Source organism: Capsicum annuum, chromosome 1 (genome assembly GCF_002878395.1).
Source record: "Capsicum annuum cultivar UCD-10X-F1 chromosome 1, UCD10Xv1.1, whole genome shotgun sequence".
Lineage (NCBI taxonomy): Eukaryota > Viridiplantae > Streptophyta > Magnoliopsida > Solanales > Solanaceae > Capsicum > Capsicum annuum.
Genome location: NC_061111.1, coordinates 189,758,847 through 189,830,935, shown reverse-complemented (window position 1 = coordinate 189,830,935; position 72,089 = coordinate 189,758,847). Strand labels below are relative to the sequence as shown.

General features: G+C 35.3%; 1 protein-coding gene across 1 annotated transcript; it reads left to right on the top strand.

Annotated features, from left to right (window-relative positions):
* The first annotated feature begins 44,096 nt into the window (after positions 1 to 44,096).
* LOC107842859 (probable inactive receptor kinase RLK902) lies at positions 44,097 to 52,941 on the top strand. Its single transcript, XM_016686899.2, has 2 exons — positions 44,097 to 45,609; positions 52,009 to 52,941. Exons 1-2 carry the CDS (start codon positions 44,316 to 44,318, stop codon positions 52,557 to 52,559), a joined length of 1,845 nt encoding a protein of 614 aa, XP_016542385.2. The 5' UTR covers positions 44,097 to 44,315; the 3' UTR covers positions 52,560 to 52,941.
* The last annotated feature ends 19,148 nt before the right edge of the window (positions 52,942 to 72,089 follow it).

Here is a 72,089-nt window from a genome sequence, read left to right as displayed (position 1 = left end):
AAGTCAGGACCTATGACTGAGGCCTCACTAACTTCAAACCAACCGATTGGAGATCTACATCTCTTACTATAGAGAGCTTTGAATAGAGCCATCTGAATACTGGAATGATAGCTATTATTGTATGCAAATTTAATCAAAGGCAAGTGGTCATCTCAACTACCCTTGAAATCAATTGCACACGCCCTTAGCATATATTCTAGAGTTTAAATGGTCCTTTCTTCTTGACCATTTGTTAGAGGATGAAAGGTTGTACTGAGATGAACTTAGGTACCAAGACCTTTTTAGAATGCTTTCCAAAAATGAGAGGTGAACTGGGTACCTCTGTCTGAGATAATAGTCAACGAAACACCGTGTAATATGAAGAGATCTTTAATCTAGAGCTTGGTGTAATCCTCGACTGAATAAGAGGAATGAACTGGAAGGAAAAGAGCTGATTTGGCTATTCTGTCTACAATGAACCAGACTGAATCATGCTGACGACAAGTTTGAGGCAAACCCGTCACGAAGTCCATGTTCACAACTTCCCACTTCCAAATAGGAATACTAAACTCCTACATAGGACTACTAGGCTTCTGATGCTCTATCTTAACTTGCTGACATGTAGAGCACTTAGCCATAAACTCTGCAACATCTCTTTTCATCCCACTCCACCAATAAATTTCCCGCAAGTTGTGGTAAATCTTTATAGCCCTTGGATGAATAGAGTAGTGCATACCATGCACTTCTGCAAGAATTCACTGCCTTATGTCATCTACGTCTGGAACATAAAAACGACCCTGACAATGAAGAACACCATCTCCCCCTTGGGAGAAAACCTCTATTTTCTGATTCTGAACTGACTCTTTTAGCGTGACAAGGCTAGGATCCTTATCTTGCTTTTCTTTTACCTCAGAAACTAGAGATGATTCTAAACTACTCTAAACATATACACCACCCTCTGAAGAGTCAACTAAGCGAACGCCTAGTCTGGCAAGCTGGTGTACTTCTTGGACTAACTTCTTCTTACTATCATCAACATAAGAAATACTACCCATGAACAGTCTACTGAGAGTATCGGCCAATATGTTAGCGTTGCCCGGATGATAGAGGACACTCATATCATAATCATTTAAGATCTCTAACAGCCTTCTCTGATGAAGATTGAGATCTTTTTGAGAAAAGACATATTGAAGGCTTTTATGATCTATGAAAACGTCTACATAAACTCCGTAGAGATAATGCCTCCAAATCTTTAAGGAAAATACTACGGTTGCTAACTCAAGATCATGAGTAGGATAATTCTTCTCATGCGGTTTAAGCTGTCTGGAGGTGTAGGCTATGATCTTACCATACTGCATGAGGACACAACCTAAACCCACTCTAGATGCATCATAATATACTACGAAACTGTCTAAACCGTCTGGTAATGCTAGAACTGGAGCTGAGGTAAGTCGAGTCTTTAATTCTTTGAAACCTCTTCTCGCATGAATCTGACCATTGAAACTTGACTTTTTTTAGTCAATCAAGACATAGGAGATTTAATAGAAGAAAATCCTCCAACAAACCATCTATAACAGCTAGCCAAACCCAAGAAACTCTTGATATCTTATAGAGAGACAGGGCGAGGTCAGTTTCTTACTGCTTCAGTCTTTTAAGGATCTACTCTAATGCCATCATCAAAAATAATATGGCTAAGGAATGCAACTGATCTTAGCCAAAATTCACACTTACTGAATTTGGCGAATAACCAATAATTTCTAAGAGTCTGGAGTACTATTCTGAGATGGTTTGCATAATCTCGCTCAGTGCGGGAATAGACCAGAATATCATCTATGAATACTATAATGAACATGTCCAAGTACTGCTTAAACATACGGTTCATCAAGTCCATAAAAGCGGTTAGGGCATTGGTAAGAGCAAATGACATGACTAGAAATTCGAAGTGACCATACCGTGTATGGATAGCTGTTTTTGGGATGTCACATTCTCTAACTCTGAGCTGCTGATAGCCGGATCTGAGGTCTATCTTAGAGAAATAACTGGCACCCTGAAGTTGGTCAAACAAGTCATCGATTCTGAGAAGAGGATACTTGTTCTTAACCATGACTTTATTGAGTAGACGATAATCTATACATATTCTGAGTGAACCACTTTTCTTATGCATGTATAAGACTTGTGTGCCCCACGGGGAAATGATGGGTCTGATGATTCCCTTATCTAAGAGTTCCTTCAACTATTCATTTAGTTCCTTGAGTTCTACTAGTTCCATTTTGTATGCGGGATAGAGATAGGCTGAGTGTCTATAAGAAGATCAATACCAAAGTCTATTTCTCTTTCAGGAGGAATTCCTGGAAGATTTTTGGGAAAGACATCTGAATATTCGTTCACTACTGGGACTAATTTGAGATTGGGAGCCTTGGAAGTAGAATTTATAACACAAACCAGATAATAAACACATCCCTTAGATATCATTTTCCTTGCCCAAAGATAGGAAACAAGCTGACCACTGAAAGCGAATACACTACCCTTCCACTCTAGGACGGGTTCATTTGGGAACTGAAACTGAACTGTTCTATTTTTGCAGTTGACTGTGGCATAGCAAGAATAAAGCTAATCCATATCGATAATGATATCAAAATCAGTCATCTCTAATTCAACTAAGTCTACTGAAGTGACTTTCTGAAATATCATAACCGAGCAGTTCCTGTATACCCACTGATCTATGATGGTTTTACCTACTGGGGTAGAGACTGAGAAGGGCTCTGCTAGAATTTTAGGATTGATTTTGAAATCAAATGTTATATAAGGAGTAACAAAATACAAGGAAGCTCCTGGATCTAGCAAAAGGTCAAAAATACACATAAAATATCTATAATGTACCAGTAACTACATCAGGAGAACTTTCCTTATCTTGTCGAGTGTGAAGAGTATAGAGATGATTTAGGCGTTTCCCGTTAGTAGCACTAGAATTGGCACCCTGCTGATTTTGGCGACCGGACTGAGATGATGAGCGATTCTATTGACCCTATGGACCTAGCTATGGACAATCTTTAACTCTATGGTCTGGCTTGCCACAACAAAAAAAAATGCCACTACCTACTCTACACTAGCAAAGAAGATAGGTGCGGCCACTGCTAACACTGCCCTGGGTCTTAGAGCCTGGGGCTCTATCTTTGTTACCCTCTCTGAACTTAGGAACTGAAGCACTGGTTGTAGAGGGAGCTAGAACTGATGACTTAGGATGAAACTGGGAACGGTTTCCTTCTTCTGACTTAGGCTGAACGAAGTTGAAACTACCTGTCTTCACTCTCTTATTCTGCTTTTCCCTTTCCTTAATTTTCTACTCTTCTATCTACTGAGCATGAGTCATAAGTCTATCTAAGGTTATGTCACTATTTAGCATAGCGGAACTGCACTCATTAACCATGTTGTCGTTCACCCCTGAAGCAAACTTACTCATCTTGGATCTACTGTCTGTAACCATATGAGAGGCATACCTGGCTAATTGAGTAAACTTAAAAGAATACTCTTTCACTGTCATATTACCCTGCCTGAGGTTGATAAACTCTATCACCTTGGCTTTTCTAAGCTCTTGGGGAAAGAATTTGTCTAAGAATACAGTGACAAACTTCTCCCACTCTATAGGACCTACATCATCTGATCTTTCAGACTTCCATTATTTGAACCAAGCATGAGCCACATCCTACAACAGGTATGCAGCTAGGTCGGCACTCTCAACAGTAGTCACCTCCATGGCATTTGTCACTTTTTGAACTTGATCTAAGAATTCCTGAGGGTCTTCATCTACCTTAGACTCGAGGAAGGTTAAAGGATTCATTCAAGTGAAGTCCCAAATTCTCGTTGTAGCTGAGTTGGTCACTAGGTTGGCCGGAACAACTATTGGTCGTTCATTATGAGCAGTGACTGATTGAGCAAGAGTGGTAAATGTGGTCCTGAACTTCGCATAAGAAACATAATCGCCCAAAGGTTCTTCGGGCTGAGGGGATGACAGATTTCTATTTCTTCTTTTAGGAGGCATGTTCTGTGGAAGAAAGGGAGAAATGGATTAGACTTAGAGGATAAATTGTGATTATGCTCCAAGGCACGACATGAATACCGAAAGAAGGGAAACTATTCTTAAAAAATCTCATAGCCTCTTGTACATATATGTCGTGTGCAACACACCCATGTACAAGACTCTACTATATGCGGCTTTCAGACTTTCTAGGACTCTATTAAACCTTAGGCTTTGAAACCAAATTTATAACGACCCAATTTGCTGAACCAAAATGCTATACGGTGCTCATGACCCCGAAGGACCACAAGCTAACCCATGACTGATATTTGTACCTGTATACTACATAAGATAACAAAATAATGTGAAAACATGCACTGAAAGGCCATAAGGTTCGATCATGAACATAACTCAATAACGTAACATTTATGTGGGGTAATAGAATATTCAAAACAAAACTAAAGTCTAAAACATGATAGTCTATATCTAGTCTGCATCTAGACTGAAAGCCTCTACTGTCTGAAGAATCTGAATAAGGAGTAGATGGGACATGTCCCCAACTAACTCCATCTAATAAACTAATCAATGAGATAATAGAAAATCATTATGTCCTCAAAGGATGAGAACTCACTTCTACTCTGACTACTGAATCTGGAATCTACTGTTGATCTAGAACACGTCTCTGAACCTATGGTGTAAAACAAAAAGAAAGCACCAAAACGTAAATGCGTCAATACATATGTACCGAGTATGCATGTGAGGTAGGCTATATGCAAGGTTTTGCATGCATGAATAATGCTAACTGACTGTCTAACATGAACATGAGAATATATGCATAAGTATATAACTGTAACTGATAACATGGTTTCGTGATTTCTGAGTCTGTATATTGATAACATGACATGATAGTAACTGATATGACTGATAACATAAAGGACTATATCAGAATAATACTGATAACATGGGTAAATGTATCTGAGTATAACTGATAACGTGGGTGACTGTAACTGATAGTCCTGAATCTAATGGAACTATTTGAGTTCTGTATTGTAACTGAATTGATTGTGTCTGACTGTCCTAAAATCTGAAGAACTATCTGATTTCTATTACTAAAACTGATTGACTGTATCTAATAGTCCTGATTCTATAACATGAAACTGTGGGAAGTAGTATCTAATAGACATGCCCCAAAGGTGCTATGATAGCTGAGCTGCGGTCCAATCTATGCCCTGATTGGAAGGGTGTCAATACCACGCCACTGGTAAGGACAACATGTAAGTAACCCTCATATAATAGGTAACTCTAGCGAGAACGATGGGAAACCTAACATAACAGGTTAAGCCACCTCATCTACCCTTATATAGCAGGATGCGATGTCTCAACCTATGATGGCTACATAGTTCTGGAATGTAGGATTGCTTCTAGGGATCACACCCTCATATAACAGGTGAGTCCCCATCCTTGGGTTCACTTGGTGTTGCTTCCTACTCCCATCTGAATAGACACTAAAAATTATTTACTAAACTGAATTGAGCATAGACTGAGTTACTGAATTTCCATGGCTGACGGAATACTACTGATATCTTGCAACTGACTGAGTCATGAGATCATGGAGATTTTTCTTGAGTCATAAGACTATCTGAAGTCTAAGAGTTCATAGCTTGACTGAGAGTATCATGAATACATGACATGGATCTAGGCACACATCTAATATTTTGGGTACAAGTACCCCCAAGACTCGATAGAAGGAAACTAACATAGCATGAATTACTTGAAGACTTGACTAACTTCATAATGCATACTACATTCATAGGAGCCTTTCATCAGACATGAAAAAGGCATAAACTTATACATACATGGGGATTTTATGATATCATGCTAGTTAGACAATTTTCCTTCATCTAGGCATTTAATCAAACATATTGTAGGCATAGCACATATAAAGCACATTATACAATAATTAAACATCATGCTTCAATTCCAATTCCTTCATACAAGGTTTTAGTCATGAGATTTTGTAAATCTTTATCTATACTAATCAACCCACATGGAATTTACCATCAAATCATGCAATAGAAATCAATTCATCATTTATCAACATGAAAGAGAACATACAAAGCATGAAAACATGAAGAAAATCCATAACTTGTCGTTAAAAAGGATTCTTGGACTTCACGGACAAAAAGAGTCCATGAATGAACACTATGCATAACTTAGATCATGATTTCGTGAAGATTGATGGTGAAACCTTCTTGAATTTGAATCCCCAATAGAAACCCTAGTTTGTTCTTGAGAGAAACTAATATGTTTTGGGTAAAAAATGGTTGAATCACATGTTAAAGGGAATATATAAGGGTAGGATGTTGACCCTTTTAACCCTGGACACATTATTAAATTTTCAATAAAATTTCTCGAGTTGGGCCTATTGAGTGACACGACGTTATCGCTCCATGTCGCTGGAAATTAATAATTGGGAAACTGTACGGTAGCACGACACGGAGCTATCGCATTGCCACTTTTTCTATGACCTAGAAGTTTGGCGCAACGTGCCAGTATCGCGGAGTAATACTGGAATTTGACAATTACCATTTGAGCTATCTCTGCGACATACTGAAGGCTCAGGTCAAACACTGTCTCACTAAAAATGCTCTAACTCTTCGCTCGAATGTCAGATTTGGGTGAATTATATATCTATGGAAAGCTTATTCAATTTCCCATATGATAGGAAGTGAAAATTATGGAAATACCATGTGTATAAGAATGAATTATTATTTCAAAGAAAGTTCTAACATCCTTGAGAGGATTTTCAAGCTAAGAAAAAAGCACGGGTATTAAAAATTTTCACTTAGATAATTGATATCGCCCAAACTAGACCCTCCAAAAAGATATAATGTGGTTTCTATCAAATTATAGTAACTCTACTAGGTTGTCGTGGTTGATCCCACAGGAAATAGATCGAGTCTGTCTCTCGAACTTGATAAAGTAGCCTTTAGTGTAGAAAAGTAGATGGGAGAATTTGTAGTAAACAGTGAAAAGTAACAAGTCTTGACTACTTTTGGTTATAATCAATCTGAGATGAAAACTAGGACTGTGTTCCCCCTGACTTCCTAACTTTGTAAGTTTCTCGTGCTCAATCCAACTATCTCAATATAACACATACAGACTCTGACAAGTTTGGTATTACCAACCATTTTATGAACGCTTTGATAAATCTAACCTTTTACCTTGTGAGTCTCAGGGAGTCGCCATACTAACCCTTATCTTTGATCCTTTTTTAACTATCACCTTCTGGGTCACTAGTTATTAGATGAAGGTTGATAGCCTCAAATCACTATTGTAATCTCCTTTTCCCAATCTTAATCTCTCTTTTGAAGATGATTTTGAATATAGACGAGTTCTATCACTGGGCACCGCTAAGAAAATAATTAAACTGAAGAAGATTACAATGCAAGTGTAAACAATGATCTAGAAGAACCTCTCACTTCTCCTACTTTATTATTCTGCTGGGATTCCCACAATTCTAGCTATGGGATTTAGCTACTCAAAGTTGCAAGAAATGCTATGGAATTCAATAAAGAAAGAATAGAAATAATCTCACAAAAATCAAAGAATAAAACCCAAAGTCTTAAATTAATTAATCAACGAAAAATCAAGAACAAAACTATTCCAAGATCAAAAGTCAATCTTGAAATCAATATATGTTTGTGAATTGTATGAGTGCATAAACTATTATAGGTATATTAAAGGAAAATTTATAGTTTCTCAAAATAACATAGAAAACCTAACCAAAACAAACTAGGAAATTAAAGTCTGCAGTGCCTAAGACTTAGGCAACAGTCGTCTGGACTGATGATGACTCATTATCATCTCTGTTGTATCTATCTTGTAGTGAGTGTTGATGACTCAGAGTCAGGCTCTATGAGTCATTAGCTGGACCCATTGTCACTCCAGTGGATTTTTACCTTTTAGGTCCTTCCTCTCTGTTGTTAGAACAAGTCTTCACTATGAATTGTACCCTGTTATAATAACTCATGGTCAACCTTCATTTTCACTAGGATTCAACTGGGATAACTTTAGTGCTTTTGCTAAATTGCTTAGAAAAACTCCATTATATGACTCTTTGTCAAACCTAATGAGTCATTTCCAAACCCAACTTCAATTCTTAATTCATCAGCCTTCACTGTTCTTACCACGACTTGGACTATGAGCTGTATAGTCACCCAATAAGTTGTAGTCCACATAGCAACTCAAGTTTTGTTGAACTTTTTATTTTAATTCAGTTCCATTTAACTTCCAACCTAGTTTCCCTGCAATAGACACAAAAGCACACCTCATATCTAACAAAATGGCGTAAGTCTTTGCATATTTTTACAGTTTTAGGCATCGAAAGTGCCATGAAACCATGGCATATCAACATCCTCAGCTTAGAACATTTACATGTGATAAAGCAACAAAAACGCAGCAAATAAAACACAACAATGATGCTTAACCAAGAGAAACCAAAGATACTTATGGAAGTCAATTTCAGTTTCAGCCCAAGAACATAACCCCCTCCTAATTTTTTATTTTTCAAAACCAACTATGTAAATATTTATATAGCACAACAATGAGACACAAGTTAATCAAGATATGTCATTATAATATCAACAAATAATCACGCATACATGCACATTACATTACCCAAATAAATAAGCAGCTAGCAACACAACCCTTGCGCCCTCACAACAAAGTAGTCCCATTCACTCAGTAGAATAATGCATGTTAATGCGAGGACAATCTCAAGACACTCACTCTCTCAAAAAAAGTTCCATAATGTGCAAAAAATATCATAAGTTTGCCCTTATTTTTTTTACCTTAGTTTTTGAACAGTCGAACTAGGAGCACTATAGGACTTTACTCAGTTTGTAGCATATGCATGGGGTCTAGTATGGTACATTTAGGAATTTAGTGACTAAGTATCCTTGTCACTACAATTACGTTAAATGTCCACTTATCAACCAACTTTTCTTTATTTCTCCCTTATTTCTCCCTTTTTCCTTTTATTTCTTATTCAGGTTGGGTGTGTTTCTTTTATTCTTTCATTTTATTTTTCTTTTACAAATCTATTATTTTCTATTTTGTTATTTTTGCTTTTCTTAATCCATACTTTTCTACCACACTTAGACCTACTTTCTTTTCTGTTATTTACGCCCTTCTTCAAACCCACCTCTAATCACGCACCCCTATGATAGCCACGTTCAACTTAGGCAATTTGCATGAGTTCAGGTAAATAATATCCAAGAAGGACTAGGATTAAAATAGGTTCATTGTAATTAAATTAGGAAAGTGAAAGGTAAAAACAAGAAAAATAGTTTATAAAGGCTCAAACAGAAATCAAGGGATACTTATTCATATTTGGAAGGTTATTTAGGCTAAAAGTAGACAAATTCAAGAACGGCTTTGATCCTTTCCTAATCGACTATCCTACAACCTAGGCAAGACCCACCTTGCAAGTTCTGGATTCCATACATAAGGAAAACTAAGTAAGCATCTCACACACACATGGAAAAGGGTTGCATCACAAACTACTTCCTATTTGGTTCATGCAAATTCTAGCTATGATTATTATTTCCTTAATCCTAATGCCAAAACAAGTTTCACAGTGGTCATATCTATATAAAATTCACACATTTCAAAAATATATTTTTTCAAGGGGTATCAAATTTCTAATATACTTAAGCACAGTACATTAACTATCTTATGTACTTATTTTTCTCCTAGCTAAACAAAAAAACATAATACATCATGAAACAAACATAACGCAGCACAACATTTCCCAAACATACCAAATCTATAATCATACCACGGTCGATAGGGAAAAGCACGACAACAAAAACCTGTGGTGATTATGGTATGCCCCTACCCTAATAAAGTCAATGCACTATCCCTAATGCATCTAAAATGTAAGAATAGGGAGTGAAGACATACTTGGGTGCAGTAGGAGCCAGCGCATGACGTCTCAGCATGGGGGGCCCAGAATAGACCTCACTCTCATTAGTAGTAGTCCTAGTAGTGGTCGAGATACTCAAATTAGTAGTGGCACTAATAACGATCGGTGTGCTCAATGGTATATCTAGATATTGGGTGGTACTTCTTCCTAAATCTGCTATAGTTGTAGCTTTATATCATATCTCAGGAGCTACCAGCTCCTACTCTATCTCATAGACCCGTGTTTAGTGGTCTTGCACAGACTGAACACCGGATGCCTTAATATTATCCTTATATTTTCTTCTTTTTCACTTCTTCCTCGGCCTCTCACTACCTTGCTCAAATACTTTTTCTTTCCCTTTTATGCCCCAAATATCTGATACCTTCTCGACTAGAATGTCTTCAATAATCGAGTAAGTAGGAATGGACTCAAATACATATCCTATATAGCAGCACAGAGCTCAAGTAACTTCTCATGACCACCTACCAGGTCTGGGGCCTGGACACCCGCTAGCTTATGCCTAATCTACCATATGAACCTATCAAATGGGTATGTATACCCTGAATCTCACTCTAGATCTCCCTCTTAACCCATGGTTGTACCCCCTGCTTAACATTTATCACTTTTTTTCTCTAATATACCCAATCTCTTTAGCACTTCAGTTAAGAAGGCCTTTAGAACTAAAGTATAGTTAGCGGAAGCTAGTTTGGAGGTAAATAACCTCACAGTTGGGGGTGGGATTGGAGTATGAGAAGTATCAGCTACATCTGTCAAAGTCTGAGGCTCAGATAGGATAGTCTTAGTGGGGGTTTCACTAATATCGATAAACCCCAAAGTGTCAATACCATGACCTTCGCCCTAAAATACCTCCTAGAGTAAAGTGGCCTCCACCTTCTTCTTTGAGATAGGTTAGCAAAGTCTTAGATCATACCCAAGTCAATGGTTATTTGAACCTGGAAGAACTGATCCATACCCTAGATCGCTGGTACACCCTAATCCATACACATCTACATCAACATGTATAAGAAGACCAAGTTGGTGTTCGTGCTCATAGCTCGATCACAAATATCTTAATTTATAATCTTGGCTATGTCAATCTTGTATCCCTCCATGATTTCTGTAACCAGGGTAGCTCAGTCAGGACAGAGCAAATTAACCCTATTGGTGGGACTCAAACAATAATGCATTAGAACCCACCAAGCCTTCACAGCAAAATTCAAACTACCATTCAAACGGCCAACCACCCAAGGTGCCTCTTTCTGTGCCATAGGAATGATCTCATCCTTTCACTAGAAGTGAGTGTACATATATTTTGTACCAATCTATTTTATCTTCACATTCTATATTTTATCCATGTGATGATCAATTTCAACAGTGTTGGATGGTATCTGGAAATCCAAACCATAAAGAAACTTAAAAATAGTCTGTGTTGGGATATTTACGCAAAAACCTCTAATCAATACTGCAAGCAAGGGGTAACCACCTTTCCACAATCTCTCTTATAGATAAAGTCACTTCAGCTTTATTTGATAAGCAGCATAAAATTCCCAGAACAATGTTGGGCTATATTATCCTAGAGCCCTAGTCATCCGCTCAAAATGGTACTGCTGGAAGCGAGCCTCAAACTTTGGCATCTCTGACTTAACCACCATGCTCAATTTGGGTTATAGATAGAACCCTTCCTTTAGTATTTGGGTGGCAGGGGTGATGGAACTATCTTTCTCATATAGTTCCTATATCTAGGGGTACCCCCACTAATTAACGATAGGCATTGGGGCAGTCTCAATTTATAGTAGCTCAACAGGTGGGGGAGGAGGTGGTACCTCTACTAAGCAATCACTATACTCGTTTTTCTTCTCCTTCTCATTTTCTGACCTACTGTTTTACATGTCATTAGCTTTCTTATTCTCATTCTTGTCTATAAATTATAGAATTCTAGCTAGAGGGAAAAAACTCTTTGTGAAACTCATTCCAAGTAGTAATAGACCCATAAGGTAGCTCCTCTAACCATAATATCACTTTACCAGTTAAACAGTATGGGAACAACCTGAGTCTCAACGCTTCCTGATCCACCCTAGGTATATAAAATAAAGTGTAAATTCCAACAAAATTTATGAGGTACATGTTTGATCATCAGTTGATAGGCCAGCAAACACACTTTTCAGGTTCAGTGGTTAGATCATAGCACTAGTAATGTCGAACTTCAACCCCTGGATCAAACCAGGAGAAATAATGTCTCCTTTCTCAATAGGATCTCCATACCCTATGTCTTCATCTAGGTATTCATATGTTGGCAAATACTAAAAAGTAGGGGTACTAGATCTATATATCTTCTACCTTTGTTTAGTTTTGCTTGATGATTGGCTTTCTATATCTATTATACCTTAGGAGTTGCACGCTAGGCAGCCTCATTACCCTCCTCATATTTTCTTTCACTAATAATCATATAGTAGTTTGCTTGGTCATATCCTAAATTATATACGGAGGTGAGGGAGGCAAATTCAATAGATCATCTCAAAGCCCCTCATGATGAGGTTTACTATCGTGGTATGGCATTCTATGATTCTGTTGTAGGATTCTTTCTTGCTCGAGATTGAATAGGATCAAGAGATTGCCTTGAATCCTATTACTGGTTATACACCATCTTACACACCAAGAAAAATAGAAAAGTAATAGCCAACAACCTCAAAAACTCCAATCAACTAATCTTTAATCTTACTCCCCAGTAATGGTGCTAAAATTCGATATCGACCAAACATACCTTCCAATAAAATACAATGCAGTCACTATCAAATTCTAGTAACCCAACTAGGTTGGGGTTGATCCCACAAAGAATAGGTCAAATCAGTCTTCCAAACTTGCTGAAGTAGCCGATAGTATAGAAAAGTAGATGGGGGAATTTATAGTGAATAGCAAAACATAATAAGTCTTCATTGCTTTTGGTTGTAATCAATCAGAGATGAAGACCAGGATTGTGTTCCCCTTATCTTCCTAACTCCATAAGTTTTTCGTGCTCAATCCGGCTATCTAACTTTCACACATGCAGAATCTGACAAGCTAGGTATTACCAACCGTCTTGTGAACGCTTTGATAAATCTCACCCTTCACCTTGTGAGTCTAAGAGTGTTGTCGTGCTAACTTTTTTTGTTTGCTCCCATTTTAATAATCACCTTGTGGGTCTCAAGTTATTAGACAAGGGTTGATAGCCTCGAATCATTTTTATAATCTCTTTTTCCCAATATCAATCTCTCTTGCGAAGATGGTTTTGAATACAAGTGAGTTCTAGTGTTAGCCACCACTAAGAAAATAATTAAACTGAAAAAGATCACAATGAAAATGTAAATAATAATCTAGAAAAACTTCATACTTCCCCTACTTCGTTATTCTACCAGGGTTCCCACAACCCTAGCTATGGTATTTAGCTGCTCATAGTTGCAAGAAATGCCATGGAATTCAATACAGAAAGCATAGAAGTAATCTCACAACAATTGAAGAATAAATTTCAAAGTATCAAATTAATTAATCGATGAAAAACCAAGAACAAAGGGATTGAAATATCAAAATTCAATCTTGAAATCAATATATTTTTGTGAATAGTATGAGTGTATAAACTATTACAGAAATATCAAAGGAATATTTATAGTGTGTAAAAACAACATAGAAAACCCAACCAAAACAAACTAGGAAACTAAAGTTGGTAGCGCCTACGACTTTGGCAATAAGTCCTCTGGACTGACGAAGACTCATTGTCAGCTCCGTCGTCTCTATTCTACATTAAGTGTTGATGACTTATAGTTAAGACTTACGAGTCGCTGGCTAGACCCATTGTCACTCTAGTAGATTTAACCCTTTTAGGTCTTTTCTCTTTGATGTAAGAATGAGTCTTCACTATAAGTTGTACCCTATTAAAATGACTCGTACTCATCCTTTGTTTCCACTAGGGCTTCAACTTGGCTATCTGTAGGACTTTTGCTAATTTTCTCAGAGCGACTCCACTCTACTACTCATTGTCAAACCAAACAAGTCATCGCTAGTCTCAACTTCAAACCTTGATTCAGTATCCTTCACTATTCTCACCATGACTTGGGCTATGAGTCGTATTGTCACCCAACGAATCATAGTCTAAATAGGAACTCAACCTTTTTTGAACTTTTTTCTTTGATTTTTGTCTATTCCACTTCCAACCTAGTTTCCTTGTAATATACACAAAAATACACCTTATATCCAACAAAATGGCCTAAATATTTATATATTATTATAGTTTTAAGTATTAAAAGTGCCATGAAACCATGGCACATCAATAATTTTGGTTCTTAATGAATTCCTTATGTCCTTACTAAAAACACTCTTAAGTCTGTAAATTGTTTCTCTGTCTTTTGTTAGTATTATGCCTATAAGCCTAATTTTACATAAAAATGGACAATTGTTTGTCATGTATGTTGATAACCTAACCAACATGTAATTAATCAAAAGGATTGTTTGAAACCATTACATTCTACTTGTTTGTCCAATGTGTTTTGCTTGATGCTAACCTTAAGACTAATTAGGTAGCCTAGTTTCTTCTCTAGATCAAATACAAAGGTAGAAAGTCCAAACGCCTCTTGGACATTAAGTTGGAATGGGTAGGCATCTTAGGAAATGGTAGTTTTTATCATTTTTAGAACACATCTAAGTTTAATAAACAAATTAGGCAGGGGTGGGTAGATATTCAAAAATGATGGAAGTTGACCCAACCACATTTCTACAATGCAAGATATGATATTGTCGCCCATTAATAAGTTGGGCTCTAGTCCGAATAGTTAAAAACAATAAATTCTTGTCCAACCTCTCGAATTTGTTCTCTATTATTTACTTTGAATGTTTTAATTGTTTGGGGTACCTTAGGTTCTCTTATTTAATAAATATTTTGTTATATTGATTGTGTCATTTATGTCTCCTTGCTTATCTATGGCATATCTTATTTTTTATTTATCTAAATGTCTTGTTTATTTGTTATTTTTCTTCACTTAGTAAGATTAAGATAATAAAATCATCGACCTTTTCTTGTCACGTAGAATCCCCACATAATATACGAATTCGGTCAGGATTCATATTTGCGGACCTCAAAAGGTGCCTAACACCTTTCTTTCGAGGTTATTTAAATCCTTACACGAATTTCTGGTGAACTAAACAAAATAATAAAATAAGTTCATAATAGAATGGTGCCCTAAAGATCCTTAATTTGTTAGTTGGCGACTCTCACTCTTTAAACAGTCCTAAGAAAGTTGTCACATCGAATCCTGCTTTTTGTGAGAAAATAGGGCCCAACATTGCCTCTAGAATTTTGGTGCTTTCGTTACCACCACTTTCATCACGAACACTCGCTCAAGTAGAACCCCATCCTCTGGTAGTCCTAAAATCTTATATTTCTCATTGGTAATTCTCGTAAATGTAAGGGGAACCTCTTCTTGGTTCTTAGCGATTGGAGTAGTAAATCTGTGAAACATCATAAGAATGCAAGTTATAAATCATAGAAGTATCAAGGAAATCAAATTTCAGAAAAAAGTCAAGCATGGAAATGGGCTGGGAGGCTACTACCAGCAGCATCCAGGTATAGTAGGATGCATCCCACTACCCCAAGACCATAATAGCAAGAATATTCCTGCTATAATGGGGCCTTCATAGTTGGATGAGACCTTTATAGTGGCTTTCAACATCCTCAAGCTTCAAGAAGTGTGTCAGTGGTGACGTTAGAAGAAAAGTATCATTTTTGGCACTCTAACCATAGATCAATGTGGAAGTGTCCTAGGTCTATTATATGCAAAATTTTGGGCATTTAAACTCCTAAAACATGACCAAATCATCAAAACATAATCAAGAACAACCTTCCCATTCGTCATAATTTTAGACCCCATTTGGCAATGAATTCCATAACTCTTATACCTAGAATGTAAAGAAGCAATGTAAATGTAAGATAAGCAACCATACTTTGACAATTCATCCAAAAAAATTTTAAAAAATTGAATTCAAAAACCAACCCAAAGCCTTTTCTATTTTATTCTATTATAAATTAGGCAAAATATGAGTAATGAAGTAAAGAGTCAAAGTTTAGTGATCATTACCTTATTTCTAGATTTAGGAGCAAAGTGATAAGGAAGGATAGGGGAGTTTAGTGATAAAAATAATGACAAATAGGCGTGAAACCCATTTCTCGCCTTTCTAAATCATTCCCAACTGCTATAGTGAGAATATTTCTGCTATTGCGAGATCTAGTCTCTCGAGACACAAAAAATTTCTGTTTGATATGTTCTTGAAATTCTTTATCAGCTGTTATTCTGGTGAGGCCTCGAATAATTTGGGTACTCAAAAATATTTTTCTGTAAGTAGTCTTATGCTTCTCATAAAAATAAAAATTGATTGAGGGAGGGAGCGGAGTAGTAATGAGGGTGTAGCACGAAAATCTAGTACGCCAGTAGTAAAAAATTCAGTGACCTCCTTAAGTGTTTTATTTCACATTATAGTTGCAGGGTCATCAATATTGAAGTTATATTCATTCCATCTTCTTCCTACCATGATTGTTCAGGGATGAATAATGAGTAAACTAGTATCTATTATGATGATCCATTTTCTTGTTACTAAAGTCACCTCATCTATGGGTACGGGGTATGGGGATTCTTGAAAAATATTGTCATGACCCGAGACTACCCCCAGTAGTAACACGGTGCTTAGAACCACAAGTAATCCCAAGATAACCCATGAAATGGCATGCTACTTGAGAAAATGATTTAGAATATATAAAATAGCTAAATTTGTTGTGCGGAAATATAATCATGACATAATATGGATAAATAAAATACTAATAAACTTATAACTTGATAAAACTAAAGAGAGAACTAGAATTTATATTTCATGACTCTCACTGACCATCAATAAAGTCTCTACTATACTGACTATCGATAGCTGGGACATGCCTCCAACTACCACTAATCAATACATATGAATAAATACAATATGATACATATATTACAACTGACTGGAGTCTCCGAAATAGGAGAACTTATCACCTGTTGGTTGGAAACTACAAATAGTCTAATTATGATAAGTAGTCTACAACTGGTACCTACATTATGCGACAATTTAGCACATAGAAATATATGTGTATCAGTACTTTGGAATGTACTAAGTAAATGAGGGTGAATGCAATAAGTAAAACTGAGTAGATACATAATCTTAAAACATGCATGCTAAGTGCTAGTAGACTCACCAAGAGACTGAAATAAACTAAAAGCTAAAGTATCTTAAAACATACATAAAAAATATAATCTGATAAGTTCGTGAATTACTACACTTAGTTTCTTAAATCTCTACTTTTGTAGAATAAGCATGATTAAAACTGGGAAGCAGTAAAACGTGAATACTGTATGAAAATCTCATGTAAAATTGAATAGACTGTAAAACTAAAATGAGGGTCATGTATAGAGACTAAGCATGAAAACATAAATATGTAATATTTGAGAATGCAAGACCAAGCATAAACATGTTTCTAAGGTAATCTATAATCTGAAAGACTCAAAGTTATATAAATGAATAACTAAAAATTTGTACACTATGTCAAGCACCTGAGCTGAAATACACTGAATACTGTACTGAGACTATGGGAGGTATTATTTAACTGACATGCCCTAATATGAGATAATCGAGGTCCAACCTGTAACCCCATTTGAAAGGGTGTCAGTACTGTGCATGAGTACTAACACTAGTTGTGTGGATCCACTAATCATAAGTCCCAAAGAACTAGGGATTCAGTCCTAAACAAGTGGGTGACCCCTAAGAGAGTGTTATTCCTAAACTGGCGGGTGACATCTCATAATCCTACACTGGCTATGTAGTTCTGGAACTTCGGGACTACTACTAAGGACCCAGTCCTAACTAGCGGGTGAGCCCCCATCCCTAGGTTTGCTTGGTGCTAAATCCTACTCCTAACTGAACTAACACTAGTACTGAGCTGAACTAAATTTAACTGAACATTATTTCTAACAATGCTCATCATGGTTATACCAACTAAGCAAAACAGTAATATACATAGTTTAACTAAATTTTTACTTGAAAATCTGAAATCATATAAACTATATAGGTATCGGGTATTCATAACCCGCCAACACTAAATGATCATAAAATACAATATTAAAGCTTAAAAATTTAGGATTGAATCTTTGTTTAAAGACACAAAAAGTAGATATTTCATCAAATATGTGAGAATCATGAACTTGAACATGGGAACGTCTAAAAACATCGAAAAACAATATAGTTACGTGACTAAGATAATAACTTGACAATGTAACATGAAATACACTTGAATATGACATGGGAGATTGAATCTTGAAAAATTATATAATGTAACTTTTCATGGAATAATACTTGAACATGAATTGAGTTCAAAATACTAAGGAAGAACATGAATTTAACTCATCATGAACATAAGGATTTTGGATCAATGGGTGAAAGGAACCATTGATGAACATCCACATACCTCAATAGATGATTTCTTGAGGGTTTCTTGAACTTGGAAGCTTGAAATCTTAATTTCTTGAGAAAGGGGCTTGGATTTTATTCTTGGGAGAGAAAAAGGGTTTTTTAATCGTGACTTGAATTCCCGAGGTTAGGAAGTGTAATTTACGTGTTTAAATACCCCTTATATCGATTAGGAGTGATTAGGGATGGTTTAGGGGTGTGAAAAGACTTTAACGGCTTTGATTTAAGTCAAACCAAAGCACTTTTGGCACTATGCAATCATCATACGATGCACAACAATCTCCCAATCTAAGGTAGGTGATGCATGGCCATCGCATAGCCCCAGGTGGGAGATGTATGGCCATAGTACACCTTTTCCAATGGCCTTTTGTGATTGTAATTCGATGCACGACATTTGCATGGCCATAACTTTTTCGGGTATCGAATTAAGGCAAAATTGATATCGTTGGAAAGCTAACTCAATTATATATATCCTTTGGTGGGTCTTTATATGAAAAATTCCACATATATCAAAAGTTATGCACGTTCAAAGTAGGCCTTTGAAGAATTAAATACAAAGATTTGGCCAAATCAAAGGCTCTTTGCTCAACTTTGCTCTAAGTTATTCCCATGAATATTTTTCACCTCAAAAGCATTCTTAACACTAGGATAATGATCATGACACATGTATTCAAATACAAATTATGAGATTAGAGTTTACACGCATAGTAATGACGGTTTAAAGTTTATCCTAAAAATGCGGAGTGTTATAAAAATGGACTAAAACTAGTATGAATTGACTTCAATGAAAATTTTTAGAATTTAAAATTTTAGGTCTAGCTGGCGTCATTCCGCTATAGCAAAAAAAAAATTGTTATAGTAGTGTTGTGGTAGCGGTCTACTAGCCGCTATAGCAAGTTGTCAAAATCATGTAAATTCATCTTTCAAAATCATAAACATCAAGATTTCATAATAATCATCATAAGATATGGGTTCATGCTTCAAATTCATAAAAATCAAATAAAAATCATGCCTTTGTAAAGAAAATTACTTTTGGGCACAAGAACAAAAGAGAGTTTTTGTTGAAAAACCCCACATACCTTGAATGATGGACTTTAGATCGATACTCATTTTTGAGATGTTAATCATGCCTTTGAATGATGGTTCTTGGAGTTCTCAAACTAGGAACTTGGAATCTTGAATAAATTTGCAGAATTAATGGTGAACTTTGGAGGTTCTTGAAGTTGGATGTAGGAGCTTAGGGTTTTCTTTTTTAGGGAATTTGATGAAATATAACATATAATGCTTCTTATAAGCTTTAATATAGGGTTTGGATGGATTTTGGGTGAAGGGGAATGACCAAAACGCCCCTAAAAATCAAATAATTCTCAAATCTATCCTTTGGTGGACTGTTTTGATAGTTTGAAGTAGATCAACCATAACGTTTTACTCTGATATCCAAATTGGATGAAACCAATTTCATTAGAAAGTGAACTCTCATATCTTTCCGTTGATATATAGTATCTCACCCAGATCATTGTGTACTAGGAGTTATGATCGTTTGAAGTTGACCCAAAAATTTACTTTTGGTAGGCCGAAGTAGATCAACCATAACTTTTTGCTCCGATAGACAAATTGGGTGAAACCAATTTCATTGGAACGAGGACTAGCAGAAATTTCCATTGATATATAGTAGATCACCCAGATCATTATTTATAAGGGGTTATGATCGTTTAAACTTGGAGCAAAAATATGCCAAGCCTCAGTACTTTTTCCTGCATGTTTTAGTATTCACTACTATTCATGGTTCGATCAGAATGTTCATAACTCGTTGCTCGGGTGCCTGTTTTGGATGATCCACATATCGTTGGAAATCTTATTCGATACGCTTCGCAATGGTGGGTCAGAATCTAAGACATTCCACAAAAAAAAAATTATAATTCATTCTAGAAGACAGAACCTAACACGTTTATGCACAAAATTTCTCGGGGTATAACATCATTTCCCCCTTGGAAACATTCATCCTCGAATGATGCTAGACATGTCAAGATTAGATAGGGAATAGAGCATACAGCTGAAACTATTCGTTAGACTCATCACCACATCATTTCTCACTCCGAATGCAACATAGAATGCATAAATTCAAGAAACTACAGGTGAACACATAATAAATGACAGCTGAACTACTGCAACTTTTATCAAAAGTGCATGATTTAGGAAAGAACGGTACCTTCGGCTTGATCGGAGTTCACGAAAAATAGGTGCGGGTACTTGGATCTTATATCCGCCTTAACTTCCCAAGTTACACCCTCAACAGATTGGTTTCTCCACAACACCTTGACCAAGGGAACTTCTTTGTTCCTTAGTCTTCGGACACTGAAATCAAGAATCTCAATAGGAATCTCATCAAAAAAAAGATTTTCTTGAATATCAGCACTCAAAGAGGAATCCACTACCACAGCATCGCTAATATGCTTTCTAAGCATGGAGACATGGAATATTGGATGAACAAAGGACAACTCGGAAGGAAACTCGACCTCATAAGCTACCTTACCAACACGGCTAAGAATTTTGTAAGGACCAACATAACGGGGATTAAGCTTCCCCTTCTTTCCGAATCTCTTCACCCCCCTCATGGGTGAAATTTTTAGATACACTTGGTCACCAACTTCAAACTCAAGGTCTCTCCTTCTAACATCCGCATATGACTTCTGACGACTCTGCGCTGTTTTCAACCTTTCCCTAATCAACTTAACTTTTTCCATAGCCTCAAATATCAAAATAGGACCACTCACAGCCACTTCACCCACCTCGAACCAACCTATGGGTGATCTATACTTCCTCTCATATAAGGCTTCAAATGAAGCCATGCCAATACTAGAGTGGAAACTGTTATTATAAGCAAACTCTATCAACGGTAAGTGATCATCCCAACTTCCCTTAAAGTCAAGTGCACAAGCTCTCAACATATCCTCTAAGGTTTGGATGGTCCGCTCAGCCTGACCATCGATCTGCGGATGAAAATCAAAACTCAAAAGCACTTGGGTACCAAGACCCTTCTGAAAAGCTTTCCAAAATTACGAAGTGAAATGAGTATCCCTATCCAAAATGATAGATAAGAGAACTCTATGTAGTCTGACTAGCTCTCGGATATACAATCTAGCGTAATCCTCAGCAGTATATGAAGTATGAATAGGCAAGAAATAAGCAGACTTAGTCAACCTATCAACCACAACCCAAATGGAATCATGATGGCGTCGGGAAGAAGGTAAACCAATCACGAAGTCCATATTTATCTCTTCCCACTTCCAGGGGGAATACTAAACTCTTGCATTATACTACCAGGCCTTTGGTGTTTAACCTTAACCTATTGGCATGTTGCATACTTAGCTACAAACGCTATAATATCTTTCTTCATGCCACTTCACCAATAGATTTCCCGCAAGTCTTGATACATCTTGGTGGCACCAGGATGAATAGAATATCGCGCCCCGTGCACTTCAGCCATAATCCTCTGTCTCAGATCATCAACGTTCGGGACACAAAACCTACCCTGCAATCTCAACACACCATCTCCCTCTTGGGAGAAAATCTCTACTTTTTGGTCCTTGACTGACTCCTTCAGTCTGACCAAACTAGCATCTAAGTATTGCTTTTCCTTTACTTTCAAAGCCAAGGAGGATTCGGGACTACTCTGAACCCCTATACTACCTTCAGCTGAGTCAAACAACCTAACCCCCAATCTAGCCAAACGATGTACATCACGAGCCAACTCTTTCTTACCTTCTACCACATGCAAAACACTACCCATGGACACTCCACTTAGGGCATCCTCCACAACATTGGCCTTGCCCGAATGGTACAGCACACTCATATCATAGTCCTTTAAAAATTCTAATCATCATCTCTGGCTAAGATTCAATTCTCTCTGGGTAACACATACTACAGACTCTTATGATCAGTGAAAACATCAACATGGACACCATAAAAATAGTGTCTCCAGATTTTCAAAGCAAACACAACAGCAGCCAACTTAAGGTCATGGGTGGGGTGATTTTCCTCATGGGGTTTAACTGTCTAGAAGCATAAGCTATCACCTTACCCTTCTGCATCAATATGCAACCTAATTCAACTCTCGAAGCATCACAATACACCATAAAACCATAAATACCATCAAGCAAAGTCAAAATAGGGGCTGAAGTAAGTCGAACCTTCAACTCCTGGAAACTCTTCTCACAAGATTCGGACCACAAGAACTTTACTTTATTTTGGGTCAACTGAGTCATAGGAGACGCTATAGAGGAGAAACCCTCAACAAAACGGCAGTAATAGCCAGCTAAACCCAAGAAACATTGGATATCAGTCGGACAAATAGGTCTAGGCCAATTTCTAATAGCTTCGATCTTTTGGGGATCAACTCTAATACCCTCGGAAGAAATGATATGACCCAAAAAAGCAACTGACCTTAGCCAAAACTCACACTTACTGAACTTGGCAAATAACTTGTGATCTCTAAGGGTTTGCAAGATAGTTCGGAGATGATCAGAATGTTTATCCTCACTACGAGAGTACACTAGTATATCATCGATGAATACTACGACAAACATATCTAGATATACTCTGAGCATTTGCAGTAACAGCTTAGGCCAGCGCCGGAAAGGCTGCCCGAAATTTAGCATGAGACATATTTTTATTCAATGGATCAGCGGGTTGAGGTTGCTGACCATCATTATTTATTCTCACTCGACGTGGAGGCATATTTCTAAAAGAGAAGAGCACAAATCAAAAGAAGAGAGAGACACTTTAAGCACGATAGACTTCTGAAAGAAAGAATCACACTTTTTTCTAAAACGTCTTGTAGCCTCTTGCTCATAGATGTGGCGCGCTACACACCGATGATCAAGAATCTACTTAACGCGGCTTGTCAGACTCCCTAGGATACCTTAAAATCTTAGGCTCTGATACCAAGCTTGAAACGCCCTGAAAAATGGGTCCCAGAGCATCACACGGTACTTGAGGCTACGAGTAGCCCCAATCTAACCCTTTGAGCTATTTTCATTCAGTTCAACACAAATCAATACGGTTTCCATAAATAACCCTCAAATATCAACAGAGTAATCATCATCCAAGAATAAAAGATTTCAAAAATATAACAAAATATGACTTATTAGTCAACTCCCAACATCTATACAAGTCTGACAAGCCTCTAACAAATCAATAAAACCAACGAGCCATTGAGACATGCCCCAATTAACTCATACTTAGTTATCAAATATAAACAATTCCGTGAAACCAACATCAGACATCACGTCCTCATAACATGAGGACTCACCACAACAGAGGATGTAGAACAGCATGCCCAAAAAATCACTATCGAACCTGGAACTGAGCACCTGAACCTACATTCCGAGAAAATGCAGCCACGTCCGAAGATGTGGGTCAGTACCAGGGAAAGAAACTAAGTATATGGGGTGTATCCAGTTGTATAAATATCATCATCATAAATATTTATAAGAAATATGCAGGATGTATGAAAGACTCACATAGCCTGAAGAAAATTATCATAATCATGAGAGGATGAAATAAGTACAATAACACATGTGAGTCATCATACAATTTGTCAGTCACTTTCAATTCATCAAGAATATCAATTCTCATAATGTAAATATCATTTAAATCTTTTGAAAGAATAACTTTCACAATTTCACTTTCAAATCACTTAACCATTCACCATAGACACAAGAAAACAGACACACGTTGGGAGATCCTATAACCGACATAAACCATGTGAGCCACATGGAGTCCAACATCCAACCCACGTTGGGGAGAGCCGTCTTATCCTTTCAATAGGAGTAGGACTATTGATATCAAATCCACACAAACTAGTGATCACTATATAAATCAGCCTCAAGCTCACTCCTATGGGGTCACGTAGTTCTAGGGAAGTAAGATCGCTTTATACCTCCCACTCGGTGCTAAAGATTTCTCCTGGACTTAGCTCAGATTATTTCAAAGACAATCCACAACAAAATAATTTCAGTAATATATAAATATACATTGGGAGCCATCATGCTTCCCATCTATCAAAATCAACCACGTTCTAGATTTCTTTCACACTCGAGTTCAAAACAACTCCATTAAGACCAAAAGGTCAAATCATTCAAAATATCTCAAATATTCAACATCAACGTACTTATAACACACACTTTTTCAAAAAAAATACAATTTCTAAAGGGGATTCATGACCCAAATATCAAAATCATGATAAATATCGTTAAGATTCATGCTTTATATCTCCACACGTATAAATTAATATTTTAAAATCATAAAAATCAAGATTTCATAATAATCATCATAAGATATGGGTTCATGCTTCAAATTTGTAAAAATCAAATAAAAATCATGTCTTTGTAAAGAAAATTACTTTTGGGCACAAGAACGAAAGACAGTTTTTCTTGAAAAACCCCACATACCTTGAATGATAAACTTTAGATAGATACTCATTTTTGAGATGTTAATCGTGCCTTTGAATGATGGTTCTTGGAGTTCTCAAACTAGGAACTTGGAATCTTAAATAAATTTTCAGAATTAATGGTGAACTTTAGAGGTTCTTAAAGTTAGATGTAGGAGCTTAGGGTTTTCTTTTTTAGGGACTTTGATGAAATATAACATATAATGCTTCTAATAGGCTTTAATATAGGGTTTACACGGATTTTAGGTGAGGCAAAATGACCAAAACACCCCTAAAAATCAAATAATTCTCGAATCTGTCCTTTGGTGGACTGTTTTGATAGTCTGAAGTAGATCAACCATAACGTTTTACTCTGATATCCAAATTGGATTAAACTAATTTCATTAGAAAGAGAACTCTCATATATTTCCCTTGATATATAGTATCTCACCCAGATCATTGTGTACGAGGAGTTATGATCGTTTGAAGTTGACCCAAAAATTTGTTTTTGATAGGCTGAAATAGATTGACCATAACTTTTTGCTCCGATAGAAAAATTTGATGAAACCAATTTCATTGGAAAGAGGACTCGCAGAGCTTTCCGTTGATTATATTATATCACCCAGATCATTATGTACAAGGAGTTATGACTGTTTAAATTTGGAGCAAAAATACGCCAGGCATCAGTACTTTTTCCTGCATGTTTTACTGTTCACTACTGTTCACAGTTCGATCGGAATGTTCATAACTCGTCGCTCGGGTGTTTGTTTTGGATGATCCACATATAGTTGGAAAGCTTATTCGATACTCTACACAATGGTGGGTCATAATCTAAGACATTCCACATGGAAAAATTTATAATTCATTCTAGAAGATAGAACCTAACACGTTTACGCACAAAATTTCAACAAAAAATTTCCTGGGATATTACAGTTGTACTCCTGTTTGCTAATTTTTCCTAGACCTTAATTGAATTCTCTAACTAGGCAGATGTTAAAGCTTAAAAAATGTAACAGAATTTGGATAAGTATGGTGTAAGAGTCTGAACTAACTGGTTTCTAAGGGTTGGAAACTGTTAAAGTTAGGCATGGTTGAGTTCCTAATTAAATGAGTATTTAAGTCATAAATTGATAATGTTCTAAAGAGGCAGTCTTTCGTGTCTAATTTGGTGTGGAAGTTGCTTATGGATTAGTGAGAATTGTAAAAAAAGGAGGTAAAGAATTTAGGACAGAAGGTTTTACCTAGTAAAAATCTTAAGGTCCATGTTTTCCTCTTGGATATTTAAGTGGTTTTTATGTGATTTAATTCAGTTTGATCGATGATTCTTAACAGTACATGTCATTTATACTAATAGTACTCTTGATATATCCCTTTTTGGGTTCTAGTCTGGTTGCAGGATCAGTAGATATTCATACTTGATATGGTAAAGATCTCTAACAACTTCTATAATTGTCACTCACCGAAAGCTTGGTCATAATTATGTTCTAAATCTAAATCCTCTAGTAGTAGCTTTTGTACCTGTTTAGACTAGATCCTTAGGGTAACGTATTTATTTTCTTTGTATTGTTTCCTTTATGACTTCTGCATGACTGTAAATTGGGTGGTAAGGGTTCTCCTATCTAGGTGGATTAGAGTATGTTCCCGCACAATCCGGTTAGTTGGGACATAAAAAGAGGGAAAGAGGGTGTATCTTTTCTTGGACTTGGCTTTGGCCTTTTTCTGAGCAAAGCTAGGGGTTATGTCAAGGTTCGATACTCTAATTTTAGTGATAGAACCTACAGTATAGAGAAATTGACCAATGTCAAAGAAACATATACAGCAACACATGGGGAAAATGGCAAATAAATTCCCACGTTGACTCTTCACCTTCTTGTGTTCTTCACCTTAGGATAGTAGATGTCCACGTTAGGCCCAATTGCCATTTTCAGCTAATATTTTGGTGAGCTCTATCTCTCTGGAACCATTTTAGTATTTTTTTTATTATATGTACAGGTCTCTAGTTGGGCATGATGGCCCTATGCCAACTAGTCACTTGTAGTATACCTTGTGAAACTGACTAGAGGCTTTATGGACATCACGTAGTATTATATTGTATAGTTTTGTTAATATAACTCCCCTATGTATATATATATATATATGTGTGTGTGTAAGTTGCTCGTTATTGTTGCATAATCTCACCTTGTGATGGTAAAGTAAGTGTTATGATTCTTGTCTGTCATTATCATTTTGGGGCATGACTGTCTCAAACTAACCAATGGGAGATCGACAATGCCTGGCATGCAACGCCTTGAAAGGGGTCGTCTCAATACTCGAATGGTAGCTATTATTATATGCAAACTCCACTAAGCCCAAATGCTTCTCCCATTGTCCTCCATAGTCTGTATCACATGTGCGAAGCATATCCTCCAAAACCTAAATAGTCTTAACTAACCATGGGACTAGGGGTGGAAAGTTGTGCTAGGGTCAATCTAGGTATCCTACTCCTCCTGGAATATCCGCCAGAAGCTAGAAGTGAACATTAAGCCTCTGTTTAAACTAATAGACACAGGTACCCTATAAAGAAGGACTATCTTAAGAAATTACATATGGGCTTACTTCTTAGCAATATATGAGATCTGAATAGGGATGAAATAGGTTGATTTAGTCAACCGATCCATAATGATCCAAATATTGTTAGAACCACAAGAAGTACAAGGTAGCCTACTCATAAAGTTCATAGTAATCCGCTCCTACTTCCACTCAGGAATGGGTAATCTCTTATGTAAACATTAGGTCTCAGATGCTCGGTCTTCACCTACTAACAACACAAGCAACGAGCTACAAAACCTGCCACATCAAAAATCAATCTCATATGGATGGATAGAATACCTAGAATGATATGCCTCCTCAAAAATCAATCTCATTCATCTACCATCTCTTGGCACAAAAACTCAACCTCCAATCCTCAAAACACCATCAAAATCAAGGCTTCGTTAGCCTCACCATTCAATACCTTATCTCGAATAACCCTCAAACTAACATCAACAAACTAGTGACCATAAATTTATCCCATCAAGGAAGATCTATCATCAATAAAAACTAAATCATGCTCTGATGTTAAAATATCAATCCTAACTAGTAACTTAACCTCCAAGGCAAAAGGCCACTGTTGGGTGAAGAGATGAGTTAAAATCCTAATACTAGTCGACTTTCGACTACAGGCAGCAACCATATTTGCCTTGATTGGATGATACAAAATGGTGAGGTCACAATCCTAAGCAACTCAAGCCAACGTCACAACCTCATATTAAGATCTTGTTGTCTGAAGAAATACTGAAGGCTACGATGGTCCGAGAAACTATAGCAATAAACTCCATACAAGTAATGATGCCACAACTTTAACAAAAACACTATGAATGCTAATTCCAAATCAATGTTCTGGGCAATTTCTCTCATGAGGCTTCAACTGGCGAGCGGCATAAGAAATAACCTTACCCTCCTACATCAACATCGCACCCAAACCAATACCAAAAACATCACAAAACACGGTAAAACCCATATCTTTCTTAGGCAACGTCAAGATAAAAGCCGAAGTCAATAGCTCTTTCATCTTTTAAAAGATTTTCCCACACGCATCCGACCACCAAAAATCACCTTTTATAAGTCAACTTGGTCAAAGAAGTCAGAATAGATGATAAACCCACTACAAAATAACTCGTCAAGCCAACAAAACTCTGAATCTCAATAGAAAAAAGTAGGTTTATCCTAGTCACAAATCATTGTTATCTTAGTCGAATCAACCATAATCACCACTTGACCTAACAAAGAGATAAAATCCAACCCAAACTTACACTTATAAAACATAGCATACAACTTCTCATTATGCAACCTCTAAAGTATAATCTTCAAATCCTTCACATGGTCGGCCTCACTTTTAGAATAAACCAAAATGTCATCTATAAATATGATAAAGGAATTGAGATACGGTCCACCTGGTTTATCAACTCCATGAACGTTGTTGGAGCATTTGTTAATCTAAAATACATGACTAAGAACTCATAAAGATCGTACCAAGTCCAAAAAGCCATCTTTCAAACATCCAAAGCTCAAAACTACAACTGGTGATACCCGAATCTTGGAAAACACAAGCTTTTTAGAGATGATCAAAATAATCATAAATTTGAGAAAGAGGATACTTGTTCTTAATTGTCACCGTATTCAAAAGCCTATAGTCATATAGGCATTCCCTAAGGAGACACGTTGGGTCTAATAAACTCCTTACCCAACAAATCTTACAATAGCTCTTTCAAATACTTCAACTCAGTTAGGCCCATCCTATAGGATTCTACCCTGAGTCTAGAAAGTATAGCATAGCACTGATCACGTCCACTCCTAAACTAAGTAACCCTACGCCCACTACCATAAGCATCTCTACCTCTACCTCAAGCACCTCTAGCAATATCCCCACCACTCTATGAATAAGATCTCACTAATGATATAAGAGTAGGTATGAAAAAACATTAGGGATAATCCTTAGCCCTATGGCTATACTCATCACAAATAAAACGTCATCTACGGCCTGACTAAATTTGAGAAGGTACAGCTAAACTAGAATGACCAACCTGGCCCAATGTCTGGTTATCTGAAGTCACTGAACCTAAAGATCTACCACCCGAGCCCTGCAAAACAGCTTAAATTGGCCTACCATGATAACCAGAGGAACCTTTACTCAAGAAATCCCTACTTCAGAAGGTGTGTCCAGTAAACTCACTATGATGATGCACCTTCTTGGTGCCTTCCTAAGTAGCCTAGATAATAGACTCAATCATCTTGGAATTCTTAATAATACTCTACAAAGAAGGTCACTACTATCTGAGTTGTAGCCAGCTTATAAGTATCATCTAATCCATTCATAAACTTTTGAATCCTCTCAAACTCAGTGGATATGTTAGCGGCTAAATACCTAGGTAGAGTTTGAAAATAAGCCCCATACTAAAAAAATAGTCATGGAGCCCTGCTCCAAGTGGTCAAATCATCATGTATCTCATCTATAAAACTATAAAATACTAATCTCTCGAAGAAGGCCTCGAAGAACTGAGTCTAAATCATAACAAGCAAACCCAAAGGTCTATAACTAGTGAACAACCTCCACCAATCCCTAGACACATTTTCCAACTGATAGGTAGTATAAGGAACTCTATGAAACTCAAGTTATCCAATATTATATAACTTTTCCTAGAAATCGATCAAAAACTCATGAGCATCCTTTACAATAGGTCTGCTAAACTTGGGTGGACCCAATCAAAAATATCCTCTCAAATTTCTTCTAATCATTAGAAGACATATTTGAACCAAAAGCAATTAGGGAAATAGTGAGTCTAGCAGGTAATGAATCCACAGTTAGGGGTACCATAGATTATGGTTGTACCACATATCATAAGAAAATATCAGTACTACAATTGGAGCATCACTCAATGTATGAAGAATACCATAAGCAGACGCTGAGACTAATAATTACATAGTACTCAAAATCTGAGAAACACTAAGTGCACTCAAGGGAAAACTCTCCAAATAATTTAAGAGAAGAACCAAGAGACCCTGAAGTACAGGGGTATCAACTGAACCCTATGGGACCTAAGCTAGCCCCATATCCTCTATTTGATAATCATCCCTGGAATACACAGCCCCGGGCTTAGGAGAGGCCCCTCTAGCACATCCTTTAGATGGGCAGCTCCATATGCACATCCTTTGCCTCTAGGCCGTCCAAGACCCCTACCTCTCCCTCTAGTCTAGGATCTATCCTTAGGTTTTGGCACAGTATCCGTATCCTATTGAGATATAGTCCTCACCATCTTCTCAAACAAAAGTAGAACACAACTTATAACATTAGATAAAAATAACTCGCATACTAGGAGTCAAAATCGAGAAAGTTTTCCTAAAGATATCGTATAGCCTCTTAAAGATAGATATGTACATCAGTGTACCAATTTTTGAGACTCTACTAGGAATCCTACTCTAATATTTATGAGATTAGTGAGACTGGATTCTCTGATACTAATCTGTTACGATTGAAAATTTAGGTTTATGATGGCAATTTCGTGACTCAGTCTTAATAAGTAAGTCAAATAATCAAATCAATAGAGGAAATATGATATTCAAAATAATATCCATCAAGGCGAGACTTCTAGAATAAATTCAAGCCAAAACAAAAATATAATTAAAATGTAATATGAAAGAAATCCACACATCCAATTACAAAATTTAGTGTCATAGTGTAAGAGTATCTAATACAATATCCAAAAAACCAACAATACACATTTGCCTTTGATAACCAAAATAAAGACAAATAAGGATAAATGAGGTCTGAATCAACTCTAAACGCTAGAGAGAATCAGTATCTCAAAGTCTAAAATCTCCACACGAAGTCAAATACCAAGGGAGGTGCTCGTACTAGGATCTGCAATGAAAGGTGATGTATCATGCTTTCATGATACTTTTGATGCTTAAAACAAGGAAATTATGCAAGTACTTAGGTATTTTTGCTAGATGTGATGTGCTTTTGCATTGGTTTAGCAAGAAAACAGAGTTTGGAGTAGAGAAGGATCAAAACATAATGAAATAAAGCTGGGAGGCTACCTACAAGCCTACCTATGAGTTGTAGGTAGTACCTACGGGTATGTTGGTTAGCCACATAGATTGATGGTCTAAAGTTCTACAAAATGATGACTTTTTCTAATTCTTACAAAGAATACCTACGAGGCATAGGTAGTTCCTATGGACCATAGGTACCCTTCGTAGGTAAGGGTTCTAAATGATGAAAGATCCCCACGTGTAATGCCCCAAAATTTGATTCTCGGGATGCCACACGGTGCTCTGAACTATAAGTAGTCCTGAGCTAACCCTGTCTGCCTTTTCTAGATCTGAATCTCAAAATAGGGAAATTTAGATGAACAATCATAATATATGCATAAAACTATTTGAATCTTCTGAGTATATCTAAATCATACTAAATCTCAAAAGTATGATAAAACAAATGCTGAAAATCTGAATACTAACTCAAAGGTCTAAATCTAAATCTAATAGTCCGACAATCCTCTACTATCTGAATCAAGAGAGTCACTGGGACAGGCCCCAGTTGACTCAACAGTCTGAAATGAGTAAAGACATATCTACTAGTAACTTGGAAATTTGAATAACTAAGCCCTCAAACTATGAAGACTCACCAACTGTAGAAATGTAGATAAGATGCTCGACGATCAATCACGCTGCTGAGACTGAGCACCTGAACCTACATTATGATACAATATAGCACATAGACATATATGTGGATCAGTACTTTAAAGATGTACTGAGTATATGGGGGTGCATGCAATAAGTAAACAATATCATCATAATTTATTAAATCATGCATATTAAATGTAAATGACTCACGTAAGCTTGAGTAATCTAAAATCTGAGAGTAAAATCATGAATAACAAAGCATGTAATCTAAGTCTCAGAAGTCATCACACTTAGTCTGAAATCTATATTTCTGTTCCATTTCTCAAATCACATAGGCTAAGTAAAGTCTGAAAACTTATTTTGTACATCTTAAGGCTTCAAATTAATAAACTGTTTAAGAGTAAAGAATATTTTTTGGGAGGTTCTTCTAACCGAAAATACACTATGTGAGCATCCATGGAGTCCCACGACTAGCCCCCGTTAGGTAGGGCTTTTCTACCCTTTCCATCGGAATAGAACATTCTAATCTATGTGATCACAATCTAAGTCATCCATGTAGAAGTGGGAATAAATCTGAATCTGTACCTACGGTGGTACGTAGTTCTGGGGTATGAAACCATAGTAAACTACCCAACTCAGTGCTAAATACCCCTCCCAATCTTATGCTCAAAATCTTAAGAAATCCCCTTTAAAATCAATCTAATAGTTTATAATAAAACCAGTTGTAAATCTGTAAAGCCAAATCGGTAAGTCTGAATCTAAAATGTGGATTTCATATCTATTCTGAGACCAAAAGGTCAAATCTTCATCTAAAATCTGAAAATAATCTAGTCATGGGGTGCTTATAGCACAAACAATCTTGAAACAAAAATCTTTAATTGGGGTCTAATGACCCAAGCATCAAACTCATGTTAAAACATCTAAAAATTCATACTTGGTAATGTAAACATTCATAAATCATCTTAAAATTTGTAAATTTTAGCAATATGCATGGAAACATAAATATAATCATGTATTTCAATTTCTAAATCATGGAAAACCTCATAATCATGCAAAGAATGATAATGGGTATAAACCCTAACTTGAATTTCATGGAAAATCATATAAATTGTAGTAAATCTATAAATAAAATAAAGTTTTGGCCACAAGAATGAAAGCATTATCCTTGTTCAAACCCCACATACCTTAATTCATGATCTTTGAGGAAAGGCTTGAATCTTAGATTCCTATTGATGCTTTGGAGATGAATTCTTAGTATTCTTGTATTGGAAATCCTTAAATTTGAACTATCTTGGAGAATTAATGGAGGAATTCTGATTTTCTTGGAGAAGAAGTATGATGAACTAGGGTTTTGCTTTGAGGAGAATGATGAATAGGGCATAAAGTGCTTTGATATTTGTTTAATCTTATGTTTTTGGACGGATTGGGGTTTGGGGGATGTACCAAAATACCCCCTTAAATTCTTAGATGGAACTAGAAAAAGTACTTTTTTTCCTGATCTGGGTGGCCACCGCAACACGCCACTATCGCGGTGGCTCATTGAAAATAGACAAATGGGAACTGGGCAGACTCTGCGGTGCGGAGTCATCGTGGTTCCCATTTGGAATACCATTTTGGCATATGGCGTGACGTGCCATTATCACGTTAGACCTCTAGAAATTGACAACTAGGAAATTCTCTCTCTCCACAATGTGCCAATATCACAGAGGGTCACTAAAAAATGACAATTGGGATTTTACATTGCTCCACAGTGCGCTAAGGGTCTAAATTACGGTATTTAGCGACTAGACCTTCAAATAGCCATAACTTCTTACTAGGTTATTGGATTTAGGTGAATCTTATATCGCTGGAAAGCTAATTCAATTTTCTATGTCATGGAAAGTCCAAATCTAAAGAATTCCACAGGAAAATAAATATCACTCATTCTAGAAGCTACTCCTTGTCACTCTCAAGACGAGTTTAAGCTAGGAAAATTGCTGGGTATTACACGATGATTCCTATGAACCTACTTACACCCCATAGGTACTACCTATAGCTCATAAGTGAGGTCATAGGCTAGTGTTAACTCTAATTTTCTGTTTTATTTAGAATAAGTTTTTTGATGTATCTATAAATACCCATTGGATGTTTCATTATTAGTTTATGCACTTTATACACTTTGTTTTGGGTTCTAAGATACATTATTGATCTTGAGATTATCGATCTTGGTTTTTAGGGTTTGATAATAATTTGAGATTTTGGTTTTTAGTATTATTATTCGAGAGATCATTTGTATACATTCATCTATGAATTCTATTTGTGTTCTTACAATCACGAGCATCTAAACCCCATAACTACGGTTGTGGGAACCCTGATGGATTAACAAAGCAGAGGAAGTGTAAAGTCATTCTAAATTGGTGGTCTTGCATATATTATGATTTTTTTCATTTTGATTTCTTTTCTTGACGGTTGCAAACTTTAGGAACTTACCTATATTCTATACTTACTCAAGAGAGAGGTAGATAGTAGAAAAAAAAATCACAATAGTAATTTAAAGCTACCAACCTTCATCTAATTACCTTGAGACTGAGAGAAGATAGTTAATTTGATATCTAGGACAAGGGTTAGTAATACGACACTCAAAGACCGAGAGGAGAGGAGTGAAATTTACCCAAACCAAGGTCGAGAGACAGTTAGGTAATACATAACTTGTTAGATTTTACATGCAAGGCACCGAGATAGTTTGACGAACACGATAAGTCTACAGAGTTAAGAAGTGAAGGGGAACACAACCCCAGTGATCGTCTCATATTGATAACAACCCTACTTGCCCAAGAATCATTGCTATTACTATTGTTCTTACAAACCCCCTTATTTACTTTCTATACTTTCCATCTACATCAGTAAGCTCGTGACAGACTTCTATCCTATTTTTAGTGAATCGACCCCAACCTTATTAGGTTTAATATTCAACAAGCGATCGCATTGTACTTTTTAGGAGGTGTAATTTGGCGACATCAAAAGGGCACGGTAGGGATGAGCATAATCCAGTTGTACTCAATAGGTGTTATAGGCCGACTGAGCAAAATAGAAAATAACATAAGTAAAATATACTATGAGCACATAACCTGGAAGCAAGAAAATCTCAACATAGTAGCTTACACTGTCTTCACTAATAGTTCTAATATATTATAAATACACAAAAATGGAAACAACACTGATATATATATATATATATATATATATATATATATATGTACATGTATATGTGACGCCCCAATTGTTTGAATCGAAATGCTACACGGTGCTCATGACCCCAAGGGACCACAAGATAACCCATGACTAATATCTGTACCTGTACACTGCATAATATACATATAATACGTGGAAAACCTGAATATGTAGGCCATAAGGTTCAACTGAAGAGATATAATAACATCCATGGGGTAATGAATACCCAAAACAACTGAATATAAAATTGAATACTGAATCTAATAGCTAAATTTGACTAAATCTGAAAGCCTCTAAGTACTGTCTGAATAAGGAGTTGAAGAAACATGTCTCCAACTAACTCCGTAAAACTGAACTGAAGTAATAAATGAATAAATCAAATCATATTATCCTCGGATAGATGAGGACTCACTACAACACTGCGACTGGAAAGCTACTGCTGGTCTGGAACTGTTGGCTCTGGACCTACGGTGTAACATGAAAAGAAAGCACCATAGCGCAAATGCGTCAGTACAACTGGAGTACTGATTATATGAGTGAGGTAGGCTAATGCAAAGGATTTACATGCATGAATAATGCTAACTAATTGACTGATATAAACGTAAGAGTACAAAAATACATACATAGTAACTGAGATCGTGAGTACGTGGTAGCTAAATCTGTACGCTAATACATGACTAGAACTGTAGTTCTGATAACATGAGCGACTGTGTCTAACAGTCCTGAATCTAGTAGAACTCTCTGAGTCCAGTGCTATAACTGAATTTGACAGTATCTAACAGTCCTGGTATACTGATATCTGAAGAACTGTCTGAGTTCTTTTAATGAGACTGATACTAAAACTGTGGGAGGTAGTTGTTTAACCGGCATGCCTCATGTATACCATTACGGCTAAGCTGGGTCCAATCTCTGCCCCGACTGGAGGGGTGTCAATATCGCGCCACTGGTAAGGACAGTTGTGAGTGACCCTTATTTGGAAGGTACTCAAAGTGAGAACGGTGGGACCATAAACTGACAGGTTAAGCCACCTCATCAACCCTAATCTGATAGGTTAAGATGTCTTAACCTACGCTGGCTACATAGTTCTGGAACACAAGGATGACTGCTAAGAATCACACCCTGAACTGGCAGGTGAGTTCCCATTCTTGGGTTTACTCGGTGCTAACTTCTAGTCCCATCTGAAGGGACTGAACATGATTCAACTGGCTGTACATGGATTGAATAACTGACATCCGTTGACTGACAGAGTAGTACTATTATCTGAGAGTTAACTGAGATCATGAGATTTTTTATGTTTCCTGAGTCACATGACTGACTGAGTTCTATAGAGTATAGCTTGACTGAGATTTATCGTGGCACATGACATGGCTCTAGGCACACAGCTATATTTTTTGGGTATGAATACCCCCAGGACTTGATAGAAGGAAACTGGCACACATGACATGACTTGATCACAAAATTAGAGTCCACAATTCACAATATTATAAGTAGAGGATAGTATACTTCATGTATTTATTCACATCTCAACATGGTAGGGAGAGTATGGATATATTTCGTGTATATAATTCATATTTCCATTATCATACATGCTTCATGCCACAACAACAACAACACATAAATAGCATGGAAATTCATATGGAAGTGTATAGCTAATAAGGACTTGTCATTTAGATATCATGGAATCATGTAGTTATGGGAATCTAGCATCCTAGGCATTTTATCAAACACCTTGCATGCATTCTTTAAAGCATAGGTGGATTTCATACTTGCATCACATCAAACCACCTAAAGTTCATGTTTTTCAACTAACAACCACATATATTTCATGAAAACATCTTTAGATATCATGTTGAAACTTAAACAACAATCATCAACATGTACATGCTTATATCACCACAAAAAGTTTACAAAATAATATTTAAAAACATGGTTCCTGAGCTCTATAAACGGATTGTATCCATAGATGAACACTACGCATACCTTAGATTAAGAATTCATGGAATCTACGGTTGAATTTGCTTGAAGTTTGAAACCCCAATGGAAACCCTAGACTTGTTCTTGACTGTTCTTGAGTGAATTTTGATAAAATAAATGTAAAGGGATGCTTTGGGGCTTCAATCCCATGTTTAAAGAGTATATATAGGGTTTTGGGAAGTTACCATATTGTGCTTGAGGAGTTTAAAACAAAAACTGAAAACTACGCAAAATTTATCCCGATTTAGAGCCTCGGCGCGACGTGGAGCTTGGTAAAATGCCAATTATTGCGACCTGGAAGCTTGGCGCAAAGTAGGGCTATCGAAGAGGATTTTTGGAAATTGACGAGTGTCATTTTGGCCTCCGGGGTGACGCGCCATGCACTGAAATGGCATTCGTCTTACAGCAGAAACTTAAAATAGCTATAACTTATTCACCGGGTGTCCGTTTTAGGCGAATTTGGTATCGACGAAAATCTTATTAAATTATCTATCCATTGGTAGTTCATGGGATCAAAAATTTGTAGTATAATGAGAGATATGCTCATTTGAAATTGACGATACCAATATCCTTCTCAAGAATTCAATCGGTAAGAAATGTTTTGATTCGTACAATAGCTTGGACATATTTGAGACCTTAATTCACATCAACCTTGATCATGAAACTACCAAGGAACCATGATGTACTATGCATGAGCTTGAAACATGGAGTTAATATTGAGTTGGATTTTTTGGGGTATTACAGTATATATATATATATATATATATATATATATATATATATATATATATATATATAAGTAAAATATACTATGAGCACATAACCTGCAAGCAATAGAAAATAAGATAAGTAAAATATACTATGAACACATAACCTACAAGCAAGAAAATCTCAAAATAGTAGCTTACACCATCTTTACTAACAGTTCTAATATATTATAAATACACAAAAATGGAAACAACACTGATACATATATATATGTGTGTGTGTGTGTGTGAAAATACACTAAAACTAAGTATGAGTCAAGAAAATTAAGAAAATCAAACAAATTGCACGTGCAAATATAATGTAATACAATGTGCATGGGATGAATGATGAAAGTCATCACATGACTTTCTGCATACACCCACCGAACTTGCAACTCCTAGGTAGAAGCCAAGAGGGGTTTACAACCCATATACTATATCTCATATCTCAATCTTAACTCACCTCGTTGGCTTATGTTCATGGAGAGGATTTTCATAAAAGTGTCTTAATTTCTTATAAAAACGGCATTTCTCAATAGTACACGTATCTAATGAATTTATATGTATGAAATGAAGATGTAATGCTCACAATCAACTCAACATAATGATATACAATCGATCCAATATGTATATATAAGTGAGACCAAATATCCACTCAATATGTCCTCAATTCATGATCATCAACTCCAATTAGGCACCATCAGAATAAATATGCATGTAAGATATCGTTAATATCATATCAACCTCTAACTCAGGTATTTCTATCATGATAAAGGAAATTAATGCTCAAATAAGGCCTATATTAGCAAAATAAGCCCCGCACAAGCATCATATCTAGAATAATGGCATTTAAATACATTGACAAGGCCAATGATGTGAAAAAAAGCCCCCATCTGGGCAACACACAATATAAGACATCACGAACCAACCATAACAGAATAAAGCCCTAACATGGGCATACAATAGTAAAAATAATCTCAAAATATAAACCTCGTAGTTATTAACCCCAACCCATATCCTGTTTTACTTATTTCTTAACTACACAGCTTAATCTAAAAGAAGTTAAGCCATAACCTACCTCAAAATGACAAAATCCCTGTCTAAAGTGCTTTAACCCAGAACCTTCCCCTCGCAAATGGCCACGTAATCAACTAAAATATTCAAGCATATCATCTATGCATTAAAAGAAAGTTAACAATATACATACTGTCCATATTCGCGTCGGGTCTAAAATGGGTTTGAAAAATGAGTTTGAAAACAAAAAAAAAGAAAAAAAATTATTTTAAAACCACATTCCCTAAGGTTATAGGTATCTACAGGAGATAACCCACATAAAAATAGGTTAACAGTAAGGTCCAAATTGAAGAATTACCCTTTTTTAAACTTTATCGGCAAAAACTTCAACTTTTCATTTTGAATCATGATTTAAAGTTGATTTTATAATTGATGAAAAATAATGTAAATAAAATTTTGGAGCTTATCCAAGCTAAAATAGTGACGAAACCCTCAAAAATTGCCCAAACTCGAAGCTAAAAGGTCCCAAAATAAGGAGAAAACATGAAAAAGAGTATATTTACTGATACATTTTTGCTACTTAAGCAACTAAATGACTGCTTAATATATAGTTTTGCCGCTTAAGCAGTCAATTGCTTAAGCAACAGGTGATCACTAAGTGATTTGGCCTATGTGGCTAGGCCCGCTAGAGCGGTCCCCTTCTGCTAAAGCGATCATATATCCGCTTTAGTGGTAGGCGACTGGTCACTATAACCGCTAATGGTGCTTTGCCGTTTAAGCGACTACCCTTAAAGTGGTATTTTAGCCAGTAAAGCGGATGAACCTGCAACTTTTCAAAGTTGCTAAGATTGTCGGTCGACCCTTCAAGATTCATTTGAAATCCCGTAATTCATACGAACTATGCTACTAGACTAATTTTGATGTTTCAGACTCAATAGTAATGTCAGATTTTCAAAAAAAAAAAAAGGTTGTTTGTAACAAATTAAACCCTCCAGACCCTTTTCAAACTTAATAGTGACGTTAATTTTTCAAAAAAAGTTGTTTGTAACAAATTTATCCCTCAGGACCCTTTTTTACTATCTTACAAACAAAGGATTCAAATGCAAGATAAAGGTCCCGAGCCCAAATCAACCAATCTATTAACTTAATTCGATATTTTGGATCTGCTAGTCCAGTCTAAACTGTCATTCGATACTTGGATCATCAAATATTAACTGACGTCAATTATATGGCTTCTCAATCCTCTAAATACCACAAACTCGCGCAAAATATTCTCGATTGGATCAAAATCATGTTAACCATCTCCAAACTCCAAAATATGTAGCAACTATAGAGAAGGGAAAATGTCAACAAATAGAAATAGAAAAATCAAAATTTCAGGTCATGACAAAAGGGAAAAAGATTTCCTTGGGCTTTCAAATCATCATTGGGAATGTTTCGGGAACCTTAACCACCCTCAGTATCCAATCGTATAAAACTAAGTGTACAAAAAAGTCTTTAAAGCAAATGACTTATGTCAGAGGCATTTAATACTAAATGATAACCCTCAGTATCCAATCGTATAAAACTACAACAACAACAACAACAACAAACCCAGTGTATTCCCACTTAGTGGGGTCTGGGGGGGTAAGATGTACGCAGTCCATACCTCTACCTCTGATGAAGTAGAAAGGCTGTTTCCGAAAGAGTATTTAAAGCAAATGACTTATGTCAGAGGCATTTAATACTAAATGATGCTTCGTTTTCTTCCTCTAGAAGATTCATTTTGAATAAAAACTAGGGATACAACACGCCATGAAAATCGAGGAAATAACTTATTTTACATTCTTCAGACGCAAGATCAAATTAGAGAAACATGGAGATATTAGTATAGGGAAAAAATAGCCTTGACAAATGGACGAATGGGGAGCATGAAATTTACCGCCAACTAGACAGAATTTGATGACGAAGTTCTGTCTACATGGACCAAGATAATTAGAACCGGGCTACACATTGGGTATTGCAGGATCCAAACATAAATTCGAAGATATTTTGATTCGAAGAAAAATCAACTTACTCGTACTAGTTGTTGGCACCTCTTACATAACTGACCTCTACATAGAGCCAAGTCTTATTTCCTTTCCATTTTATGACATGAATTTGTATGCTAATTAGGAATATAATGTATAGAATCTACCCATAGGAGTTGAGCCCCTATATAAGATCGCTCAATTATCATGTCGCAAAAAGATTTTTCACTGCTTAATATAAGAACTGTTTGAATACAAATCGATCATTTTTTAAGCTTTATTGCAAATTTATTCTTTTTATCATCTAACAACTTATGATCATTTTTTAAGCTTTATTGCAAATTTATTCTTTTTATCATCTAACAACTTACGGGTTTGCTTCAAACATAGCAACTCTAGCTAGGCATTCTTCAGACTACTTGCGATCCCAAGCAATCTTCATCAGCTCTGTCTCCATCTGTCCTCTCCTTATTTATAATTTATATTGTTTACTTTACAATATTATATCTCATTACTGTTGCCCAATGTTAGCACACAAATTGAATTGTATCTTTTTGGGTTAAAAATCATGATTATTAGTACATGGACAATTGTAATTAAAAATAAATGAAAGACAAGTACTGTTAAAAACAAATTTCATTCAGTACACCTAGTGTCATAGTAGATAACATATAATCTCAAATTTTGTTATCTCAACATTATTAATATACAATATTCAATATTATTCTTAAACGGTATATTTACACACACTCGGCTTTGTTTGAAAAATCAAATTCCTCCTTTATCTTAATTGACTTTTGAAAATGTATACAATTATACTTGCATTATCAATCTTTATCTCTTTTTCTTACTTTTTTTAAATTATGATTTTTAAAATATTTTTTAATCTATGTAAAAAGAATTATGAGAAAAAATACTTTTTAGTTTAAAAAAGAAAAGTAAGAAATACTACTTGAGTAAATAAGTTAATATGCTCTATAATGAAATAAATGAGCAGAATAAAAAGATAGTTAGTAGCTTTTTGGCCATGAAATGTTTTTACTTTTTTCTGAAAAATTATTTCACTTTAGTGAAAAAAGTGAAAATTATAAGTGTTTGGCCATGAAAATTTCAAATACAATTTCCAAATTGTATTTGGAAAAGTGAAACCAAGTTTTACTTGTTTTCACTTTTTTCACTCATACTTTTCTCACAAAATTTCAAAAACAACTTTAATTTATATTCATGACCAAACACACCTTAAAATTCTAATATCTATTTATGTAAATAAAAATATTAAAAAATAATAACCTTATAAAAATACTCCATTGCAGATAATACATAAATACTTAATAAATTGAGAGCTCGCAACTCCATTGACACACTATGAGAGTTTTATATATGTTATGTTGTAGTATACTGTGATGATCCCCCATTTAGATTTATTTAAGCAATGATGAGACATTATTTTATGTTTCTGTTTTAAAATTTTAAAAATTACATAAATACACGACTTATGTTTTCAATATTACAAAAAATCTCAATTCCCTAAACATATTACAAAAATCCTAACATATACACAGAATGCTATGTATATGTCGGCTATGTTATGTATATTAATAGGAAAAGAGAGTAAAGTAATTAAAAAAAATGAGAGAAAGTCTAATTACTTTCAAAAGAATTGGTATTTATGTTATTTATACTTTAAAATTTTATGGGATTGTTTAATAACCGGACTAAATTATCCTAGAATGGGCTGGTTGATCCAGATCTTTCACATGGAAGATCCACCTCCCAAGAACTCAACTATGCCGTTAACTATGCCCTTGCAGGCAACATTCAATTCTTATGGGGATAAACTACATAAATAAACAAACATCAATAGCATAACTACAAAAACCCCACCTACATTTAAAAAAAAAAAATTACACAATCACACATGTTTCCTAATGAGTAGTGCCTCTCTTTTATTTTATTTTTTCTCTCGCTCTTCTCTCCTTCCTCTTTCTCTCTTCCCAGTATCTTTCCACTCTTTTTCTCTTCACACTGAACCCAAAATGATAATTTCATTACATTAATTAATTAGATCAATTTCAAATGAATTCATAAGGCCTACCTATTTCATTACTCCAATTCTGAAACCTCATCACAGAAGTCACAAATTTAGCTAATTTTTCAAATATCGAAACGGATATAAACATTAATCTGAAGTTATATGCTGGTACTTTGAATTCTAGTTATGAATTATCAATTTGAATTCTTATGGTATCCAAACTCAAACCATGTATCTTTTTTTCTATGTATGTAACTATGGGTACATGCTTTCATAGTCTAATAATTACACTTGTAGAAATAGATATTAAATACATAGATACATGAAATTATACATTGTAAAACACTAAAATAGAGAAGGAGAGGAACGAGAGAGGGAGAGAGTCGAGTTTATAATTGAAATTTCATTTTCTCTATGATTTATGAGAGATAGAACCGGCTTTGGGGTAAAGCCTCTAAAGCGCCCCAACTTTTGGAGTAGCTTTTGAAAGAAAAAAAAAGTTACAAAAGTAAAAATAATTTTTAAATTTTAATTTGACCAAAAAAGTAGGCTCAAAATTTGTGAAAAGATGTGACAAAGTACACTTTTTGTTAATATGAATCCATATTCAATTCGATTATGTTAACTAGAAAATTTTATTTAAGATTAATAATGTTTCAAGAAAGATTGAGTATATTATAAATTGAAAAAGAATTACTAAATGAAATCGATATAAAATAATTATTCATAACTTCACATCTTAAGAAATTGGAAATCTAAATTTCAAGAAAGTTATTAAGGGCCTCTTGTGGAAGTGCGGCTTTAGGCCACCAAAAATATCCATTTTTAGCATCCTATATGAACTTACTTGGTCTATTATATTAATTTTCTAAATTTGAACTCCCTAGAAGACAGAAGGAACCTTAATTTCTGGAAAACCCATTCAAAATTCAAAATCAAACCTAAGTTGTGCAACTCCCAGTTGCCATCAACTTTTGTACCAAGACTTTGCCATTTAACACCTAAAATACTTTTAAATAAGTAACACCTAAATATGAAAACTCCTTCGGATCCCCACACATTCTTCATTGCAAACTTGAACAAGTCCAAACAGACGACTTCAAATATAGATGCTATTGACTTATTATTCAACGGTCATTTTCCTATTGATGAATTTGTGTTACTAATCCACAAAAATAAATTAGACTAAGAAATCACACCCATACCACCCACGCCAAAAGAAAAAAAATGTCCTCTAGTCATCTTCTTTCCTTCCTCTTCATTTCTCTTCTAATTTCCGCCATCTTTTCGGACCTTTATGCGGATAGAGCCGCTCTACTCTACCTGAGTGCAGCCGTCAGAGGCCGCACTCTTCTGTGGAACACCACCAATTCAAATCCATGTTCATGGCGAGGCGTCACATGTGACACTACAATCAACCGTGTAACTGAACTCCGCCTGCCCGGATATGGTCTATCGGGTGAGATGCCCTTAAATTCCATCGGAAACTTAAGCGAACTCCGCACTCTCAGCCTCCGGCGTAATTCTTTATCAGGGTTTCTTCCTTCAGATTTAGGATCATGCACTGAGTTACGCATTCTTATTTTGGAAAGTAACAACTTTTCTGGTGCAATTCCATCGAATTTTTTCAATCTGAACAATCTTTTACGAGTGAGTTTTTCTGGAAACAGGTTTTCCGGTGAAATATCTGACGGGTTTAACAATCTGACTATGCTGAAAATTTTGTACTTGGAAAATAACAACTTCTCTGGCTCACTTCCTGACCTGAAAAAACTCTCACAGCTCAATCAATTCAATGTCTCTTTCAACAGATTATCAGGTTCAATCCCTTCTAGTTTAGGTAAATTCTTAGCTCCTTCTTTTCTTGGAAATTCACTTTGTGGCCCTGCAGGCTCTCTTGGCCCTTGTCCTACAAATAACCCCACCAATCAATCTGATAAACTTTCCAGTGGAGCAATAGCCGGAATAGTAATCGGCTCTGCAATCGGATTGTTTTTAGTACTTCTGGTTTTGTTTATGTTACTGAGAATTTGTAGGAGTAAAAAAAGTTTCCGACAAGTGAACGTGTCGCCCGTGAGACTACCGGAGAATCAACTTTTGAGTTCTCATTCAACAATAGTGGCAGAAAATCATGATATTGAAAATGTTGTTTCGGGCAGGAAAGATACAAAGGGGATAGTAAGGGGAAAAGTGTGTGATGATAGGACTGATGGGATGGTGTTTTTTGGGGAAAGTTTTGAGTTGTTCAGTTTGGAGGATTTATTGATGGCTTCGGCTGAGGTTTTGGGAAAAGGTTTCTTTGGAACTACCTATAAAGCATATTTGGATAGAAATGTTGAAGTGGTTGTGAAGAGGTTGAAAAATGTTTGTGTTTCAGAGAAGGAATTTAGGAGAAAAGTGGAGGAATTGGGAGCAATTGGCCATGGGAATTTGGTGCCTCTCAGAGCATACTATTATGGAAGAGATGAAAAACTAATTGTTTATGACTCTATGCCTACAAGCTTGTCTGCTGTTTTGCATGGTATGCATTTCATTTCTCAGCTAATTTCCCTCCGTTGTTGTAAATAAATATTTACCAAGTACTTTTTGGTAGTTCTAATTGGTTTATTTTCTCTGGTTTTTTGTTAGGCACTTAAATCCTTAGCTAGATCAGATCTTCTAGTTAATTGTAGAAATGGTCCAACTTGTGAAATATGGTCCATTATGCTGACAATTCTCTTTTAGCTTTCGCATAAGCTATGCGTATGAGTACTACGAAAACTGTAATTACGTAGCTTCGTCTCATTTTATATGGCATCGTTTAACTTGACACGATATTTAAGAATAAAAGATAAATTTTTGAAATGGATGGTCTAAAATAATTGTTAGATATTTGTGTGGTTGTAAATTATTTCATCAAGATAAAAGAAAAATTTTAAAGTTAAATTATTTATAATTAGAGTAAGATGACATTTATTTTAGATAAACTAAAAAGGAAAGAGTCTCACCTAAATAGGAGGGAGGGAGTATATTATTCGCAAGATGCAATTAAATAGGAAAAATGAGTCATGGAATTCATATGAAAAAGGGAACGGAAGAAGACTATTGGTAGTTCTAACTACTCCTTGATTAAAGCTCGTGTAGTTACTTGAGTTTAGTCAGTGAAACAGTAAATCTTGATTTCCTTCGAGAATGTAAGTGAATGAATACATATGAGATTTGAGTTTGTGCAGTAAAAAGATTATATGACATGCATGTGTACTAAAGATTGTTGGTAACATCCAAAACTGCCTCTTGAAGCTTGTGATTTTTGGTAAACTGTAATACTTTGTTTGGTAAACTATCTCTTACAACTAGCTTGGTGGAGTGTATTAAATAAATAATACTCTCTCCATTTAAAAGAGAATGGCTTATTTTAATTTGACATAAAGTTTAAGAAAATAAAAAAGATTTTTGAATCTTGACCTTAAATTAAAGTTGTGTCAAATGTATCAAAATGTCCTTTAATCCTGCGGTCCTAAATATATCATATGGAAAGTCAAAATTAAAGTATTGTCAAAAAAGAAAATGGGTCATTCTTTTTTAAACGGACTAAAAAGAAAAGTAGATCATTCTTTTTGAAACGGATGGAGTACATACTTTATTAAATATGATATTATTTAATATTTTGTTTGATAGCGATTTTGAGACAAAATATAACTACTATATATATTGTAGATATTATAGGATGTATAACTAATAAATTCCATTTTGTTATAAAACGAGAAAGCATAAAAAAGAAGAGTATAGAAAATAGAGAGAGTGATTCTTATTTCTTCTCTCGAGGGATGAGAGATCATCAGATTGTAAATACAATGAACAAAACCCCTCTATTTATAGGAAAAATTTACTCCTAATCTGAGTAAAAGACGGATGCTTCAAATCCTAATAGATATCAAAGTAGATCTTGATAGACATTCACTATAATGTAAATACATTTATAACACTCCCCCTTGAATGTCTAATTGGTAGATAATGTGCCTCGTTAAAACCTTACTAGAAAAAACCCAGTAGGAAAAAAAATCTAGAGAAGGAAAAAGAGTACACATCTCTAATAATATGCATTTCGGCTGCCTTATTAAAAACCTTACTAGGGAAATCCAGTGAGACAAAATCTCGTAAGGAAAAAAGAGTACAGCACGTATTAACTCCCCCAATGAGAACATCCTTGACCTTTGCATCTAGATCTTGTGCAGCATCTTCTTGAAAGTTGCAATTGGAGAAGATTTGGTGAATAAATCAATCACATTGTCAGTTGAACGAATCTGTTGCACATTAATATCATCATTCTTTTATAGCTCATATATGTAGAAAAGTTTTGGCAAAATGTGTTTCGTTCTATCTCCATTTATGAATCCTCCCTTAAGATGTGCTATGTATGCTGAATTATCTCTGTATAAAATTGTGGGTAGACTGTCATATTTCATACCACATTTTTCTCGAATGAGATGTACCATGGACCTCAACCATACACATTCTCGGCTTACTTCATGAATAGCTATTATCTCAGCATGATTCGATGAAGTAGCTACGATAGACTGCTTTGTATATCTCCAAGATATGGCAGTACCACCACATATAAACACATAGCCTATTTGAGACCGAGTTTTATGTGGTCAGATAAGTACCCATCATCAGCATGATCAATAAAATCGGGACTGCAATCTTTAGAATAAAACAAGCTCATGTGTTTTATCCCATTTTGATGTCTCATAGTAGGAGCAGAAATATGCTTTGCTATCAAATTAACTGAAAAGGCTATAGACCTTGTAGTAGTTGCAAGGTATATGAGTGCATCAATTGGACTAAAATATGGTACTTCATAACCAATCAAATTCGATATATTTTGAATTTTAGCAAATAATTTATTGCTTTGAAAACTCTCCAAGAGTTTCAATGATGTTCAAGCAATAAGCTTATACAATATAAGGATTATAAATAAGTTTCCCAGAAACTTTTATATGCTTTAAGCAGTTTGAATCCTTAAAAGTTTTCACATAAGTTTTGTCAAGTGACAATATTCAACATTTCACGAGTGACATCTTCAAGTGTCTGGACTGCAAATCAAATAAGTTTTACGCTTACCAAAATGCATTCTTTCATGTCACTTGATAAATATTTCTACGTCAGCATGCTTAACTACACGTAGAATTCATATCCTCGTAATCTTTCACAATATTGCGCCAATATTATGTCAAAGATATTAATGATATATCATTTTGTATCGATTCACAATGCAACATAAAATTTTAAGATCTCATCACTTCATTATTTTCAGGCACATGAACCTTACATAAGGTTTCATGAAGTGTTATGTTGTAGGCTCTTCAAGAGTTCATTGCCTTCTTATTATGATTATTTGCTCCTTATTTTTCAAGGACTATTTCATTTGGAACCGATTAGTCTACCACGCTTCACGCATGCATAGACTCTGTCCTTTAGGAACACAAAATAAGAGCACTTACACTTAATATGAGATACTTTCGGCATTTGACTTAAATTATCTTTTGGATGAGGATCTGGTGATAATTTCTAACATATTTCATAGCGCTTATAATCTCCTCCTTATGTTAGGAAAACTAACATACATCCTCTACTTCTTTGAGAAATCCATCGTTGTGCATTATGGTATATTCATTAATCGTATACCGCACATCAAAATTATTAGATGGAATAATTGGTTCCCGACCTTGAACTAATTGAGAGGGAAGAAATAATCATAATTTATTGGTCTAATGTATACAAATGCTATTGCAATATATCATATTTCAGACCAATACATTAAGTTTTGTTCTCATTAACAATGGTTTAGATATTAAAGAAGACATTCAATGCTAAACCATCACCATCAAGATGAATTATCTTGATTACACAATCTGAAAATTATGCTCAATTTATATTGAACAAGTAACTTTATGAGTGTCAAACGTAGGTTGACCATGAATGTACATGTGATCATCTTATTGATGCATCTTTTTAACATATCACATGATAGGTGAACGGGCCCTTATTCACCTTTTATAATTTTCAGATTTGAAGGGATCTAATCCCAATATTAGTAGGTCCAACCAACTTGTCATGAGAACAAACGACATAAACAATTCTTGAAGAATCTTCTAATTCTTCAATACATGTACATCTTCGAGATGTCACAATCGTTCATATCAATTTATGAACTTTTATTCTAGTAAACTCCAAGTTTACCATGACATGTACTTTTTCTTTAGTAAATTTCAGATTTACTATTACGTGAATAAATTTCAGATTTACTACTTCAGAAGTACATTTCAAAATTATTCAACCTCTTTCGGAGGTGAGTTGTGATACAATCACAATCAAGTGCCCGTTTGCATTAATAAGTTTCTCATTCCCCAGGAATGGAATATAATCGTGCCTTAAGTCTATCAAACTATGAGAGCTTATAACCTATTTCAAGATTTTGCTACTTCAGAAGCAAATCGAGTCATACATATGATGTAGAGAATTTTTCTCTAGCATATCTTATAATCATATAAGCGTGTGAAAATATCATCACTTTTGATGATTATTATTATATTCGTGCATTCAATCACTCATCTTCTTTCAGACATATTATGCACTGCTACCACATACACCTCAAGAATGAAGTAAGTTGTCATATTTCAGACTTATCATATATTTCTACCACATTCATCACTTCATGGAATGGAGCATATTCAATGGGTCAAATTTCATGACATTTCACCCAATATCCATTATTTTGCCTTAGCCATCACAATATCATCAATATAGTGTATTGAGATTCAAACTCAATATTTTATCCATATAAAGGTGTCTTAGGCATAAATCGATGAGACTTGAACCCAAATATTATCATCCTTTTTGATAATATTGTTTTTGGGGAATGAATTTAAAACATAAATGATTCCAAATCAATTATTTTTCCTCAAATCCAACAATAATTATATCATTAATAGAAAAATACAAATAACATAAGGAATTACTAACCTTAACCTTTAGATTTATAATCTCACCTTATTTGGCAGAGTCTCGTGCTGATAACGTGTTATAAAGCATGAAAGAATAAAGAAGAAGAGTAGAGAAAATAGAGAGAGTGATTCTTATTTCTTCTCTTAAGGGATGAGTCAGATTGTAAATATAATTAACAAAACCCCTCTATTTTTAGGGAAAATTTACTCCTAGTCTGAGTAAACAACGGATGCTTCAAATCCTAATAGATATCAAATAATCTTGATAAATATTCACTATAATGTAAATACATTTATAACACATTTGGTATTATTAGTAATACTTGAATTTTAATTCCACGGGATAAGTATATGAAAAGACAAAGATACCCCTCAAAACCTTTTAACTTTTCTATATCTTCTGAGTAATATGTTGGCTGTTAAATGAAGTTTTATGTTGTTCACAGCTGCTCAGGTTTTATGTCATGCCTATTCCCTACTATGTTGTGTTTTGTTTGTCTTCCTCCTTCGGTTTTGAATACACAGGTTAATAATCATAATTGTTGTCTATATTATTATGTTGTGTTTTGTGTTTAATTGCCTTTATTATGAAGTAGGTTGGAAAAATCATGGACAGATTATATCGTTTATTGATGAGATACACATTGTCGTTGGTGCAGGTTTTCTATTTTCATGCTCGTACTTTATATTTTGTATAGTCTGGATCATAGCTTTTTAATTTATCAACATGATGACAATTTACCCCCCAAATAAATTAGGTGAGAATATCAATTTTATTTTGTTTTTCATCTTTAAGAATGATAAATAAATAAAAAAGACCTTTTGCAGAGAAAGTATACAACATTATAGAATGTTAAGAGGATATTTTTTATAAACAAACAATACTATTTTAGAAATATAATAATATATGTTATTTTTAATACATCAAATCAAATATTAGAAGAAATAAGCCCATTGCTACTAATTAGCATTATTAACCACAGCATTACTAATACACTTATTCGATATTATTCTTATTCATTCTAACAAACGATCCTCAATCAATACATTTATCCCTTCCAAAACAGTTAGTAGACACAAATATTCACCTACTCATGCTCACATCACAGTTAATGAAGGACCCATGTAACATTATTTGATATCTATTGGAGAGAAAGTGACAACGAGAACCTTAGCTCTTCCTGTGTAGAGGGAGAGCCTCCATGGCTGAATAGGTCTTCTACCAACTCACATTCTGCTTTGTGTTATCCCAACAAATAATTGCATTTTTACAAAGTGCTCTGTTCCCAAATTAAATGTTGTACTAGATGTTACGAGTGTCAACTATAAAATCCTAAAAATTTACAAGTATCATTGGTTTGTCTTCTGGAACAAAAACTTATTCCTTCACGTGGTATGTGTATCATAGTTTATTTTCTGAGAACCTACAATTATTACTGTATATAAACTGAGGAAGTGAAAAATAATGTTGACTTTCTGGTATTTTGGAGTCTGTTCTCAGAAATTATCATTTTGCTACCGACATTGTTACCCCAAGTTTGTCCAGCAGACTACTATACTGCTCGGTCACTCACTGCTCTTATGTAAGGGTTCCCACCTCTCAAAAAATAAAAGAATATGCTAATCGTTACCGATACGAGACAGAGTTACTTTTCTTTGTTCCAGAAGAGATTGGTATTGGTAGAGTCGCATTCAATCCCGCCTTTAATCCCTTTGGCTGGTAATCACATCGGCCATAAGATGGTCTATCACTCGGTTGAGGAGAAAAGCTTATTTTGGAGGAAAAAGTAACAAATTAATTAAGCAAGGTAGTTAATCAAAAAAGGATGGTCGAAAAATAAGTGGCAAGCTGTTGATTTTGGTCATATTGCTAGCCAATTAATTATTACTACGAGCGAGTTTTAACCTTTTGATTATGTTGATGATCTTGTTAGGCGAAAAAGTTTCAAAAGAAGCATTGACATGGGAGATTAGGAGCAGAATTGCACAAGGGGTTGCCACTGGTCTTGAATATCTCCATTCATTAGGCCCTAAAGTCACTCATGGCAACATCAAGTCATCTAACATTCTCCTCACCGAGTACTACGACGCATATGTATCAGAATTTGGCATAGCACAGTTGATTTCCTCCATATCAAACGCCAAAATGACTGGATATTGTGCCCCTGAGGTGACAGACACTCGAAATGTTTCCCAAGAAGCCGATATCTATAGCTTTGGCACCATTCTGTTAGAGCTCCTAACGGGTAAAAATCCTAACAGTGTCATCAACGAAGAGGGAATTGACCTGCCTAAATGGGTGAAATCTATAGTTAAAGAGAGGTGGACAATACAAGTGTTTGATCCTGAGTTAATTAGATTGGAGAATTCTGAAGAGCAAATGGTTTCATTACTACATCTTGCTATTTCTTGTACATCCCAGCACCCGGAAAGGCGGCCGCCTATGGCTGACATTACCAGGCGCATCAAAGAAATTTTTAGGTGAGTTTCGTTCATATTGATCTTTTCCCTCATTCTTGTCCAAATGTAGGTGAAAATCATGCTTTTATTCATATCTTGGGTTCAACAAATACTTTCTTTTGGCATAATGCTAAGTTGTTTTTCCCTGTACATATGAGGAACCGCTTTTAGGTCCCTTTCCATCTTGTTATTATTTTGATGGAAAACAGAAGTCGTAGATGATGTATTTGTTTCTTGGCCTTTGGTCGTAGGAGCAAAATTTTATCGATTTCTTTTGCCTATTTCCTTTAATAAAAATATTATATTCAGTCATATCATGCAACAAAATCTGTCACAAAAAGAGAAAAACAAAATTGTTTATGTATCTTTTTCATTTGTAACTTTCTCAAGAGCTCCTTTTGGAATTATATCAGAGATTCAATTCTTCTCTCCTTTTTTTGAGTTTTGAAAATCCAATTCATATTATCTAGTTATCATATTCTAACAAATTGTTAATCAAGAACATCCCAGGGTAATTTCACTTTTGGGGTCTAAAAAGGTAGAATATACACAGTCTTTATCGCTATAATTAAAAAGAAAATATATAATACATAGAAAATATCGAAACAAGCAAGTTTTAGATGAAATAATGCTAAACATTGATATAATAGAATTTGATTCAAAAAGTTGATAACTTGATTTGAGAGTACTTATTTGGTGCTTCAATATACATCTTGCAATATTTGGTACCTGAGGGAAATAAAATAAAGGGAAAAGGGTCAAAAATACCCCTCTACTTTGATTAATTTGCAAAGTTTGCTCTTCATTAGACTTTGTGGCTATTTATACCCTTGTTGTCACGAAAGTTAACACATATACCCTCAAAACTAACGGTCTGCCCCAAATTCATCAAAATTAACTGATTCCAATTTTAACCCGACCCGGTTCACAATTCATTGACCCAACACCGTCTAATTTAACCCCTTTCCGTCACATTTCTTTCTCTTTCCCTTCCCTTCTTCACCTCCTCCATCTTTCTTTTTTCAACTTTCAAATAGACCAGCCATGGAAGGAAAATACAGAGCAAATGACTAGTAAAAGAATAAATTTATATAGAGCATTAGACCAGAATAAATTACTTTCAATCTCAAAATTTTAGTAAAAACAAGAATCAATAGGAAATGATAATTTCAAAAAATAGACGTGGACGTCGTTGAATTCCAATGCAAACCTCTGCGTCTTTTGCGGGTGTGCCAATGACTTTGAAGTGATGGTGGCGGTGGCAATGGCGCTGGCTCTCCGACCTTCTTCACATACCGACTGACGAACTAGACAGCGGTTATTGACTTTCACGCTAGCTATTGAAGATGTAGATGGTGGAGAAGCGATCGTCTTGCAAAAATCTCATCAGAGAGAGCATCATTCAAAGGAACTGATTATTGAAATCATCATCCATGGACTTTGTTGCTATTTTTTTATTTGTTTCTTTTTTACTTGCATTTAGCTCTGTATTTTACTTTCAAAGGTGGAGGAGGTGATGAAGGGAAGGGAAAGAGAAAGAAATATGACGGAAAGGGGTTAAATTGGACGGTGTTGGGTCGGTGGATTGTGAATCGGGTCGGGTTAAAATTGAAATTAGTTAATTTTGATCAATTTGGGGCACGCTGTTAGTTTTGAGGGTATATGTGTTAACTTTCGTGACAGCGAGGGCATAAATGGCCACAAAGTATAATGAAGGACAAACTTAGTCAATTAATCAAAGTAGAGGGGTATTTTTTATCCTTTTCCCTAAAATAAAACTAGCAAATTCATAGACGGCTTCAGATCAATTTAGTAACACTCTCTTAAAGAAACAGAGAAGAAATATAAAAGTTTGAAGTATCACTCAAAAATTTAGGGTGAAAGGTTAAGCGTATATTCCTTCTTTCTTTGTTGTCCTATCAAGAAGACGATCCTTGGCCATCGCCTGTGGTGCTAGATCAGAAAGGTAACATGTAGTTCTAATGTTGGCCTAACCTGACATGATGACACGCATATAGAGTTTTTCGACCTGAAATAGTATTGTTGTAAATCAGAGTACAAGCTATAGAATAACTAAGAACACACAGAAAGAGTAGTTTGATCTTATTGCATAGAGAATCAATATGAATCAAGTGTTTATAATGATAGTCTCTCTCTCTATATTACTTCTAATGAGCTATTAATTATCAATCTACAACTAATTTTCAGAAAACACAGTACTAACCACTTCTGTGAAGTCTAAACAGTTTTTTAACTTTATTAATAGACTTTGTGATTAGGCTTTATCCTTTAACACTCTCTCCCGAGCTAGGTAGGATAAAATATGTTTAACACACCTAGCTTAGATTTTAAATACTCATGTTTCACCTAGTGAGCCGCTTTAGTAAATATATATATGTTGGTTGATCAGATTTTGGAACATAATGAGTGGTGACCAACCCTTGTTAAATCTTCTCCCTTGTGAAATGATAATCAATTTTTAAGTGCTTGGTCCTTTCATGGTATATTGAATTTATAGCTATTTGAAGTGTTGACTTGCTATCACTGGAAACTTTTATTTGTTGTGTAACTTTTGATCCTATTTCTTTTACCAATCCTAGTAACCGAGTCAATTCAGCAACAGTCGAGGCCATACTCCTATACTCAGATTCAGTAGAACTTCTTGAAACCACATCTTGTTTATTAGATTTCAAGGAAACCAATAAATATCCAAATTTTATCATGTATCCAATAACAAATATTCTAGTATTGGACAAGCAGCCCAATCTGCAACTCAAAAAGCAGTTATTTCATTCTTGTAGTTGCTTGATAATAGTAACCCTTGTCTAGGTTGTTTCTTAACATATCTCACAATCCTTAAAGCAAACTCCATATATGACATTTTTAGAGATTGTAAGAACTAAATCAATGTTTTGCACACTGAATGATATATCAAGCGTGGTTATTGTCAAGTACAATAACATTTTTATCAATCTTTGAAAGGCACCTTGATCAGATGGTGGATCTTCTCTAGGATTGTGCTTGTATTGTGTTAGTTCATCATTTTGTATTGATGTTAAATTTGTGTTTTTATCTACTGGTGTAATTACTGGTTTTGTACATGTTAACCCTACTTTTAAAATTAGCTCCAAGGCATATTTCCTGATGCATAGTAATTCCCAACTTTGATCTTGTAAACTCAATGCCTAGAAAATACTTAAGTTCTCTCAAATCTTTCATCATGAAAGCGTTTTGTAGAGCACTCTTTGTTTCTTAAATCAACTTTTGGTTATCTCCCATGATAAGCATATCATCAACATATACTAAGAAGAGAGTGATCCATCGATTTGATTTCTTCATAAACAATGAGTAGTCATGTTAACTTTGAACAAATCCAAGCTTAAAAAAGCTTCAGTCAATTTTGTATTCCATTGTCCTGGTTCTTGGTCAAACCATACAAGGATTTTAATAGCCTACACATAATATTCTCCCCTGGGCTGTTGAATCCTTTATTGCCTCATGATATATATTAGGTTCTGAAATAGAGGAGAAAGTAGTAAGGTAAACCTGATAGTTAGTAGAAAGATTATCATAGAAAATATATTTGTCAAGGCTATATAGATCCTAATATATGTTAAGAGATACAAAATCCTTCAATCATATAGGTGATTGTTTATATCTTGATGGCTTCTTTGTCTAAACTACATTGCTTGGTGTAAGACCTTAGCAACTAGTTGTTGTTGTAATTCAACTACTTCTTGTTGCAGTATTTCAACAATTTTTGTTGTTGTACCTCAACAATTTCTTGTTGTTGTATTATTGATTTTGGTGGTAGACCAACTTGTGATGGCATGTCATTAGGCATAGCCGCATGCTGAGTGTTTGTTTGATGCTCAGAAAAAGGAATAAATACTTGAGTTGTCCAATCTGCTGAGAGATGACTATTAGTTGCAACTACAGGTTGTTCAACAGATGATTGGTAAAGAAAGGAAACACATTTTCTTAAATTTAAAATTTATGTTAACAGAAAAGAATTAATGCTGAGATCATATAAATTATAGCCTTTTTGAAGTTCTCAATAGCCCATATGTACAACTATTTTAGATCTAAATAGTAATTTATCAGTTTGAGACACATTTTTGCAAAGTACAAACCAACTTATTATTCTTAAATGCTCAATATTGGTCTTTTTATTGAAAAAAACATCATAAGGAGACCTGTTGTTCAGCACATGAGTAGGTAACATATTAATTAAATACCCTGCAGATAGATCACAGTGACCCCAGAACTTAATAGAAATATAAATATTCTAATAGCTCTCGTGATCTTTAGTATATGTCTATGTTTCCTCTCAGCAACACTATTTTGTTGAGGGGTGTAGACACAAATTCTTTGATGGATTATGCCTAATTGCTCAAACAGGTCTTGCTATAAAATATTTGTGAATTTTGTACCCATTGTCAGATCTTACTGTTTTTACTATTTTACTAAACTGACTAGTGTAGGCAAAGAATTATTTGAACACAAGATATACATCAGACTTATGCTTAAGCAAAAATAGTCATCTACCATATTAAGAAAATATATGTTTCCATCAAAGGTAGAAGTTTTATAAGATCCCCATAGGTCTACATAAATCATATCAAATATAGCTTGTTTCTTAATGCTACTAGAAGGAAAAGGAATTCTAGTTTGTTTAGCACAAGGGCATACTGTACAGTTACGAATAGATTGCAAACTAGTAGGAAATACTTTTGTAAGACTATAGATGTCACGAATCAAACCGTGGCCCTAATCGTGATGGACATCCATACTAGTGAAAGTCCAAGATTACGCCTTAGCATTTCATCAAAAGTATAGTCAGAGATAAAGTGTGAAATTAGGCCCATAAAATGTGAAGTGCAATAACCTAAATGATTCAAAAATCAAATTTTGAAATGTGAAATAAAATAGTTAACTGACTCAGTTTACAAAGCCTCTAACCAATGAGTGAATATCCTATGCCGGGACATAGCCCTGATAAATACCATAAAATTGAAATAAACCACGTCTAACAGAAATAAATAAACATATCCTTCCAAAAAATGGATGGCTCGCCACCTGTAGTTGTCATCCCGAATGCAATCCTAATGTTGAACTGATTTGCGGGGATGAGATTCGGAACCTACATCACGAAAGGATGTAGCGTTCAAGGACGATCAGTTCCATGAGTACTAATGTGCACTCCAGGGGAGAGGGAACCATAGCAGTTTATAAAATTCAGATCATAAACTCCTAATAAAAATAATTCGTAGTAATGATCAAAAATGCCAGATAAATGTAATCACTTGAAACCTTTAATTCTAGACTATGTAGTTTGCACCGACATTAAGCAACCCACGGGCTATATGGATTCAGTCTGTACTCAACTGGCGGGGCCTCAATCCATGTTAGCCGCATGGACTATAGTAGTCATAGTTTAACCATTGTATCATATACATAACTGCATATAACTACGTGAAGCAAATATATAGTAGTCGTCTTCCGCTCAAGACAAGACCTCCCACATCGGCAAATGCAATTTTTGGTATTGGTCATGAGGACTACACCTTCTCGGGAAAACTATATGGTCCTCTTTGAGCTCAATTAAAATACTTTTCCTTACTTTATTCATGGAGTGTCTTATTTAGGCATTCATATTTGGTATTGTTATACCAAAACTTACAAGTCATTCATATCATGCCAAGAAAATCTTTATAGTAAAACATTATTGACTCGTTAACCCCGTCATTCAAAAACATGAACATATTCATCGTTAAGTTTACATAAGAATTTCAATACAATTCATAAAATCCAACACTTGATGATTCAAAAGGGCGGGGTGTCATCTTTGTTCATCATTGAAATTTAAAGCTTTTTCAAAAGACTTAAAGGTCATAATTTCAATCATTTATAATATTTAACGTTTCAAATCCATATAATGAAATCTACCTTTTCAAATAGTATGTTCAGGTCTCAAAATTCTCAAATAGATATAGGAAAATTGATTTTTAAATAGAGGATAATCAATAGCAAGCTTTCATGAAAAACATTCTCAACCCGAACTTCAAATCACCAATAAAATGTACATAAATAATAGTTAAAATCACATTTTACATTAATAATTAAAGTAGGGAGCGTTCAACATGAATTCAAGGAAAGCTTGACCTTTGAATTTTCTTGTGGGATTGACTTACTTCTTTACTTAGAGAGGAAAAATGAGAGTTGTTATTAATTTAAGGTTAATGGGATTTAGGGAAAATGTAATAGAATAATAGAGGACAATTTTAAGTGCGTAAGGAATAAAATACCCTTGAAAATAGCTTAAAATACAAAATTTCATCAGGTAAATAAGGGGGGAAGGGGTACAACGCACACCCCATCACGTGGCCCACCCCCATGCAGTGCAAGGTCATCGCAGGGCTAAGGCAGTAGCCCCTCGCGCAGGCCCATGCGATGCGAAGCCAAAATGTAGCCTTCCCCCATGCCCTAAACTTTCCCAAAGTTCTCAAACTTATCTCAGAATGTTTTACACTTTTTCTAAGGGTCATACGGGTTCATTTTAGGCTCTAACAAGCTTGTAAACGTACGGGGCGTTACATTATCCCCCTTTGGGATCATTCGTCTCTGAATGATGATTAAAGGCACATTTAACATGAGATAGGAATGAGAATAGTATATTTAGGGAACATATCAAAGAACAAGAGTAAGCTTAAGACTAGTATCTTCCATAATTCTATAAGAGGACACGAACAAAGAGGGATATTTGTATTTCATAGCATATTTTGATTCTAAAGTAGCTTCATATAGCTTTTGATTTCTCCACGATACTTTAACAGTAGCTATTTTCTTGGTTCTCAACTTCTAAACTTGCCTATCCAGGATCTCTATAAGAACGTCCTTGTATGACAAGGAATCTTTCACACTAATATTCTTTACGGGGACTATAAGAGCAGGGTTACCCACACATTTCTTAAGCATAGACACATGGAACACAGGGTGAACCAACGCCAAACTCACGGGCAGATCTAACTCGTAAGCAACTTTCCCAAACTTTCTCAAAATCTAATAAGGGCCAATGTAGCGAGGACTGAGCTTACCCTTTTCCTAGAACCTCGACATTCTCTTCATAGGAGAGACTTTCAAAAATACCCAATCACCAATTTCAAACTCCAACTCTCTTCGCCTCACATTGGCATAGGTGTTTTGGCAACTTTAAGAGGTCTTAAGCCTCTCTCTAATAACCTTAACTACCTCTACTGCTTGACGCACAAGGTCAGGCCTGAATAATATAGTTTCACCCACTTTATACTATCCAATTGATAATCTACACCTTCTACCATACAGAGCCTCGAATGGTGTCATCTGGATGCTAGAGTAATAGTTATTATTGTAGGCAAACTCTATGAGAGGTAAATAGCCTAGCCAACTACCTCTAATATTAATAACACACTCTCTTTAGCATATCTTCTAAAGTCTAAATAGTCAGTTTTGTTTGTTCGTATGTTTGAGGATGGAAAGTGGTGCTAAGATTCACCTGTGTGCCCAAACATTTCTGAAAAAACCCAAAACTGAGAAGAAAATTTGTACCTCTATCGAATATGATGGACATAGAGGCCCCATGCAATCTAACAATCTCCTGAATGTATAGCTTAGCATAATACTCTCCCGAATAAGTTGTCCTTACAGGTAGAAAGTGAGCAAACATGGTCATTCTATCAACTATGACCCAAATGGAATCAAACAGGCTGCGATAATGTGGAAGGCCAGTGATGAATCCATATTTACCGTTTCCCACTTCCACATTGGAATAGCTATCTCTTGGGACATACCACCAGGCCTTAGATGTTCAACTTTGACTTGTTGACAATTTGTGCGCTTAGCAACATAACTTTTCATGTTATTCCATCAATACATCTCTTTCAAATCATGATATATTTTATTAGAATCGGGATGAACAGTGTATCTGGAGATGTGGGCTTCGTCAAGATCCTATCTCGTAGCCCATCAACATTGGGAACACGCAATCTTTCTTGATACCGCAACATATCATCTACCCCAATCTCGAAAACCATAACTTTTTATTAGCCAACATTTTTCTTGATTCGCATAAGTATGGGATCATTAGTTTGCTTCTCCTTAAGTTCACACCGAAGGATGACTTAGCCATTCGTGAATGATTACTTCTCCATTCTCAGAGTCAAATAGTCAAAACTTCTAACTTATCAAGACGATGGATGTCCTTTATAAGCCTCTCTTATCTTCCTTAACATGAGAAAGACTCCTCATGGAAAACCTGCTAAGAGCATCAACAATAACATTAGTTTTACCTGAGTGGTTGTGCAGAGTCATGTCGTAATCTTTCAGCAATTTGAGTCACCACATTTGCCTGAGGTTCAAATCCTTTTGGGTAGAAATATATTGCAGAATCTTATGGTCAGTAAAAATGTCCACATGCACCCTATAAAATACTAACGCCAAATCTTAAGTGCACAGACTACGGTAGCCAATTTCAGGTCATGGGTGGGTAGTTCTTCTCATGAACCTAAGTTGCCTGCACGCATAAGCCACCACCTTACCATGGTTCATAAATACACGACCAAGTTCCACCCAGAATGCATCACAATATATCACAAATCCCTCAGTACCCTTAGGAAGTGTCAAATAGGAGCAGTAGTCAATCGATCTTTCAACTTTTCAAAACTGCCCTCACAAACATCGGACTGTAGGAACTCCACCTTTTTCTGAGTCAACTTAGTTAGCAGAGCTGATATAGACGAAAAAATTTCCACGAACCTCCTATAGTAACCCACTAACCAAGAAACTCCTGATGTAGGTTGGAGTCATCGGTCTAAGCAGTTTCCTCATTGTCTCAATCTTTTGGGGATCAAGTCAATTCCCTCACTAGAAATAATATGCCCAAGGAAAGTCATAGCACTAAGCTAGAATTCACACTTGAAAAGTTTGGCATACAACTCTTGGTCCTTAAGGGTCTAAAGTACGATCCAAACGTGATTGGCATGCTCTTCCTCACTGTGGGAGTACACCAGCATGCCATCAATGAAGACTATGACAAACAGATTCAAAAATTATCTGAACAATGACCAAAAATTCATAATGCCTAGACTGGGTTTGGAAAGCGGTTTTAGGGATATCAGTCTCTTTAACCTTTAATTGATTGTAACCCGAATGGAGATCTATTTGGGAGAAACACTTAGCACTCTGAAATTGGTCAAAAAAATTATCGATTCCTGAAAGAGGGTACTTATTTTTCTCGGTGACCTTACTCAACTAACGATATTCTATACACACATGAAGAGAATAATCTTTCTTTCGCACGAAGAGTACGAGAGCATTACGGGGAGATACACTAGGTTAGATGAAACCCTTATCAAGTAGGCCTTTTAACTGCCTTTTCAACTCTTTAGCGTCGTAGGAGCCATCCTATACAGTGGAACGAAAATGGGTCGGGTATAGGAAAAAAGATCAATCCCAAACTCTATCTCATTATTTGGAAAAATTCTGGAAAAATCACCAGAAAAGACCTTGAAAAACTCATTAAATAGGAACAAACTGCAGTGAGGGATTTTCAGAGCTAAAATATTGACTCGGACTATATGATACAAACATCCTTTGGATATCAACTTTTGGGCTCTATGATAATAAATGAATATCCATTTGGTGCCAAGTAACTACCCTCCTATTCTATAATTGGTTCATTTAGAAAATAAAAAGTGATTTTTCTAGTTCTATAGTCTAAGGTAGCATAACAAAAACGGAGGCAATCCATCCCAGAAGAACATCAAAGTCTACCATGTCAAGTTATACTAGACCCACCACAATATCCTGATGAAAAATAGATGACATAATTTTTATAGATCCTCTTAGCAATAATGGACTCACCAATAGGGGTATAAACTGAGAAGGGTTCAGAAATACTGTCATGACCAAGATTAAAATTCACTGCCACATAAGGGATCACATAAGATAGAGTAGAACCGGGGTTAAGTAGCACATAAACATCATGGGAGAAAATCTACAACATACTCATGACAACATCTGGTGAGTCCTCTGAATCTTGATGAGTAAAAAGGGTATACAGATGATCGCGGTCCCCACCTATACTAAAAGTAGTGCCCTTCATAGCTGGGGCGGAAGAAGTAGTAGCTTAGGCCTTATTGCCCCCAATTATTCCTTTCATCGAGGGACACTCGTGCTAAAAATGGCCAGTTTGGCCACAAATATAACACACACCCCTTAATATAGCGGCAGACCCCATGATGAAGCTTCCCATATATGCGAAAGGGATAATAAGATGGAGTCGACTGTTCCACACTAGCCTGAGATTGGGTACCTTGTATCCTGGAACCATTGATCACCTAAAGGCCTATGAGTAGGTGCACCAACTGAGAAATGACCATTTCCCCAAAATTACTTCTTAGACATTGTCTGCCTCTTTTACCACTGTGATGCTAACTAGTATTTTAATCTATATACTTAGTTTTCTTACTCTGACTCTCCTCCACTTCTTTCTATCTCTTATTTTCACCTTCTAGCTGGTGTATGTACACTACCAATCTTGGATATATCCATGTCACTATTCAGCATAGCCCCCTTAAACACTAGCACCATCTTATCATCAGAAAGGCCAGAAGCAAACTTCCTCATTTGGGACCTAACTTTAGACACCAACTCTGGAGAATAACGAGAAAACTGAGTAAACTTCAAAGCATATCCATAACACTCATCTTTCTTTGTTTTAAGTTCACAAACTCCTTAGCATTGGCTTCTCTCAACTCTCAAGGGAAAAGTGGTCAAGAAAGACGTTAGAGAATTTCTCCCAAATAGCAAATTTAGCATCTTCACTCCTAATCTCCTTCCACTCATCATACCACTGATAGGCCACCCCTTTCAGCTGATAGGCTACAAACTCCACCCCATCAGTATCACTAGCGTACATCACCCTAAAAATCTTTTCCATTTCATCAACAAACTTTTGAGGATCCTCCTTAGCTTTGGACCTAGTGAAGGTTGGTGGGTTTAGCCGTATAAACTTCCTAACCCGAGTAGCATCCAAAAAACCAACAGCAGAACCAACACTACTTGAAATACGGGACTGAGACAACACAATTTGAGCAAGCATATGAATCATCTATCTGAATTTAGCATTAGAAACTCCCCCCTGTGGAGGCTATTATTCGTGTGTGGTGCCAGTCTTAGGAGTCCAGAGAGGACTAGTCGAGGCTGATGGCATCCCAACAAGAGTAATTAGAAGTACAAGATCTGTTACAGGTCCGCATCCCATGAGTAGGATGAACCTTTTCAGCATTTGCCCCAGTAGAAACGGTGGTTCCCATTGAAGCTCTTTGACTGTTAACTCTTCTTGGAGGCATGATCTGAAATACGAAAATATCAGGAGTTAGGATAATTCATTGAAATTTAGACTCTTTAGCACGAATTAGAATATAAAGAAAAGAGGGAATATTACTAAATATCTTGTAGCCCCATAAAAAATACTCTACTTGACACGGCTTTGCAGACACCCTGGGATCCTGAATCATGCTCTGATACTAAGTTTTTCACTGCCTGAACCATGGCCCTAGCCATGATGGTAGACCTGGCAACACACCGAAACTGTTATCGTTAGAACAGTTTAACCAGTACCCGTGCATCCTTACTAGTGTGTTGTACCAAAATTGGTACTACCAAAATCGATCTACCAGAAAATATGAACGTTCCGCCTAAGTCCGTTGGTTACCGGTGCCGAACCGGGTCGGACTGAACCGACAATTGAAGTATACCGGAATGTTTTTTGTAATTTTTTAAATTTAAATTATTTAAACAGTTTTCACTAATATATCATCAATATAATTAACGTATATAACATTTTTTTATTAACATTTTACTAACCTATATAACTTATAATATATAAGTTATATAACATTTTGTTAATATAATTAACTTAAAGATATATTAACCTAATATTTTTTTATTAACTTATATAATAAGTTATAATTTTAAAAGTAATTCTTTTTTAATTTAAATTATATTTATATAAGTTTAAGTTATAAACTTAATATATAAAACAATTAGCATTAACTTTAAAATAGTTATAATTTTAAGTTATAATATATAATTTTAAAATTAGTTATAATGTTAACTCATAACATTAACTTTTTATAACATAAACTTATAAAAAATTATAAAAAAATTTCCTAACTTTATAAAGTTAAAGTATTAAACTCTTTTTTCCATAACTTTAAAGTTACAAATATAAACTATAATTGCATTAAACAAAAGACAAAATTTAAAATAAAATTAAGATGATAGCCTTTATATTTATTCAAATTTTGTACGTTGTACATTTATTACAAATATTAAAAGAAAATGTAATCTATAAAACCACCTTCTAGGAAGGGTTCTGTTTGAATTAGATATCTACTCTAGAATCTTATTAATATCTATAACGTCCAAAATATTCTAGATGTAACTTAGCTATTTCTTGGGCGTATATATTTTTCGAAATTGTTCTTTTTCCTTGTTCCTCCATTTCTTCCATTCGCCATCACTGTTTTCCTCAAATATTTCATCTATTTCGTATTCAACTTGGGGCAGTAATTTTGGGAGACCAAAATTTCTTCTTTCGGTATCAATCCAATCTCTAAATAAAATCAAAATCTCCAAACTATTCTTTGCTAACGAATATCGATGATCTCCAATTATAATTCTTGTTGCGCTAAAAGCTTGCTCCGAAGAAACTGAAGAACCTTGACTTGCTAGAACGTGTTGAACCACCCTTGAAAGTTTTGAAAATTATCTGGTACGGGTCTTCTACCATGCTAAAAGTTGTTATTGTCCATTTACATCTCTGATACTTTCTCGATCCTAAGAAATATACGAATCAAAATCATTACTGCTAGAACATTGAAGACCAAGTTCTTCACTCATCTCATCATCTAACTCATCATATCTACGTCTCGAAAGGTTCGATCGGCGAAATATTTTATTCCATAACTTGATACAAGTTATATAAACTCCTAGCTTTAGCTATTATGTTATCACAACAAGTTTCAACTGATGGATTTTCACAAGGTCCAATTTCTAAATTGTTGTAAAATTTTTGAATCATCATCATTACACCATGTTCTTCGTAAAATGAGTTGAATAAAGTAGCTGTCAAATGACTTTGTGGGATAAAAAAAAAAAAATTTATCAACCATAGTTTCAATTACCTCTTTGTAAGGATAATTTTTTTTTTATATTTAACAAGTACTTTAGAAATAGCAGTAATATTTACTAAAACAAAAGAAATAGTTGGAGTGTATTGAGTTGATACTGTATTCGTAGCTTGATAAAAAGTTTTCAAAAATTTATAAAGTTTTTCTACTTCAATCCAATCATCATCACCTAGCCTTAAATCAGGATTTGAATTACGAGCATTATAAACTAATTGTATAGATTCATTATATATATAAGCAACTTTAAGCATTTGATACAAAGAATTCCATCTAGCAGGAATTTCTCTTGGAACTTTTTTATATGGAATCTCACATACTTCACATTGATGTTTAAAATCATCCATTACAGACTCTTTTTTTACTTTTAAAAATATAACGACAAGCAACTCGAACTTTAAAACAACCATTTTCAAATAAATCAACACCATCATGTACTATCAAATTTAAAATATGTGCAGTACATTTAACATGAAAATAATTATCATCCATAGGACATAGTCTAGCTTTTAAAAACTTAATAGCTTTCAAATTATTAGAAGCATTATCTAATGTGCATGCCATAATTTTATCAATAATTCTAAAATATTTCAGGCTATCCCCTATTGTACTAGATATAAAGCTATTGGTTTTAGTCTCGTCAACATATTTATAAGCAATAATTATTTTTTGCATGTTCCAATGGTGATCAATCCAATGAGTCGTGAGAGTAAAATAATCATTACCGAGAACACTACAATCCATATCAGAAGTAATAGATATTTTACCATCAAATTTACTAAGTAAGCAATGAAGAAAATGACAATATTCGGCTTAAAATTTAAAAATATTATTTTAATTGTATTTCATGAAAAAATTTTAAAAGATGGATTATATACTCGTTGAATATAATGAATAAAATCGGTATGGGAAGGAAAACTAAAAGACAAACCCATAACAGCAACCATTTTCTCTAGTTCTTCTCTATCTATATCTTCATTATATATCGATAATGAGCTTGGATCAGCCGGGTTAAACATGTCTAAACGCGCTTGAACCATATTACCTCCTACAGATTCTTCCGGCAATGGTGTACCACTTTTTTTTTGCCTTAACCTCATTTTCTAGATGAATAAATTCTTTATTACATTTCCTCAAATGTGTAGTTAGCAATCTTGTCCCGCCATTCTTTCCCCCGGCCAAATATTTCATAACTCTCTTGTATTTATTGCAAGTAGCAGTATTTTTTACCTTATCATGCTTCATAAATTTTCAAACTAAAGACCTTTTACGATGTTCGGTACCTTTGGACCTAGTAAATTTCCGTAAAGGGGGAAGATCTTCACCGTCTTTCGGTAATTTTGTAACCGAATTAGTAGAGGTAAGGGTATCACCTAATTTTTGTTCTTCTATATCAGTTTTTTTCGATAAGTGTTCCTCAAAATTGTCATAATGCCTACTTAGGGTCTCATGATCTAATTTCATACTGGCACCAACATTGAAACCATTAGGTTGTGATAAAGAAGTTTCACTAACATAACTAGATCTAGGCGGCAATGAACTAGTAGTAGTACTATTTTTTTTATTTCTACAAAAAATCTTACAAAGATTGTTTTTTACCACTATTATTTTTATTGGCATCCATAATTAAGTTTAAATATAATTAAAATATTAAAACAAGTAATATAAATATTATAAATTAAAAAATTAATGTAAGTAAACAAATATAGACACTAAAAAATAAAAATATAGAGATTAAAGTTAGAACGAATACACCGAACGTCTGCGTAAAAGTAGAAGTATACCAAATGTCGAAATTAAAAGATAATAATTGGAGCTTATAATATCTTCAAAAAATCTCCAACTCTAACTAGCTAATACAATAACTGTAAATATTAAAAGAGAATATGAGAATATTAAGAGAGAGTATGAGAAATTGAGAATATTCTTGAGAAAAAAGAATAGGTATAAAGAAGTATTTATAATGAAAATTTTAAGGGGTAGCGGGGTAAATTGGGGGGCGGGGGAGAGGCTCAAAATAGCCATTGCTTGGCCCCCAATGGCTAAAATACCGTTGTCAACGGCTATAATCCAACAACTGGAAATTAATTAATTTTTTTAAAAAATTCAAATATTTTTTGGCAACGCCGGATCAAAATCGATCAACTTAAATCGAAACTGTAAAAAAAATTTCATGGTTCGCACCGGTACCGAATTTCAGACCGTTGGGTACCTGGTTGCAACCGATACCATTATGTCACCAGTATCAAAGCGTGACTGGAACCAGACTGGTCCAAAATTACTGGTCCGCTGCCACCCCTATGTGGGGGGCATCCCAAACCAATGAAATTCCAAAATGATCCCTTAGCATTTCATCATAAGCATAGTCATAGATTAAGTGCGAAATTAGGCCCATAAAATATGAAGTGCAATAACTGGAATGATTCAAAAGTCAGACTTTGAAATGTGAAATAAAACAGTTGATTGACTGAGTCTACAAAGCCTTGAACCAATGAGTGAATATTCTATGAATGGATATGGCCCCGGTAAATAGCATAAATCGAAAATAAATCAAGTCTAACTGAAAGAAATAAGCATATTCCTTCAAAAGATGGATGACTCACCACATGTTAGCTGTTGTCCCAAATGAAACCCTAATGCTAAATCAGATCACAGGGATGAGCTCCGAAACCTACATCATGAAAGGATATAGCGTCCGAGGACAATCAGTATAATGAATACTAGTATGCAACCTTGGTGGAGGGGGAACCACGACAGTTTATAAAATTCATGTCATACTCATAATGAAGATAATACGTAGTAATGACCAAAAATGTAAGACAAACATAATCACTAAAAACCTTTAATTCTGGACTATGTAGTTTGCATCAATATTAAGTAACTCGTGGGCTATACGAGTCCAGTGCATACTCAACTGGCGTGGCCCCAATCCATGTTAGTCGCATGCACTGAGATAGTCATAGTTTGGTCATTGTATCATATACATAACTGCATACAACTGAGTGAGTAAGCATACAATAGTCACCCTCCATTCAGGACAAGACCTCTCACGTCGGCAAACACAATCTTTGATATTGGTTACGAGGACTACACCTTCTCAGTGAAACTACAAGGTCCTCTTTGAGCCCAATTAAAATATTTTTCTTATTTTTATCCATGAAATCTTTTATTAAGGAATTCACATTTGATATCGTTATACCAAGACGTGCAAGTTATTCATATCATGCCAAATAAATCTTTATCATAAAACATTATTAACTCCTTAAACCCATCATTTAAAAATCTGGTCATATTCATCATTAAATTTGCATAAGAATCTCAAAACAAGTCCTAAAATCCAACACTTTCGATGATTCAAAAAGATGGTGTGTCATCTCTATTCATTATTGAAAATTAAATCTTTTTCAAAAGACTTGAAGACCATAATATCAATCATTTATAACATTTAACGTTTCAAATCCATATAATGAAATCCACCTTTTTAAATAGTATGTACAAGTCTCAAAACCGTCAAATAGATATAGGAAAATAGATTTTTAAATTGAGGATAACTCATAGCAAACTTTCATGAAAAATATTCTCAACCCTGGCTTCAAATCACCAATAGAATGTACATTAATAGTTAAAATCACACTTCACAATAATAATTAAAGTTGGGAATGCTCAACATGCTTTTTTGACGAAAAGAATTCAAGGAAAGCTTGACCTTTGGATTCTCTTATGGAATTGACTTGCTTCATAACTTAGAGATAAAAAAGGAGAGCTCTTGTTATTGATTTAGGGTGAACGGGACTGAGGTAAAATATAATAGAATAATAGGGGACGATTTTCAGTGCATAAGGACCAAAATACCCTTGCAAATAGCTTAAAATACGAAGTCCCGTCAGGTAAATATGGGGGCGTACGACACACACCCTATAGGTAAATAAGGGGGTGTACGACACACACCCCATCACGTGAACCACCCCCGTGCGGCACAAGACCATCGCGGGCCTAGTCTCATGCAACATAGGGTCATCACAAGGCTGAGGCAGTAGCCCCTCGCGTTGGCCCATGTGACGCGGGGCCAAAATGCAGTCTTCCCCGTGCGACGCACGGCCCCATTTCACGACCTAAACTTTTCAAAGTTCCCAAACTCATCTTAAAATGTTTTACACTCATGATAAGGATCATATAGGTCCATTTTAGGATCTAACAAGGCTTGCAAACGTACGGGGCATTACAATGAACGAACTATGTCCAAATCTTATATGCCATAGATCATTGTCCAATTTGACAATTGTCCAATTTCACAACTTCTGAGTTAGAAGCAGCAAGACTAGTGAATTGATCTTTCATCTGATCTTTCATCTTTCTGTTATTTGCCATCTTGTTCGTAAGCATGTATAATCCATCATCTAGTTTATCAATCTCCTTCACCCTCAGTGAAGAGATCCTGAAAGAGACAAAAGTTAGAAAAGAAGGACGCAATACATTGCAATTCTTTGGTTAGTTGAGAGCCAGATAATAGATTATATCTGAATTCACGTACCTAGAAGACATTTGATATGGTGCTTGTAGCAAAAATAGAACTATCTCCAGTGTGTGTGACCATTGAAATGTCACCATTAGGCAAATGCACCTTCTGTGGTATATCTTTGTGGCAGTGTTTGTGATGAGAAGATCAAGATTAAAAGCCATGTGATTTGTAGCTACTGTGTCTAAAGATCCACTCAGGTGCATTTGAAGTTAATAATGCCAGAACTTTAGAAATACCTGTAGTACTTGCATTGGCTTTTGCATTACCACCACTTGCAGACATTAAGGGTGAAGAATTCAGATAGGTCTGATTGAGCATTTGCTACTCTCCTAGTGAAGGGAATAGAATTTCCTCCACATTGAATAGCTTGTTGTCCATTATACTGAATTTGTCTTGTGAGATCAGACATGCCTTCTTGACAATTCTGCTTCACACCTTTGATGCTTTGATCAAGTGCACCATTTGAGTAGGTTCCAAGTTGATTAAAATTTTCATTGACGGAGTCTGTAGCCACCTTGTAAGCAACATGTCTGCTGCCTGCAGAACCTTTCTTCTTTGTCTTAAAAATCATCTGGCTATCCAATCAACTTATAACACACCTCCCTTCTGTGCCCCTTACACTATAGTAGTCACAGACAACGTTGTAATTCTTCTTATATTTTTTATAACCAGTGTTACAAGTACCTTGTCCATGACCATGAGAATTACCACCACTACTTCAATGACTGTAAGAGTGATTTCCTCCAAAATTTGTTGTGTATAATGCCATGTAAAAGTTACTAGGACTTGGTCCCAAAATTACTACACAGGTAACTACAGTATTCTTATTTTCATCTCCAAAAATCATAGCATAGGCTTTGTTTACAGAAGGTAGTGGACTCATCATAAGGATTTGACTCCTGGCTTGACCATAGTTATCATTCAAACCCATCAAGAATTGAAATAGCTTCAACTTTTGCAAGTACAACACAAAATCCTTAAGACTTGTCACAATCACACCCTGGTGCAGGCATTAATGCCTCAAATTCTTCCCAAAGATCCTTCGGTTTAAAGAAATAGACAGACACAACAAAGATCCTTGCATCAGTGTCGCAATTTCTTTGTGTACATTTTAGATTCTAGATCCATCCTCCTTATTAAACCATTCAAGGTATTTCCACACTGCTTGTGCACTGGATGCATACATAATACCTTCTATAAGATTTTTTGACACAGGGCTCATGACCCAAGACAAGACTATTGCGTTAACCCTCTTCCAGTGATTCCACATGATTCATTGACCAACCCCAACTTAGTCCTACCCAACAAAGCAATACACATAGATCTAGCCCATATTGAATAATTTTCAATACCAGTAAGTTGAAACAAAATGATTTGCATAACACTAACATCAGAAGAGTGAACCCCATCCACATTTGCACCAGAAGGACATGATTTGCACCATTAGTATGTTCCATGATTCTTTCAATTAGAACAAATTTCTTCAGAGAAACGTTGCAAAAGCAAGAATCAAAAGAAGATAAGGGAAAAAGTCAAGAAACTGTCAAGTAGTTTCAAGAAACTCAGAATGCCAAAACTGATTATCTAATTGGTAAAAAACAGAAATTGATTGTTCTGATACCATGTTGTAACTCAGAGTACAAGCCATGGAATAGCTAAGAACATATTGAACAAATGAAGAAGAAGAAAGAATGGAAAAGAAGAGAGAGAGTGGTTTGATCTTATTTCATAGACAGTCAATATGAATCAAGTGTTTACAATGATAGTATACACCTATATATATAGAACTTCCGATGAGCTATTA

Excerpts from the sequence above, each read along its gene's own strand:
- LOC107842859 (XM_016686899.2), top strand. The coding sequence starts at position 44,316 with ATGTCCTCTAGTCATCTTCTTTCCTTCCTCTTCATTTCTCTTCTAATT. Across the intron at positions 45,610-52,008 it reads CTTGTCTGCTGTTTTGCATG|GCGAAAAAGTTTCAAAAGAA; the intron begins GTATGCATTTCA and ends TGATCTTGTTAG.